At 43.0% G+C, this 72,089-nt stretch overlaps 1 protein-coding gene and 1 pseudogene across 2 annotated transcripts; one reads left to right on the plus strand and one right to left on the minus strand.

The window, feature by feature from the left end:
- Window positions 1-11,058: 11,058 nt before the first annotated feature.
- FAM169B (family with sequence similarity 169 member B) lies at window positions 11,059-50,881 on the minus strand. Its single transcript, XM_025391881.1, has 4 exons — window positions 50,791-50,881; window positions 23,469-23,651; window positions 12,470-12,564; window positions 11,059-11,145 (listed from the first exon to the last, which is right to left on the minus strand). The coding sequence occupies exons 1-4, from the start codon at window positions 50,879-50,881 to the stop codon at window positions 11,059-11,061; spliced, it is 456 nt and encodes a 151-aa protein (XP_025247666.1).
- Window positions 43,942-44,433, plus strand: LOC112628712 (annotated as a pseudogene). The gene has a single exon (XR_003120470.1). The product of XR_003120470.1 is annotated as a mitochondrial import receptor subunit TOM20 homolog pseudogene (transcript).
- Window positions 50,882-72,089: the final 21,208 nt, after the last annotated feature.

Raw genomic sequence — 72,089 nt, forward strand, 5'->3', positions numbered from 1 at the left:
GTCTTTCTCATGCTGCAAGGCTCTGACGGTTCTCCTGCAGTCACATCTCTCTGTGCGTCCCTCATTTAAACGACCCTTGTAATCACACTGGGCCACCCAGAGGATCCAGGATAATCTCTCCCTCTCACAATCTTTTTTTTTTTTTTTTTTTTTGAGACAGAGTCTCACTCTGTCCCCCAAGCTGGAGTGCAGTGGCCGCATCTCAGCTCACTGCAAGCTCCGCCTCCCGGGTTTACACCATTCTCCTGCCTCAGCCTCCCGAGTAGCTGGGACTTCAGGTGCCCACTACCTCGCCTGGCTAGTTTTTTGTATTTTTTAGTAGAGACGGGGTTTCATCATGTTAGCCAGGATGATCTCGATCTCCTGACCTCATGATCCGCCTCCCAAAGTGCTGGGATTACAGGCTTGAGCCACCGCACCCCGTCTCCCTCTCACAATCTTTAGCTTAGTCGCATCTGAGAGTCCATTTTACCAGGTAAGGTAACTGATATGGTTTGGATGTGTCCCCACCTACATCTCATCTTAAATTGTAGCTCCCATAATTCCCTTGTGTGGTGAGAGGGTCCCAGTGGGAGATAATTGAATCATGGGGCACTTTCCCCCATACTGTTCTTGTGATAGTTAATAGGTCTGAAGAGATCTGGTAGTTTTATAAAGGGAAACCCCTTTCACTTGCATCTCTTTTCTCTCTTGTCTGCTGCTGTGTAAGACGTGCCTTTCACCTTCCGCCGTAATTGTGAGGATTCCCCAGCCACTTGGAACTGTGAGTCCATTAAACCTCTTTTTCTTTATAAATTACCCAGTCCCAGGTATGTCTTTATCAGCAGCATGAAAACGAACTAATACAGTAGCACACTCACAGGTTCCCAGGATTCTCATGTGAGCGTCTTTGGGGGCTGCCACAAGAAGATACAAGTGTAAGCCTTGACCAGGCTAGAGAGACAGTGCAGATGAGTGACACAGGCCAGTGAGTGGTGGGGAGATGCCCTCCAGGAAAGGGACGGCAGCTTCCAGGCCCTAAAACATCTCACCTGCTGACTAATTGGAACCCTCAAGCTGCCAGTTTACAGACCCTGACTCATCCTCTTCCTTTCACCAACAAGAACCTGAGGGACCCAGAAGGAAAGTGATCATCCCAGCCCCCTCTGGAGGAAGGAGCCAGGCTGAAGCCAGAGCCCAAGCTCTTCCCAGTTCTGGGACACAAGTCTATGTTACCCACTCTCAAAGGGAAACATTTCTGCCATGGGGTTTCAAGCTGTGCATGAGGCTAGGGAGGAAGTGGTGGTCCCCACACCATCTACACTCCACACCCCCCACCAGAGGTTGGAGACCGGCTGTGAGAATCAGCCCAGGGCCCTGCCTGAGGGGCTGGATGTGAGAGCAACGTGGGCACCATGGCTCTCTGGGGACTGACGGGATGGGCTCAGGGGTCTCTCCCTCACTTGGAGGGTGAGACCTGTGTTTGGCTCTGCATTGAGTGTGAGGATACGGAGTGCCAGGGAGGGAAGCAGAAAAGAAATGCCCAGTTATTGGCTTGGAAGTCTAAAAAGCCAGGCTCACTTGGGCAGCGGTGGGAAGGGCATCGTAGAAGCTCTCAAATAGATTTAGGGGTTCCAGAGTAGAAGAGAGGTGTGTTCCAATTCCAGCTTGGAGTTCTCAGACAGTGAGTGGCCCCAACCCCAGGGCTTAGAAGAGGACTGCACGAGGGTGCAGGGTCAGCCCCACAACAAAGCCAGGAGTCCCCAGTGGGGACAGACAAATGATGCTTTCCCATTGACCAGGGACAGAGGCGACGCAGGTTGAGAGCGAGAACTTGCCAGCCACAAACGCCACTTCCTGGACAGGGGTTTGGGGGAAAAGCGTCAACAGAAGCCAGCAGGACCACACACCAGGTGTCCAGGGAGCCTGAGACCAGAGACCATGACAGGACAATCGTGCATATTAGCTGGCGCCAGGGTGGGCCAAGAGCAGATGGCATCTCACCAAGGCCCCTGCCCTTGAAGCTGACCGCAGGAAGAAAGAGGTACCAAAGAAAATCCTACTTGGAGTGAGGTTAGTTGGAAGGTATCTAAATCCACTCGACTACTTTTTCTGCCATCAGCCAGAATGGGTGCTCCAGATATAGATAAAACTCAGTTCTAGGAAAATCAAGTCCTAATTTTGCACACCTGAGTGTGAACTGTGTAAAGTCAAAATTAAGTATGACAATAGCAGGTGCATGTAATAATGGAGCCTTTTACAGATGGAAGAGTGCTGTCCTGGGTGACATCCGTGGTCCCCTCACAGGGACATGCTGGGGCTGGTGTTTCATGCCCATGGATAGCCAGGACCTGTGGGGCTCAGAGCTGTGCAGGGATCACTCAACAAGACCTGTCCAAATATGCAGACCAAGTCTTCAAAATGCTGTGTGTCCCCTCCCAAGCTGGCTTCATCAGAGAGATGGTGGAATGGAGCTCTCTCCCAGCGTCCACTTCCCAATCCGTCACCAAGGGTCCCCACGCACCCAGGACCATCTGAAACACAGGAGTGGGAAGCCAGCAGGGCTAGACACACACAGAATCCAGGCTTTGCAGGGGAGGGAACAAAGGCCTCCAGTCAGCTTGGCCTTCCCACAGCACAGGCACCAAAGCCAAAGCTGCTGGGCCTCCAGAAGCCACCTCTGCAGCCCAGGCTCTGGTCCACAGCAAAAGTGGGTGGGATAAAAGTCAGAGCATGTATTGTGAAATTCGATTTCTTCTGCTCAACTTATGTCTGCAGCATTCAGGAAGGGAGCAGGGGAGGGTTTTGTTAGGAAATTACCAAAAATCTCTGATGAGGAGAGATCAAAAGAGGAAAGCAGAGCCCCCGAGTTCAGTGTCCGACTTCAAACCAGGGCCCATCGCCACACTTGCTGCCACAGCGCCAGTCACCTACAGCCCAGGAAGGTTGGGGGTGGAGAGGGGCCGGCAGGGACTAAAGGAACCTTCCCGGGAGGCCTCCTCTGGCAACTCCTTTCTGCTCCCGGAAGCATGTTGGGGAGGAAATAAAAGCTTCCGGAAAGTATGAGGAAATGGTTCTCAAACTTTTCAAACCATCGGCTATGATTTTATAGAACTTTATTTTCTAATACTAAATTAGTAACTTTTTTTTCATTTTCAAAATATAGCACTGTGGTATTAGATGTCTTTTTCTAACCCACATCCACCTACTCCCACCGCGCACCCCAAAACATCCTCAAGTACCACTCATGTGGCAGGGGTTTGGGGTAGGAGCAGCCACTAGAAACGCAAAGGAGCGGATGGGAAGCTGTGCTGACGGCACAGCTCAACCAGAAAGACACACGCGTGGCCAGCAGCGGGACACTGCAGTGTGTTCCTTGTAGTCTTTCTCTCTCTTTCTTTCTTTCTTTCTCTTTCTTCTTTCTTTCTTTCTCTTTTCTTTTCTTCTTCCTTCCTTCCCTTCCTTCCTTCCTTTTTCTTTTCTTTCTTTCCCTTTTTCTTTCACTTTCCTTCTCTTTCCTTTATTTCTTTTTCTCTCTCTCTTTCTTTTTCTTCTTTCTCTTTTCTCTTTCTCTCTCCTTCCTTCCTCCCTCCCTCCCTTCTTTCTTTTTCTTTTTTCTCTTTCTCTTTTTCTTTCTCCTTCTTCTTTTTCTTTCTCTCTTCCTCTTTCTCTGTCTCTCTTTCTTTTTTTTTATGAGATGGAGTCTCTCTCTGTTGCCCAGGCTAGAGTGCACAGTGGCACAATCTCAACTCACTGCAACCTCCACCTTCTAGGTTCAAGTAATTTGCACACCTCAGCTTCCCAAGTAGCAGAGATTACAGACACATGCCACTACACCCAGCTAATTTTTGTATTTTTAAGCAGAGACAGGGTTTTGCCATATTGGCCAGGCTGGTCTCGAACTCCTGACCTCAAGTGATCTGCCTGCCTCAGCTTCCCAAAGTGCTGGGATTACAGGTGTGAGCCACCACACCCAGTCCCTTGTAGTATTTCTTTATGTAGCTTATGTGAATTTAATTTAGACCGATTTTCATGAAGCTACTTTACAAATACAATACATATAGTTGGTTGTAATATCTACATTAGATGGGACGAATTTTATCTGCTTCTGTTGTTCACGTGGTGATACTGTGTGGCTGTGTCCCACCCAAATCCCATCTTGAATTGTAGCTCCCGTAATTCCCACCCGTTGTGAGAAGGCCCCGGTTGGAGATAATTGAATCACAGGGACGGTTCCCCATACTGTTCTTGTGGTAGTGAATAAGTCTCACGAGATCTGATGGTTTTATAAGGGGTTTCCCCTTTTGCTGGGGTCTCCTTCTCTTTTGTCTGCCCCCATGTAAGATTTACCTTTCACCTTCTGCCATGATTATGAGGCCTCCCCAGCCACGTGGAGCTGTGAGTCTATTAAACCTCTTTTTCTTTATAAATTATCCAGTCTCAGGCATGTCTTTATCAGCAGCATGGAAACAGACATGGAGACCCAGCAAACATTTCCTAAATCAAAGCACCCCTATTGCAAGTTGAGAGCCATGAGGGAATGATCATAAAAAGAGCCCACCTAGTCCTGTGACTGGCATTACCTAGGAAGATTATACCACAATCTGCCCCCAGGAGATGTCCTCCCAATCCCACAGAATTGGAACAGAACCTGGGTGCCCAAGGACCCAAAGCCGTCTGCTGGGAGCCCATCCTGTACAGCATCCATTAGCCGCCCACGAAGAATGGGTGCCTCGAGTCTCAAGCAGTCAAGATCACCCAGGTTCACAAGTCCTGCGGCCTGCCTATCTGCACATTGTCAAGAATCCCTGTTAGAAGGGTTTGCTGCCTAGAAAATCTGAAGGTGACTTTTTTTTTTTTTTTTTTGAGACAGAGTCTCGCTCTGTTGCCTAGGCTGGAGTGCAGTGGCATAATCTTAGCTCACTGCAAGCTCTGCCTCTGAGTTCACGCCATTCTCCTGCTTCAGCCTCCCGAGTAGCTGGGACTACAGGCACCCACCACAATGCCCAGCTAATTTTTTGCATTTTTAGTAGAGATGGGGTTTCACCGTGTTAGCCAGGATGGTCTTGATCTCCTGACCTCGTGATCCGCCCGTCTCGGCCTCCAAAAGAGCTGGGATTACAGGGGTGAGCCACCACACCCAGCCCTGAAGGTGACTTTTGTTTAGTGGGAAGGAAAGTTCAGAAAGATTAGGCAACTCCATTAAACAGAGTTAGTTGGCACTAAAGCATCCTTCCGGAAGCACCTCAGTGGCTGTGGTCACATTAGGATTTTCCTGCCAGGAAAGAAATTATTCCTTCCAATTGTGTCTCATCTGATGCTGAAAATAACACAGGACCTTCCTAGAGCCAGAAATCACAGCTGCGTAGATACCGGGCTTAGGGACCTCCCGTGACTGCATTGCTGTGGTCTGAGCTCGGAAGAATACCCAGCTCCAATCCCTCTTGCTTTGCCATGGTAATGTTTTGTGCCCTGTGTGAAATGGCGGAGCCAGGGGAAAAGAGGAAGGTGGCCAAGGAATTTCATGGCTTCTCAAGAGGGAAACTTAGATACCTAACTTTAAAACTTCCAGCTGCTAAGCATGCTTTCCCTAGAAAGAGAACTAAATCAAATGCAAAGATTGCTTCTTGCAGAAAATGGGGATTTTAAAAATTATCTCATAATCCATTGGCCCCCTGAGGTTTCTGGAAGTAGCCAACAAGTTGAGTTTATTTCTTCCTCATCCTGAAGGGCTTGTTCTCAAAGACTTCCTGGAACAAAATACCCAATGCTGGGAGAGTCTCAAAACCCTGCTTCCTGAAATATAACCTGTTTGAAGGCTCCATGCATAGCAGTGAGAGTCCGTCACCGCTGCCAGACCCTGGTCCGGAATGCAAGCTTCCAAGTGACTATGGACTCCCTGCCTGAGCCCATTCGTGAGTGTGGGGCAGAGTGGCCCTCAGGACAGTGTGACTGTTACAGGGCATGTGCGCACATGCGTCTAGCCACTGCCCTTGAAGAACGTGGGATCCAGAAACAGCCTTGTTCTAAGTAATGACTTCTTTGTGGATTTCCCACGTTCATTTTGGAGTCAGATCACTTTCTCCCCGATAACTCCTTTTAGATGGGAATGAAAGAGCATTCATTTAAAAAAAAAAAAAAAACAACCCACACACACACACACACACACATACACACACACACATGGCAGGGCGCGGTGGCTCACACCTGTAATCCCAGCACTTTGGGAGGCCGAGGTGGGCAGATCACTTGAGGTCAGGAGTTTGAGACCAGCCTAACCAACATGAAGAAACCCTGTCTCTACTAAAAAAAAAAAAAAAAAAAAAAAAAAAAAAAAAAAAAAAAAAAAAAAAGCCAGGCGTGGTGGTGCATGCCTGTAATCCCAGCTACTCAGGAGGCTGAAGCAGGAGAATCGCTTGAGTCCAGGAGGAGGAATTTGTGGTAAGCCGAGATCGCGTCATTGTACTCCATCTTAGGCAACAAGAGCGAAACTCCATGTCAAAACACACACACACACACACAATATTTACTACTGCAACTTTGTTGTTTTGTTAAAGCAAACAAAGAGAAAATAATTGGACATTGTGAAAATTAAAACTGGGCCAGCATTGGTGGCTCACACCTGTAACCCTAGCACTTTGAGAGGGTGAGGAGGGAGGATCACTTGAGCTCAGGAGTTTGAGACCAGCCTAGCTAACATGACGAAACCCCCATCTCTACAAAAATACAAAAATTAACCAGGCTTGGTGGCGCATGCCTGTAGTCCCAGTTACTGGGGAGGCTGAAGTTGGGGGATGACTTGAGCCTGGGAGGCAGAAGTTGTTGCAGTGAGCTGAGATCACCCCACTGCACTCCAGCCTGGGCAATAGAGCAAGACCCTGACTCAAAAACAAAATTTAAAATGTGCTTCAAATGACATCAAGAAAATGAAAAGAGAAACCAAAGAATGGGGAAAACACCTGCAAATCATATATCCAAAAAGGGATTAAAATCCAGAATTTATAAAGAATTCTTACAAATCAACAACATAAAAACAACCCAATTCAAAAATAAGTGAGGATTTGAATAGACATTTCTCCAAAGAAGATAATACAAATAACTGAAAAGCACATAAAAAGCTGTTTGACATCAGTAGTCACTGGGGCAATGCAAGTCAGCACCACAACGAGATACCACTTCCCACCCACTAAGATGGTGGCTGTATCAAAAAGATGGAATAGGCCCCGGGTGCAGTGGTTCACGCCTGTAATCCTAGCACTTTGGGAGGCCGAGGTGGGCAGATCACGAGGTCGGGAGTTTGAGACCAGCCTGGCCAACATAGTGAAACCCCGTCTCTACTAAAAATACAAAAAATTAGCCGGGCATGGTGGCGGGTCCCTGTAATCCCAGCTACTTGGGAGGCTGAGGCAGGAGAATCACTTGAACCCAGGAGGCAGAGGTTGCAGTGAGCTGAGATCACGCCATTGCACTCCAACCTGGGGGACAAGAGCAAGACTTTGTCTAAAAGAAAAAAAAGATAGAATAAGTGTTGGCTGGGATGAGGGAAGCAGAAACCCTCATACCTGGCTGGTAAGAATGTAAAATGTTGCAGGGACTTGGAAAAACAATTTGGCAGTTCCTCAAGAGTTACCATATGACCCAGAAATTCCACTCTTGGATGTGTACCCAAGAGAACTGAAAACATATGTACACACACAAACTTGTATTTGTGTATGTGTATGTTCATAGCAGCATCATTGAGAACTACCAAAACCTCAAGTCAATCCAGACTACATCACCTAGTGAATGCCAAAATACAGTGTTCTACATCCATACCAAGGGATATTATTTGGCAATCAAAAGGAATAAGAACTGATGACATCCACCACAACACGGATGAACCTTGGAAAAATTATGCTAAGTGAAAGATGCCAGCTGTGAAAGACCCCATATTGTGTGATTCCGCTTAAATGACATATCCGGAAAAGGCAAATTTATATATAGACTAGTGGCCACACCTCTGGTTAATTTCTGTAATTTTGTAGAGACAGAGTTTCACCATGTTGGCCAGGCTGGTCTTGAACTCCTGAGCTCAAGTGATCCACATGCATCTTCTCCCAAATTGCTGGGATTACAGGCATGAGCCACCTCGCCAGGCCTGAATTATTAGTTTAAATGAGGGAACTTTAAGGTTTGTAAATAATATCTCAATAGAACTGTTAAAAAATAAGAGACAGGAACACAGAAAACCAAAAAATAAAATTTATTTAATAAAAACAAGACAACACACATAAACATGTGCATTATGGGCAGTCCTGCACACAGTGCTGGAAGGGACCCCTGCACACGGCCTCACAGCTGGCACGGACTGGGCAGGAGGTTGCTCTCAGTTCCACGGCATTGCCTTCTAACTTGTGTGGTCGATTCATATGCCCTTAAACAAAGCCATCAATACATCAGCTGTTCTTCCCTGAGAGGTTTATTTTATTGAACAGTAACTTCATCAAACCCCTGAGACATTTTTAAACATTTATTTTCATGTAAACACAAAATACTAACCATTCATCTCAAATAGCACAATGTTCACAGCACACACATCCCATGTGAAAGGTTACATCTGACACCACACACAGGGCACCCTCTAGGCTGAAGACTTAACTCTACTTTTATGGTCTGTGCCACCAGCACAAAGAGCCCATGTGTAAGGGGCAGGGGGGAGGCAGGCTTCATGATGTCTCCATATGAAGCTCTAAACTATATTTCTAGTCAATTGGACCCTTCCATCTTTGTAATGGGTGCAAGAGAGATGAAAACTCCAGTGGAATACTCCAGAAGATATTCCTTTAAAGAGAAGACAGTTTCCTGAGGCCAGTAACCACACTTCACTTATATCCCCTGTGCCCGGCACACAGCATGTCCCTGAGAAAGCATGCTGAATATCTGTTGTACAACAGGATGGATGGATGGATGGATGGATGGATGGATGGATGGATGGATGATGGATGGATGGATAGATGGATGGATGATGAATGGATGGAGGATGGATGGATGGATGGATGGATGGATGGATGGAAGATGGATGGATGGATGGGTGGATGGATGGATGATGGATGGGTGGATGGATGGATGATGGATGGGTGGATGGATGGGATGATGGATGGATGGAGGATGGATGGATGGATGGATGGATGGATGGATGGAGGATGGATGTATGTATGGATGGATGGATGGATGGGTGGAGGGTGGATGGATGGAGGATGGATGGATGATGGATGGATGGACGGACGGATGGATGAATGGATGGATAGATAGATGGACGGTCGGACAGATGGACAGCTGGATGCATGGATGAATAAATAACAGCTCCCACTGTGTGTGTCCTTTGACTGCTCAAAGAACAGATGATGTATTCCCAGAGCTTGGGACTGTTGGTGGTCTCCTTACCAGGCCACAGGAGGGGCTTTATTACATCCTAAAAAGGTAAAACCCAGCAGGGTGCGGTGGCTCACGCCTGTAATCCCAGGACTTTGGGAGGCCGAGGCGGGCAGATCACAAGGTCAGGAGATCGAGATCTTCCTGGCTAACACGGTGAAACCCCGTCTCTACTAAAAATACAAAAAAGTAGCCGGGCGTGGTGGCAGGTGCCTGTAGTCCCAGCTACTCGGGAGGCTGAGGCAGGAGAATGGCGTGAACCCAGGAGGTGGAGCTTGCAGTGAGCCAAGATCGCGCCACTGCACTCCAGCCTGGGCGACAGAGCAAGACTCCATCTCAAAAAAAAAAAAAAAAGGTAAAACCCTATTTCTGTGGCAACAAGGTAACCAGGCAGCCCAGGGCTGACCCTGCAGCTGAACTCCAACGGCAAAGAGCAGAGGCGGCAAGGCCCACCACGGTAGCAGGCCCCTGGCTTCCCAAAGTCAGTGATGAGCACAGAGGGGTTTGGGGTGTCCTCAGCAATGGGATTGGATTTGCATTTTCCCAAAAGCAGGGTCAAGAACTTGGGTCATCTGCCTCAAGAGGGCCTGACCAGCTTTCTCTGGGAAAAATCCTACTGAAATCAGCAAGGCTGGGCCCAGTTGTAGAGAAAGCACCGCCCCAGCTCTCAGGGAGCAGGCTTTGGGCTCCCTAAAGCGGCCTGGATTTGCGCTCCACCCTTGAGGAGGGCAGACGGCTCTGGGACAGCTCTGCCTAGCCCATCGGACCTGAGGCCTGAGAGTGGGTCCCTGTCTCTGCATCCCAAGTGCGGCCATACACAAGCCACCAAATACAGGGCTCCATCAGTATTTGAGAATGGGGAGGTCAACGTCACATTCAAGCCAGGTTGTCATTTTTAGTTACTTTTACTACCACAAGCTTTTCCACTCAAGGCCACCATGTGCTAGAAGCACCATCTGCCCAATTCCTACCTGGTGCTTCCCATCTAAGCTGATGGCTGAAGCCTGTGCAGAGCCCTCTCTGAGCACCTCCTGTATACCAGGCCAGAAAAGAGCTCCAGATCTGCAGTAGGCACCATCCAGCCCCTGCCCCTGCCCTCAAGGCACTTCTGATGTGGCTGAAGCCTCCCCGGAAAGGACATGTGTCCCCCTGGAAACCTCTTCGGTGTCCGTGGTCTCACAGCAATAGCAAGGCTGGCATGTGCAAACCTGCAATGGGTTTCTACAGCCCAGATGGAATGGGTGTGGCCCCTTCCTGAGCATCTTTAAACTTCTATATGGAAAGAGGTACATTCAGTAAAACATCCCTGTGGTTCCGGTGAAGTCCCACCAAGTTATCCTGAGAAGCAGAAGCCACATTAGTTTTAACAAGTAAGCTTCTGAAATGTTTAGGAACTATCAACAATTAACTTAGGGAAATATTTCCTCACTGTTGCATGGTGTCGCATGCTAAGTGCAGCATGTTCTCAGGCATTCTAGAGCCTGAGCCCACCTCAGAGGTATGTGGGGCCTGCGGGGTCACTGGCCCCTCAAAGATCCCTGGGGAAGGTGCACTCCCGGCCACACAAGTCTCAGACCCGAAACCTGGGAGCCCAGGCAGGCCTCCGGACCCGGCTCAGATGGGCGTCTGGAGACGTCAGGGACTGGACCTTGTAAGCTGGCCCGGTGTCTACCCCGCCAGCCCGACATCCTCCTCTTCCACTCCACACTCTGGATCATTCTTTGTGTCTTCCAATTCTTCTCCACGCATCCTCTCCTGAAGTCAGAAAAGAATCCACAGGCATGCCAATTAAACATGGCAAAGGGGTTGTCCCACACGGTCTGGGGCTGGACGTTCAGGACATGCAGGTGTCCTGGTCTGGCTTGTGCCTTCACTTCCTGCTGAGATTCAGAATAGGCCAGGTTCAGACGCCCCAGCCAGCCACGGGGAAATCAGGTTTTGTGCATAAGAGCACATATTTACTGAAAGGAACTGAAGGACAGCCCAGCCTGGGGAGACCAGAGAAAGGGCAGGGAAGGAAGCATTGCTTTCAGAGCTGGCACTCCGTGCTCAAATGTGCAGCATTCCCCCAGGTCCACACCCATGGGCGTCACAGTATCCTGGACACTTCTGCTTCCTCTAACAGAGGTTTAAAAGAAAAGTCAAGGATCAACAGAAATGGCCAAGTACTACGCTCTCTGTTCAGTGCCTGTTGGGTCTTAGGTTAGCCCATCTTTCTATGGTGAACCAAAGAAAATGAAAGCCCTCATCTGCCAGATGGCTAGAGCTAATGTCAGACAGGAAGCAGCTTTCTAAAACAATCCAGCACTTACTGGGATATTTTATGCTTTCATTGTTGAATCTTCTATTTCAGAGCAATATAGTTTCCAAAATAAGCAGTATTTGTCCATGATGTACAAGTGTGAGTTTAAAGTAATTTTGGATTCTTTAGGGATTTGAGAGCAAAGACCCTTTGGCACCAGAGAATGGACACTTTCACAATACCCTCTGTGGGCAAGAGTCTGGTTTAGCCACAGGAAAACCAGGAAAACCTATAATCTTATGAAATACTGAATGACAACAAGCCTCTAAGAAATATTCTTAATGTTCCCTCAAGATTCTGTTCTACAGTCACTCTGGATTATACAAAAACCTAATACCTAATTCCACTCCATCCCAGCAATCTGAGCTTTCGCAGTGGAGGAGGAAAGAAAGACAAATTTGTCTTGTTTTTTGTTCTGCTTGACAGACACTGGTCCATGGCAAAATTTGAAATTCAGATTTTTCAATATTTCCTTAACGATGCAAGGTTACGGCCAATTCCCATGTGTTCTGTTCCATTTTGGTTTCGTTAGAGCTTGTCTAGTTTAGAGAAGAGAACCATAAAAAATCTAATTACAAAGGCCTCTCCTCGCAACACCCCCCTCCCATGATAGCCCGGAGATTCTGAGCCTAGACCAAGGCCCCGCTGCCACAAGAAGCCCACAGCCGAGTCATCTAGGAAGCTGCCTGGCAGGTTCAGACCACGGCTTCACTGAGCAAGGACAACCTGATTACTAAGAAAGTGAGAGGTTCATGGGGGTGATATAGTATCACATACCTTGCTGCTGTCTCCAGGGGCAGACTGTCTGGGTCTGTCATTCTGAGAAGTCCTCGCATGATGGCTCACATTCTCCTCGGAATTTCCTGGGTGTGCTGCCCTCCCCAAGCAAGAGAAAGAGGATAAGCAAATGAGGGTGGCTCCCAAGGGACTGGACAATCAAAAGAGGAAATGGTACACTGGGGGCCTTGTAAACGTGTTGATAGCCATGACCCAATTCTATATCCTTTTTTGTTTGTTTGTTTGTTTTTTGAGATGGAGTCTCCCTCTGTGGCCCAGGTTGGAGAGCAGTGGCGCCATCTGGGCTCACTGCAACCTCCACCTCCCAGGTTCAAGCGATTCTCCTGCCTCAGCCTCCCAAGCAACTGGGATTACAGATGCCTGCCACCATGCCTGGCTAATTTTTGTACTTTTAGTAGAGATAGGGTTTCACTATGTTGGTCAGGCTGGTTTTGAACTCCTGACCTCAAGTGATCCTCCTGCCTCAGCCTCCCAAAGTGTTAGGTCAATTCTATCTTCTTGACCTTCACTTTGCCATTTGCTGCAATGCTCTCCAGAAGACAGGTGTCAGGAGATGCAAAGTAATGGTTCCACTCAAGCATTTCTGAGCTGGAATTGTGATCTGTTCTTCCATCGATTCTGGAATTCAAGGGACTCACATTTTCCCAGTTCTAGTCCTGGATCCTTTTTTTTTTTTCTTTTTTTTTCTTTTTGCTCACTGGTGATTTTGCTCACAAGAGAGGTCATAATCACCCACGTTCAGTGAGTCTCCCTCCTCTCCTACCAAATCAGTACCGACTTGGAAAGGGATGACTTTCTTGTCCTCCTTTGCACCTCTCCACCCCACGCCCCCAAATCCATATGTGTGTGTGGTGTTCAGATCCCTAAAAAAATACGCAGTTTTACATTTCAGCTGAAAATACCTATGTAACACATTTTGTTTACTAAAGAACAAATGAATTATTTAGTTGTTATCTATATAAGTAAATTTTTAAATGTATTTACAGAACTGCATAAATTAGCAAAATTTGGTTTGGCAAAATTTATTTGTGGGCACTTAAAAATATCAGCACACTTTAGCTCTCTTGGCCATACAGAGTTTTTATATCACACAGTAGTAGGTGCCCATGTAGTTAGCTGGCAAACGAGTTCAGAAGCCAGGTCAGCCCTATTCACTACTGCATCCCTAACGTCTAGGAAGTGCCTGGCGCACCCGTAGATGCCCCATTAATGGTTATCGAATGAACAAATAAAGCAATACACGAATGAATGAATGAGAAAATGAAGTAGAAAACCTATTATCAATTTGCCACCTTTCCTAATGTTTTTATGTGTTGTGAGCTATCAAATGTTTACTTGTATTTCATTCCTAATTGAGGTTCATTAAATCTTTAAAAATGAGCGCACTAATTTGGAAGCACACCTGGAGGTATCAGAGCCCTAATCACAGAGGTAAGTTATCATCCAAGGCTGCAGTAGATTACAATGGCCACTAAGGGGAGCCACACAACCTGTCAAAAAGCAGCATTTGCCAGAAAAAAACACACCCAATATGGTGGTTTTGCCCCCAGCACTCCCCAGCACACAGCACCACCACAAAATTGCTGTTGCTATTGTACTCTATAATGTATGAGTCACCAGAACAAACTAAAAAAAAAGGTCAGAACTGCAGTTTGCTGGGCATTAAACTTTCAGAAAAGTAGCCCCTGCTTCCCATCTCATATTTTTCACAACTCTTGATGCAAAAATCCTTCTGGTTTAAAAATTAAATGCAAATAAAAGTATTTGTGGATGACAACTGAATCGATTAAAAATTCAGCTGGAGAAAGAAAGCAAAACTATGACTTATAGATTGAAAAAAAATTAATTTTTAAAGCAGTGGTCAATTATTTCCTGCCCCCAGTAACAATTTTGTAAAAGAACATTTCACTGTTGACATATTCAATTTCATTCTCTCTGGTAAAGAAACTTAAGGCATGTTTAGGCTGACCGGGAAATCACATCAGAAGCAATTATGATCCTATTGGTCAAGTTTCAAAGGCTTTGTCTGTAACTGAATGTAGGAAGAAAGAAATTTCCCACAAACTCCTTCCCTCAAAAGGTCTGCATAACCTGTAAATATTTTCAGGGCCATTATAAGCTGCAGATGTTATCAACAGCCAAGATCGCACAAACTTTTAAAGACCTGGCCCACCAATCAGGCTGCTTCAAAAATAGTCTTTAAGAAAACATTTGCAATGAGCACAAGTTAATTTCCCTTTGAAATGTTGTGAAATGTTCATGCCTTATTTAGAACAAGAAGCAATTGATTCCACTGGGCTTCTTGCTTACAGTTCTATTTCTATGGCACATAAAATTATAGGATACCTCCAAAATAACTGTCAGGAAAAAGAAAGGAGAACAGATAAAACTTGAGAAAACAGAACAAGTCAAGAAAGTAACTCTAAGAATCACTGACTAATTTAAGACTAACATCCAATTAATGGCCTGAGTTTCCCAGGGAAGAGAAGGTTCCGGAATCTGCATTGTTAGGTGACCCGTAAGAAGTTCTAATCCACTAACACTTGCTGATTTCCATGAAGAGAGAAACAGATGAGAAACTGCAGAGCACTGAGCTAATCTGTGATCACATTTGCAGCCCCAACTCACCAACTTGAAAAAAACCTGAGATGTCAGCATTAACTGTCATAATGGTTGCAAGTTGAAGCCGGTTGGCTGAAAACCTTCCTGAGTGAATTAAAATCCTGACTGCGGGCCCTCGAGGGGAAAGAAGATGTGGGTGAAACTGGGAACTAGCCATGATTTATACAGGCAGTGAAAAGACCATAACTTAGAATTATTTTTTTTTAATTAAAGAGGCTTAGTAATCTAATTATATCCTAATTATAATGATAACCCTTATTCCTTCAAGGGACTCAGGCATGCTTCTGGAACATTCTCTGTGCAAGTCCCCTCATTTGCTGTTTTAAAACAAGAGTTGGTGAATCTCAGAGTGAATTAAAGTGACAGGTTTGGCATCTGACTTCCAGCTCAGTTTCCTCTGCCCAGACCACACTGACTCCTAGCTCTTGAAACAGCCCCAGTGGAATTCTCCAGGAGGAGCCATCTCCCCAATTAGGAGAAAACATCCTCGTCCCTGCTCACCCCTCTGGCCTGTGCGATTTCCACATTTCAATATGCAACACATTTTCTTTTTCCATTCCCAGCCAAGGAACTGAAACATCCAAGCACAGAGGCTGTGCGAGGCCCCACAGCCTCATTTGTGAAGCGTGTCCATAAACCCGCACAGCTGGACAGCTCAGTGCCCAGGGACCTGACCGGCTTCCCTTCATTCCTAACTCAGTGCCACAGGGCAAGTCACTTAACCGCCTCATTAGGATCACAGCACAGCCCCGCCCTGCCATGCCTCCTTCCCGGGTGCCTGGTCACCCCATTAATATCTGTAAAGATCCATTAAGCCTTCCAGCATAAAAGCAAAACTGATCACTATTATCATCAATAAACTCCAAGGCACGCTCACCTGTCAACACCTAAGGTGGATCAGTCACCACGTGGAGTGAAAGCCTGGCACCTCGGCTGCCTGTCAACCCCTTAATGAGCCACCTGCAGCCGCAGAAATGGCATTCGACGCTGATGGGAGCACCTACTCCAGGAGTGAAGGAGAGCCAGGGCTTTCATTTTGGACAGTTAATTTAAATTAACTGTCCCCCTCACCTCCCACCCATGGCAGCACCTGCAGCCTGGAGGTGTCTGCTGCCCCACCCCTGGCCTGGCCTCACCTCTCAGTGCTGAGCTGAGAAGCACTGAACTGAGAAGCACCTGTCATGGGCAGCCGTTACCCACTTGCAAGAAGTGGAAAGTTCACTGTCAAAAAAGCAACTTGAGGTCGGGCGCAGTGGCTCACACCTGTAATCCCAGCACTTTGGGAGGCCAAGGAGTGCAAATCACCTGAGGTCGGGAGTTCAAGCCTGGCCAACATGGTGAAACCCCGTCTCTACTAAAAATACAAAAATTAGCCTAGCATGGTGGCATATGCCTGTAGTTCCAGCTACTCAAGTGGCTGAGGCAGGAGAATCCCTTGAATCCAGGAGTCGGAGGTTGCAGTGAGCCAAGATTGCGCCACTCCACTCCAACCTGGGTGACAGAGCCAGACTCTGTCTCAAAAAAAAAAAGCAACTTGGAAATCCTGACACTGCAAGCCTGCTTTCCCATCTGACCGTTTAAAGGATTTCCCACCCCCTGCCTCCTCCGGAAACCCACCACCAAAGGCTCTGTTTTCGTGCTTCCTCCACTAAACCCCACTGGCAAACTGCCACTGGGGCACCGTCTCAAGCAACCAGAAATTGAAGACGGAGTGCACATCTGTCAACAGGGAAACAAATGACATCATGTCCACGCGACATCATACTATGCTGCTGTGAAAAACATCAGGCAGCAGTTTTGCAGCACGTTGTCTCTGCGGCGCTGCCATTATGTGTGCAGTCGCCTCAGAGGTGAGGAGGATAGGAGACTCGCGTTTCATAGTAAACCCTTTGGAGTTTTCAACCAAGTGCACACAGTACCTTTTTTTTTTTTTTTTTTTTTTTTTTTGAGACAGAGTCTCGCTCTGTCGCCCAGGCTGGAGTGCAGTCGCGATCTCGGCTCACTGCAAGCTCTGCCTCCCGGGTTCACACCATTCTCCTGCCTCAGCCTCCCGAGTAGCTGGGACTACAGGCACCCGCCACCACGCCTGGCTAATTTTTTTGTATTTTTAGTAGAGATGGGGTTTCACCGTGTTAGCCAGGATGGTCTCAATCTCCTGACCTTGTGATCCACCCGCCTCTGCCTCCCAAAGTGCTGGGATTACAGGCATGAGCCACCACGCCCAACCACACATTACCTTTCATTACCTGTTCAGAATAGTGTTTTCAACTCATCTTCAGCTAGGCAGAGGAAACTGATCTTCTTATATGTTTCGATAATCTATCTAATTTTAAAAGGGGAGTCCCTTAGTCCCAGGGAGCTCCTAACTGCTAAATTGGGGGTGATCTTTTTAAGCAAGAAGGACGGGAAGGTGTGCTTCACTCAGGAGGGGAACGTTGGAGGATAAGATGTCCCCACCCAGGTCCTGCCCCTCCTTTGTTCTTGCCACAACAGAAATAACATCCACATGGGTCTCATTAGATCATGTAAATCCATACTAGTATTGAGACCAGAAATAACTAGACATGGTGCAGTGTTTCAGTCCTACTCACAGTCTGGAAGCTTTGCCTGGTAAAGTTGAACCTTGAGCCAGACGTTGGTGTGCTGGCCCCAGGCCCCCAGGGGCTCCACCTCCCACAGGCGCCCTCGCTCCTTCGGACAGACCAGCAGGAACTGCCTACAGACTGGGAGAAGGGAACGCAGTGTGAGTCAGGAAGTCCCCCACCTCACCCTGGTTCACTCTGCGCCAGCTCTCTGGGTCTCAGATACGGCCAACTCCAGTCCTCTAGCAGCCCTCTACCCCCTGATCTCTGCTGGAATCCCTGCGGCACTCAGACCACTTTTTCACCTGCCTACCATGGACACGCCCACCTCCCCTGCTCCTCCCGGTGAGGAGCTCTCATCTCCATGCTTCCCATCTGCATTCATTTACCAGGGCTCCTCTAACAAAACACTGCAGACCGGTTGGCTTAAACCAGGAGTCCCCAACCCCTGGGCCACCGACCAGTGCCGGGATGCGCAGCAGGAGATGAGTGGTGGAGGAGTACACAAAGCTTCATCTGTATTTACAGTTGTTCCCATTGCTCATGTTACCGCCTGAGCTCTGCCTCCTGTCAGATCAGTGGCAGCATTAGATTCTCATAAGAGCATGGACCCTATCGTGAATTTCGCATGCGAGGTTGCGCACTCCTTATGAGAATCTAATGCCTGATGATCTGTCACTGTCTCCCATCTAGTGCAAGACGGGACCATCTAGTTGCAAGAAAATAAGCTCAGGGCTCCCACTGATTCTACATTATGGTAAACTGTATAATTATTTCATTATATATTAAAATGTAATAACAATAGAAATAAAGTGCACAATAAATAAATGTAATGTGCTTGAATCATTCTGAAACCAATCCCTTGTCTCTGCCCCATCCATGGAAAAACTGTCTTCCACGAAACCAGTCCCTGGTACCAAAAAGGTTGGGGACTACTGGTTTAAACAACAGAAATTTATTTCTCATAGTAATGGAGGCTGGACGTCCAAGATCAAGGTGGCCCAGGGTTGTTTTCTCCTGAGGCTTCTCTCCTTGGCTTACGAATGGTCATTTTCTCCCTGCATCCTCATACAGCTGTTTCTGTTTGGGTCCATCCTGGTGCCTCTCTTCTTACAAGGACACCAATCATACAGGACTAGGGGCCCACCCTCAGGACTTCATTCAACCTTAATTAACTTTTTAAAGGCCCTGTCTCCAAATATGGTCACACCAAGGGCTTCAACATATGAATTTGAGTGGGGGGCCCAATTCAGTCCTCAGCACCATCCACCCTGGCCACTCTTCATGCACCGTCCTTCCTCCCTCCCAAAGAACCTTCAAGCTTATCCTCTGCTCCCTCCTGGATTCCAGGGTCCACTCAAGTTTCCCACACTTTTATGCTCACATTCATGGGTGAACATTTTCACATGGCAATGTCCTGAATCCAGGTGAATGGGAAACTGCTCCTGGTTCTGCAGGTGCCCATGAGGACTCCATTAGGCCCTCTTCTTAACATTTGGGGGGCCCTGGGAAAGAACACAGATGGAAACCTACACAGTGCAATGCTAAGTGCAGGCAGACCTCGGAGATACTGTGTGTTTGGTTCCAGACCACCACAATAAAGCAAATATCACAGAAAAGCAAGTCACACAAATTTTTTGATTTCCTAGCGCATTCATGTAAAAGTTATGTTTATAGTATACTGTAGTCTAGTAAGCGTGCAATAGCATTTTTGTCTAAAAAACATAATGTACATACCTTAATTAAAATATATTTTAATGCTAAACAATACTAGTGATCATCTGAGCCTTCAGGGAGTCATAATCTTTGTGCTGGTGGAGGGTCTTGCCTCAAGGTTGATGGCTTCTCAGAGTGGGGTTGCTGTGGCAATTTCTTAAAATAACACAGCAATGAAGTTTCTTCCACTAATTGATTCTTCCTTTCACAACAGATTTCTATGCAGCATGTGATGCTGTTTGACAGCATTTTACCCACAGTAGAACTTCTTTCAAAATTGGAGTTCATCCTCTCAAACCCTGCTGCTGCTGCTTTCTCAACTAATTTATGGAATATTCTAAATCCTTTGTTGTCATTTCAGCAATGTCCACTGCATCTTCAACAGGAGGAGATTCCAACTCGAGAACCCACTTTCTTTGCTCATGCATAAGAAGCAACTCCTCAACTGTTCAAGTTTAATCATGAGATTGCAGCAATTCAGTCTCATCTTCAGGCTCCACTTCTAATTCTAGCTCTCTCTTTATTTCCACCACATCTGTAGCGACTTCCTTTGCTGAAGTCTTGGACTCCTCCCTCAAAGTTATCCATGAGAGTTGGAATCAACTTCTTCCAAACTCCTATGAATGTGGATATTTTGACCTTCCATGAATCATGAGTGTTCTTGAGTGTTCTTAATGGCGTCTAGAATGGTGAATCCTTTCCAGAAGGTTTTCAGTGTACTTTGCCCAGAACCATCAGAGAAATCACTATTTATGGAAGTCTTAGGAAGTGTATTTCTTAAATAAGACTCGAAAGCTGAAATTATTTCTTGATCCACAGAATGAATATTATGTTAGCAGGCGTGGAAACAACATTAATCTCTTTGTACATCTTCATCAGAGCTCTTGGATAACCAGGTGCATTGTCAATGAGCAATAATATTTTGAGAGGAATCTTTTGTTCTGAGCAGTAGGTCTCAACTGTGGGCTTAAATTATTCAATAAACCATGCTGTAAACAGACGCGCTGTCATCCAGACACTGTTGTTCCATTTCTAGAGCACAGACAGAAAATATTTGGCATAATTCTTAAGGGCCTTAGGATTTTCAGACCAGTAAATGAGGATTGACTTCAGCTGAAGGCTACCAGCTACATCAACCCCTAACAAGAGACTCAACCTGTCTTTTGAACCTTTGAGGCCAGGCACCAACTTCTCTTCTCTAGCTATGAAAGTCCTAGATGGCATGTTCTTCCAGTAAAAGGTGGTTGCACCTACATTGAAAATCTGTTGTGTAGTGTAGCCACCTTTATCAATGATCTGAGCTAGATCTTGCAGATAACTTGCTTTGCTTCTGTATCAGCACTTGCTGCTTCACCTTGCACTTTTATGTTATGGAGACGGCTTCTTTCCTCAAACTTCATAAGCCAACCTCTGCTAGCTTCAAACATTTCTTCTGCAGCTTGCTCAAATCTCTCAGCCTTCATAGAATTGAAGAGAGTTAGGGCCTTGCTCTGGGTTAGGCTTTGACTTAAGGCAGTGTTGTGGCTGGTTTGATCTTCTATCTAGACCACTAAAACTTTCTCCCTATCAGCAATAAGGCTGCTTTACTTTCTTATCATTTGTGTGTTCACCAGAGTAGAACTTTTCATTCCCTTTAAGAATTCTTCCTTTGCATTCACAGCTTGGCTACCTGGTGCAAGAGGCCTAGCGTTCAGCATACCTCAGCTTTTGACACGCCTTCCTTGCTAAGCTTAGTCATTTCTAGCTTTTGATTTAAAGTGAAAGCTATGTGACTCTTCCATTCACTTGAACATTCAGAGGCCATTGTGGGGTTATTAATTGGCCTAATTTCAATATTGTTGTGTCTCATGGAATAGGAAGAAAAGGAAGGAACAGCTGATCGGAAGCGGAGTCAGAACAGGCTCGTGTATCGATAAGTTCACTGACTTACGCGGGCATGGTTTATGGTGCCCCCGATTGATGTTATAACAATTATAACATCAAATATCACTGATCACAGATCACCATGACAGATATAATAATAATGAAGAAGTTTGAAATATTGTGAAAATTACCAAAACATGACACAGAGACATGAAGCGATACCATACTGTTGGAAAAATATCCCTGATAGACTTGCTTGAAGCAGGGCTGCCACAGCCTTCAAAATATAAAACATGCAGCATCTGCAAAGTGCAATCAAGGGAAGAGCAGTGAAATGAGGAATGCCTGTCTTCCAAAGGTACAAACCAAGTTAGCAAAGCGCTATATATGACACGTTCTGCCCTCCTATCTTGACAAATATAACTTCTTAACAACAGGAGAAGCTCGTTTCAAATTTAGAATTCTTGGACTCCTTGGAGTGTTGCACCAGAATGTGGCAATACCAAGCGAGCTGGCCCCCAGCCGGCAGTCCACCCCCTTCTCCTCCCACCCCAGCCCCCAATACCTCACGGGGCCTGTGAGTACAAATGTGGCCGTCCTCCCCACATGCCATCCACAGTCCCCCAGGAGCCGCCCCTGGGCTCTGAGGATGTGCAAACTGGCGGCATGGTCCACCCTCATGAGCACAGACCCAGGGATGAGGTCCACTCAGGCCTACAGTGGCCACTGGCAGGAATCCTGGGGTACTGGCACCCTGAGCCAGTTTAGAAGGAGCAGCATGAGCCAGGTGGGCACCTCCTCTTGGGCCCATGAAGTCCTCGCCCCTTGGAGGAAGATGCAGTTGAAAGAAGGCTCAAACCGTGGGGCCCAGGACTTCTGCCAGAGTCCCTCCTGTCCAGTTGGAAGGCATCACTGAACTCAGTAAAAACCTGACAGGCACACCTGGGTGGCTGAAGCCCAGAGAGAAGTAGCGTGAGTCAGAATCAGCACATTCAGATCTTTCTCTGCAGGCAAAGACAGTGGAAGGATGGGAGGGATCACAGGGCCCTACAGGGTCTCAGCAAGGCTGGCCCAGGATCAGCAGCCAGCCCTTAGCCTTGGAGCCCACTGTTCCTTTGAGTAAAAGGCTCTCTTCCACTCCCTTGCTAAAGCTTCCTAAAACCCTGAGGTGGCCTGCACCTGAAGCAAGAAGGAGGAGGGGGCCTGGAAGGACATGGGTATGGACAGAGGACCAGCTGCCTGGGCCCCCGAATGCTCCTGCACCTGAAAGTGAGCTACACGATGCAGGAAGCCTTGAGCACTCTTGCAGAAATTCAAGGCTCTTCAGAGTTTTAACAACAGGCTAAGAGTTTGAAAATACAAAGAAACAGCCAGACCCACTTGGGGAAAAGTATGTTTTTACCTGCTTTTCTTTATGACTTCACAGCAACGGAAGCTTCCTTGCCTTTCCTAACTGTTCTCTCCTATCCCTTGAGCCAGAAAGACGCCAGAAACTGCATACTAAGCGTTCAAAAACCGCCGCACACCAAGAACAGAGGCAGGGCACAAAGTAGGGTGTGTGTGCTTCATGGGGGAGAAGGGGACTCAGAGACATGCTCTCCAGAGCCTCCCACCCTCGTCACCTTAGAGTGTGATGTTTCACATCAGAGTTGTTTCATCCTCCTCTGGCAAACGTGGATAAAGAATATGGGAGGGAGGCGTCTTGTGCGTAGAGAGCTACAGAGGTGCTGGAAAGCTGAGTCCATTCAGAGCTTGCCTTTCTACCCGGTCCCTGCCTTCCCTTCAGCTTCTGGGCTCTCCCGTGGCTTCTAGTTCAAAGGACAAAGTGAGGAACTGCAGGCATCAAGTGAAATAGCAAAGGCACTCCAAAGCCCCGCAGCCCGCAGCATGGCGGTAGCTCTCCGGATTCCCTTCTCTCTGAGCTCGTTGATTTGTTTGTGATTGTTTCTGAATCCAATTATTTTCCAGCTTGGGAGAAGTTCACTTCTTGTGATCAAACATGAAGTCTCAGTTTGTGCTGCAGCAACCACAGATTTCTCAGAAAGAAGGAAAACCCCACGAGCGTGCTGCCAAGCGGAGGCCTGCATCTGCCCACGAGAGCTCCCCAGGGCCTCCCCCTGCAGAATCCTCCAGAATGCACATGTGTTATCCATCACCGTTACCCAAATGCTTCTGCAAGACACAAGGGGTTTTACCTTGGTACATGGCAGGAGACATCAGGCAGCTGACCCCCAGGGCCTTGTCCTCTGGGAATGTCTCACAGAAGTCCCACAGCATGGCTGTTCCCAAGCCTTGGCGCCAGTGTTTCCTCCTGATGAACACAGTGTCAAAGATGGGCAGCAGGTAGCATGCACCAGTGCCATCACCACACAGGCTGCCTGTAGAGAAAGAAAGAGACAGATATTGTCCCCTGGGCTCACAGCTGACCCACTAGGACCCTGTAGGGCCCCTGCACAGCCAGAGTCATGGGTACCTCCTGGAAGCATGGTCAGTTTCACAAGCTAAACAAGTGATGCTAAAATAGCAGATCATTCTCCAGTTGACTGATTAGCTTTCTTTACAAACTCACATGATACAAGACCACTGGACTGAAATGAAAGGTGAACCTGGGAGACTAAGCAGAGTGAGGCCACTCAGGCAGCACCCTCCTCAGATTCCTCCCTTCACTGCACACAGTTCAATAAGACCCTTGGAGCCAACCAGGAGTATCTGGCAATGTCAACCATCTCCCTGCAGAAGTGAAACCTGAAGAGACCAATTCAACTCATCTCTAGGGTATGCACTTGTTTCAGTAACTCTAGCAAGGGCTCACCATGTCCAATTATAGCAAAATGCACTTACCCCAAATAGACGCAGCACCAGGCCCTGCTTCTCATGAAATATTGATGGCCCTGCTGCAGCAGAGCAAGAGAGGTGACAATTGGCACCCTCCCCGCTTTTCACCCATAACTTAACTGTATTACAACCAAGGTCAACACCAGCACAGTTGCCATTTCTGCAATGAGAACGTGGCCTTTCAGCCAGGCATCCCTGTCATCACCCTAACTAGAACACCAATTCTACATTGAGCCTACTAGCTCACCTTCCTCACCTCTAAACTGCACAGGTGCCCATGCCCTAGATGCAATGGAAGAAGAAAACAAATAAGGAGCATTTTCAGCTCCTGTTGGAAGTGGTGGCATTTGTCCCTGCCAAGATTCAGAAGTGGATAATTTCCCAAACAAACAAACAAACAAAAATATGACTCAGATTCTAATCAGCCAGACTGAACTGCAAAGATACACACTCCCATGGTGAACTGTTTGCAAAAATGGCCACGATTACTTCTTTCCTATGGCCATGCCCCTTTGCGTTTGATTTTGAAGCTCCTCCCATCAAGAGATGGGATCAATTTCCCCTCACCTTTAATTCCAGCTGGCCTTGTGACTCGCTTTGGTCAACAGAATGAGGCAGAGTGACAGCACCACCACTCTAAGCCTAGGCCTCCTGAGGTCCAGTGGCCTGTGTTCTCTCTCGGATCCCTGCAACACACCACAAAAGCAAGCCCAGGGTAACCTGCTACCATGAAAGGCATATGGCCCAGGCACTGCTGTGGTCCCAGTCAATGTCTAGCCAGCTCCAAGCAGCAGAGCCACCTGACAGGCAGGTCACCATGGATACATAGCCAGCCCAGCTAGACTAGAAAACCACCCAGCTGAGCTCAGCCTAAAATGCCAACCAAAATAATTGTTAGCTAAATAAGCAGTTACTATTTCATACCAAAAATGAATTTAAAAATAAATAATCTCTGGCCAGTAAGGAAGTTCATTTCTCTTGAGACAGTAACTATAAAATATTTGGGATTTCAACCTTGATGCGCTTGAAATGACAGTACCAACTTGCTTGCAATTATATTATTTCAATATATAGAAGATGAGAGCAATGTTCTTGTAACTGTGAAGTCTTCCAAAACTAAAAAAGTTTAATATTAAATAAAGATGCAATTTAATTTACAGTAGCATTAAAAAGAAGTAAATAATTAAGAGTATGTTTAAGAAAAGAATTGCATTGAACACTGAAAACTACAAGACATTGTTGAGAGAAATTAAAGAAGATCTAAATAAATGAAGAGAAATTCCATGTTCTTGGATTGGATGACTCAATTCTTAAGATAATTCTTCTCAAAATGATCTGTAAACTCAATGCTAGCTCTATCAAAATCCTCTTTGTAATTCTACAACTAAGCATATGAAAGAATGCTCCACATCATATGTTATTAGGAAATCACAAATTTAAACAATGAGATGCCACTACACACCTATTAGAATAGCCAAATTCTTTTTTTTCAAGATGGAGTTTCACTCTTATTGCCCAGGCTGGAATGCAATGGTATGATCTTAGCTCACTGCAACCTCTACCTCCTGGGTTCAAGCTATTCTCCTGCCTCAGTCTCTCAAGTAGCTGAGATTACAGGCATGTGCCACCACGCCCAGCTAATTTTTGTATTTTTAGTAGAGACGGGGTTTTGCCATGTTGGCCAGGCTGGTCTCGAACTCCTGACCTCAGGTGATCCGCCTGCCTCGGCCTCCCAAAGTGCTGGGATTACAGGCATAAGCCACCATGCCCGGCCTAGAATAGCCAAATTCTTGAACACTGACAACAACAAATGCTGGTGTGGATGTGGAACAACAGGAACTCTCATTCATTGCTTGTCAGAATACAAAAGGGTGCAGCCACTTTGGAAGGCATGTTGGCAGTTTCTTACAGAACTAAACATACTCTTACCTTATGATTCAGCAATCACACTCCTTGGTATTTACTCAACAGAATTGAAAACTGTGTTCACACAAAAACCTGCACACAAATATTTATTGCAGCTTTATTCATAATTACTAAAACTTAGAAGCAACCAGGATGTACTTCAGACGGTGAGTGGATAAACAAACTGTGGCTCATCCAGTCAATTTAACATTATTCTGCACTAAAAAGAAATGAGTTATTACTACACAAAGATATAGAAAAACCATAAGGACATATTACTAAGTGAAAGAAGCTAACTGAACAATGACATTCCATTGGATTCCAACTACAGTAATGTGCTTCATAAAGTCATTTTGGTCAACAATGGACCACATGTGTAGTGGAGGTCCCATAAGAATAAAATACAGCTGAAAAATTCCTGTTGCCTAGTGATAGTCATAGGCATCATAAAGTCGTAATGCAACACATTATTCATGTGTTTGCTGCGATGCTGGGGTAAAAAAACATACCACACTGCCAGTTGCATAAAAGTCTAGCACACACAGGCCAGGCACAGTGGCTCACGCCTGTAATCCCAGTAGTTTGGGAGGCCGGAGCAGGTGGGTCACTTGAGGTCAGGAGTTTGAGACCAACATGGCCAACATAGTGAAATCCCATCTCTACCAAAAATATAAAAAAGTAGCCAGGTGTGGTGGCGTGCACCTGTAATCTCATCTACTCAGGAGGCTGAGGCAGGAGAATTGCTTGAACCCAGGCGGCAGAGATTGCAGTGAGCCGAGATTGCACCACTGCACCCCAGCCTGGGCAAGAGAGCAAGCCTCTGTCTCAAAAAAAAAAAAGTCTAGCACATACGATTATGCACAGTACATAATACCCAATAATGATAATAAATGACTGATACTGGTTTATGTATTTACTATACTATATTTTTTATTGTCATTTTACAGTGTACACCTTCTACTCATTAAAACAATAAAATTAACTGTAAAGCAGCCTCAGGCAGGTCCTATAGGAGGTATTCCAGAAGAAGGCACTGTTATCCTAGGAGATGATAGCTCCACGTGTGCTACTGCCCCTGAAGACCTTCCAGTGGGACAAGATGTGGAAGTGGAAGACAGTGATATTGACAATCCTGACCCTGAGTAGGCCTAGGCTAATGAGTGTGTTTGTCTCTGTGTTTTTAACAAAAAAAGTTTTTAAACTTTAAAAAAAATTTTTGTAATTAAAGCTTAAGAATAAGAAAATATTTATGTACAGCTGCATGATGTATTTATGTTTTAGCCAAGTGTTATTACAAGAGTCAAAAATTTTAAAAAATTAAAAAGTTTTTGTAAAGTAAAAAGGTTACAGTAAGCTACAGTTCATTTATTATTGAAGAAAACTGTACAGTAAGCTACAGTTCATTTATTATTGTAGACATTTAGTGTAACCTAAGTGTACAATGTTTCTAAAGTGTACAGTAGTACACAGTACTGTCCTAGGCCTTCACATTCACTCACCACTCACTCACTCCCTGACTCGCCCAAAGCAACTTCCAGTCCTGCAAGCTCCACTCAAGTTAAGTACTCTACACAAGCATACTGTTTTTAAATCTCTTTACTGTACCTTTTCTATATTTACATATGTTTAGATATATAAATACTTACCATTGTGTTACAATCGCCTCCAGTAATCAGTACAGTAACAAGCTACACAGGTTTGTAGCCTAGAGAGGACAGGCCATACTCGACAACCTAAGAGTGCAGGACGCTCTGCCATGGAGTCTTATGTGAATACATTCTATCATGTTCACACAATGATGCAATTGCCTAACAGTGCATTCCTCAAAACATATCCCTATGGTTAAGTGACAAATGACCGTATATTACATTCTGGAAAAGGCAAAACTAGGGAGGCATGGTGACTGGGCACAGTGGCTCACATCTGTAATTCCAGCACTTTGGAAGGCCAAGGTGGGCAGATTACCTGAGGTCAGGAGTTTGAGACCAGCTTGGTCAACATGATGAAACCCTGTCTCTACTAAAAATACAAAAAAATGAGCCAGGCAAGGTGGCTCACGCCTGTAATCCCAGCTACTTGGGAGGCTGAGACATGAGAACTGCTTGAATCAGGGAGGTGGAGGTTGCAGTGAGCTGACATCATGCCACTGCATTATAGCCTGGGTGAGAAGAGTGAGACCCCATCTCAAAAAAAAAAAAAAAAAAAGATCTGTGGTTACCAGGGCTAGGAGTAAGAAGGATGAATAGGCAGAGTACAGAGGATTTTTAGGCAGTGAAACTACACTCTGTGATATTACAACAGTGGACACATGCCATTAAACATTTGTCACAACCCATAGAAGGTGCAACACGGAGTAAGCCCTAATGTGAACTATGAACTTCAGTTAATGATAATCTATTTCTATAGGCTGAACCTTGTGTCTCCAACTTTTGCAAACCCACAGTACCTCAGAAGATATTTTCTTTGGAGATCTTTGGAGATAAGGCCTTTAAAAGAGGTCATGAAGCTAAAAAGGAGGCCATTAGGGTATGCACCAGTCCAACCTTCTTACAGGGACTAGTGTCTCTATAAGAAGAAATCTGGAGCCACAGAAAGACACCAGCAATACTCAAGTAGAGAAAAGACCAAGTATGGACATAGTGAGAAGGCAGCCATCTGCAAGCCAAGGAGAGAGAGGCCTCTGAAGAAAACAAGCCTTCTGACACCCTGACCTAGAACTTCTAACCTCCATAACTGTGAGAAAATTAATTTCTGTTGTTTAAGCCAGCAGTCCCCAACCTTTTTGGCACCAGGAACCAGTTTCATGGAAGACAATTTTTCCATGGACCGGGAAAGGGAGGGGATGGTTTCAGGATTATTCAAGTGCATTACATTTATTGTGCACTTTATTTATATTATTACAGTGTAATATATAATGAAATAATTATACAACTCACCATAATGTAGAATCAGTGGGAGTCCTGAGCTTGTTTTCTTGCAACTAGATGGTCCCATCTGGGGGTGACGGGAGACAGTGACAGATCATCAGGCATTAGATTCTCATAAGGAGAGCACAACCTAGATCCCTCACATGTGAAGTTCACAGTAGGGTCCGCACTCTTATGAGAATCTGATGCTGCCACTGATCTGACAGGAGGCAGAGCTCAGGTGGTAACGTGAACAATGGGAGTGACTGTAAATACAGATGAAACTTCACTCACTCGCCCACCACTCACCTCCTGTTGTGCAGCCCAGCTCCTAACAGGCCATAGACTGGTACCGGTCCATGGCCTGAGGACTGGGGACCCCTAGTTTAAGCCACCCAGTCTGTGGTCTTTTGTTATGGAAGCCCTAGAAAACTAATGCATATGTCAATATTGGCTCGTCAATTGGAACAAATGTACCTCACTAACCCAATATGTTAATAATAGGGGAAACTGTTGGGGAAGGGGATACGGAGGAACTCTGTACTTGCCGTTCAATTTTTCTATAAATCTAAAAACTGTTCTAAAAATAAAGCCTATTCATATTTTTAAGTGTATTAGGTATTTTATAAAGTGAGGTTGGACCCATACATCACACACAAAAAATGATTCAAAATGGATCATAGACATGAATGTAAGAGCTGAAACTATAAAGCTTTTGGAAAAAGTAAAAATCTTCCCAACCTTGGGTTAGGCAAAGAGTTCTTAGATTCAACACCAAAAATACAATCAATTGACAAACCTAACTTCATCAATGTTTTAAATGTTTTGTTTCAAAAGACACCACTGGGAAACATGGCAGACGGGAGGCAGGACTAGATTGCACCTCTGACTGGGACAGACAGAGCAGCGTGTGGAGGTTTGCATTGTTAATTTCTGCTCCAGAACAATTGCAGGAATAAATCAGGAAACCTGAGAGGACCCACAGGCTCCCTGAAGGAAGCAGATTGCTCCTGCAGGACCCAGGAGACACCCTAAATACTGTGCTGGTATCCACGACTGAGAGACCCACAGATGGTTCACATCACAGGACTCTGCAGACAAGCCCCAGTACCAGCTGGAGCCTCGTGGACTTGCTGGGTGACTAGATCCAGAAAAGAAATAACAATCACTACAGCTCAGTTCTCAGGAAGCCACATCCATAGGAATAGGGGGAAAGTAATACATCAAGGGAACACCCTGTGGGACAAAACAAACCTTCAGCCCTAGCCCTTCCCTCTGACAGAGGCTACCCAAATGAGAAGGAACCAGAAAACCAATTCTAGTAATATGACAAAACAAGGTTCTTTAACACCTCCAAAAAATCACACTAGCTCACCAGCAATGGACCCAAACAGAGAAGAAATTCCTGATTTACCTGAAAAAGAATTTAGGAGGTTAGTTATTGAGCTAATCAGGGAGGCACCAGAGAAAGACAAAGACCATTGTAAGGAAATCCAAAAAAACGATACAAGAAGTGAAGGCAGAAAATAGATATTCAAGGAAATAGCATAAAAAATATCAAAACTCCAGGAAACAATGGACACACTTGTAGAATGCAAAATGCTCTGGAAAGTCTCAGCAATAGAATTGAACAAGGAGAAGAAAGAAATTCAGAGCTCAAAGACAAGGTCTTCAAATTAACCCAATCCATCAAGACAAAGAAAAAATAATAAGAAAATATGAACAAAGCCTCCAAGAAATATGGGATTATGTTAAATGACCAAACCTAAGAATAGTCAGTGTTCCTGAGGAAGAGACAAATCTAAAAGTTTGGAAAACATATTTGGGGAAATAATTGAGGAAAACTTCCCCAGTCTTGCTAGAGACCTAGACATCCAAATACAAAAACCGCAAAGAACACCTGGGAAATTCATCACAAAAAGATCATCACCTAGGCACATTGTCCTCAGGTTATCTGAAGTTAAGACAAAGGAAAGAATCTTTAAAGCTGTCAGACAAAAGCACCAGGTAACCTATAAAAGAAAACCGATCAGATTAACAGCAGATTTCTCCGTAGAAACCCTACAAGCTAGAAGGGGTTAGGGCCCTATCTTCAGTTTCCTCAAACAAAACAATTAGCCAAGAAATTTGTACCCAGTGAAACTAACCTTAATGTATGAAGGAATGATAGAGTCTTTTTCAGTCAATCAAATGCTGAGAGAATTCACCACTACCAAGCCACCACCACAATAACTGCTAAAAGGACCTCTAAATCTTGAAACAAATCCTGGAAACACATCAAAACAGAGCCTCTTTAAAGCATAAATCTCACAGGACCTATAAAACAAAAATACAATTTAAAAAAACAAAAACAAAAAACCAAGGTATACAGGCAACAAACAGCATGACGAATGGAATGGTACCTCATATCTCAGTACTAACATTGAATGTAAATGGCCTAAATCGTCCACTTAAAAGATACAGAATTGCAGAATGGATAAGAATTCATCAGCCAACTATCTGCTGTCTTCAAGAGACTTACTTAATAAGGACTCACACAAACTAAAGATAAAGGGGTAGAAACAGACATTACAGGCAAAAACGAGCAAGAGTATTCTTATATCAGACAAAACAAACTAAAGCAGCAGCAGTTAAAAAAGGCAAAGAGGGGCATTATAATAATGATAATTTTATTTCCAACAGGAAAATATCACAATCCTAAATATATATGCACCTAACACTAGAGCTCCCAAATTTATAAAACAATTACTACTAAACCTAAGAAATGAGATAGACAGCAACACAATAATAGTGAGGGACTTCAATACTCCACTGACAGCACTAGACAGGCCATCAAGACAGAAAGTCAACAAAGAAACAATGGATTTAAACTATACCCTGGAACAAATGGACTTAACAGATATATACAGAACATTCCATCCAACAACCACAGAATATACATTCCATTCAACAGTGCATGGAACTTTCTCCAAGACAGACCATATGATAGACCATAAAATGAGCTTCAATAAATTAAGAAAACTGAAATGATATCAAGCACCCTCTTAGACCACAGTAGAATAAAACTGGAAATCAATTCCAAAAGGAACCTCCAAAACCATGCATATACATGGAAATTAAATAACCTGCTCCTGAATGATCACTGGGTCAAAAATGAAATTAAAGGGAATTTAAAAATTCTTCAAACTGAACAGCAATAGTGACACAGCCTATTAAAACTTCCAGGACACAGCAAAGGCAGTGCTAAGAGGAAAGTTCATAGCCCTAAACACCTACATCAAAAAGTCTGAAAGAGCATAAACAGACAGTCTAAGGTCACACCACCTCAAGGAGCTAGAGAAACAAGAACAAACCAAACCCAAACCCAGCAGAAAAAAGGAAATAACCAAGATCAGAGCAGAACCAAATGAAACTGAAACAAACAAACAAAAAATATGAAAGATAAATGAAACAAAAAGCTGGTTCTTTGAAAAGATGAATAAAATTGATAGACCATTGGCAAGATTAACCCAGAAAAGAAGAGAGAAAATCCAAATAAGCTCAATAAGAAATTAAATGGGAGATACTACAACTGACACCACAGAAATACAAAAGAACATTCAAGGCTACTATGAACACCTTTACATGCATAAACTAGAAAATCTAGAAGAGATGGATAAATTCCTGGAGAGATACAACCTTCCTAGCTTAAATCAGGAAGAATGAAATACCCTGAATAGACCGATAACAAACAGCATGATTGAAATGGCAATTTAAAAATGACCAACAAAAAAAGTCCAGGACCAGATGGATTTACAGCAGAATTCTACCAGACATTTACAGAAGGATTGGTACCAATCCTACTGACACTATTCCACAAGATAGAGAAAGAGGGAACACTCCCTAAATCATTCTATGAAGCCAATATCACCCTAACACCAAAACCAGGAAAGGACATAGCCAAAAAAGAAAACGACAGACCGAATCCCTGATGAACATAGATGCTAAAATCCTTAACAAAATACTAGCTAACCGCATCCAACAACATATCAAAAAGATAATCCACCATGATCAAGTGGGTTTTATACCAGGGATGTAGGATGGTTTAACATACATGAGTCAATAAATGTGATACATCACATAAACAGAATTAAAAACAAAATTCACATGATCATCTCAATAGATGCAGAAAAAGCATTAGACAAAATCCAGCATCACTTTATGATTAGAACTCTCAGCAAAATCGGTACACAAGGGACATACTCCAATATAATTAAAGCCATGTATGACAAACCCACAGCCAACATAATATTGAATGGGGAAAAGTTGAAAGCACTCCCTCTGAGAACTGGAACAAAACAAGGATGCCCACTCTCACCACTCCTCTTCAACATAGCCAAACTCTGGAAGTCCTAACCAAGCAATCAGACAAGAGAAAGAAATAAAGGGCATCCACATCAGTAAAGAGAAAGTCAAACTGTCACTATTTGCTGATGATATACTCGTTTACCTAGAAAACCCTAAAGACTCCTCTAGAAAGCTCCTAGAACTGATGGAAGAATTCAGCAAAGCTTCCAGATACAAAATTAATATACACAAATCACTAGCTCTTCTATACACCAACAGCAACCAAGCAGAGAATCAAATTAAGAACTCAACCCCTTTTATAATAGCTGCAAAAAAAAAAAAAAAAAAGAAATACTTAGGAATACACCTAATCAAGAAGGTGAAAAACCTCTACAAGAAAAACTACAAGACACTGCTGAAAGAAATCATAGATGACACAAACAAATGGCAACACATCCCACGCTCATGGATGGGTAGAATCAATATTGTGAAAATGACAATACTGCCAAAAGCAATCTACAAATTCAATGTATTTCCCATCAAAATACCACCATCTTTCTTTGCAGAATTAGAAAAAAATCATATGGAACCAAAAAGATCCTGCATAGCCAAAGCAAGACTAAGCAAAAAGAAGAAATATGGAGGCATCACATTACCTGATTTCAAACTACACTATGAGGCCATAGTCACCAAAACAGCATGGTACTGGTATAAAAATAGGCACAAAGACCAATGGAATAGAATAGAGAACCCAGAATAAACCCAAATACTTATAGCCAACTGATCTTCGACAAAGCAAACAAAAACATAAAGTGGAGAAAGGACACTCTTTTCAACAAATGGTGCTGGGATAATTGGCTAGCCACATGTAGGAGAATGAAATTGGATCCTTATCTCTCACCTTATATAAAAATCAATTCAAGATGGATCAAGAACTTAAATCTAAGACATAAAACTATAAAAATTCTAGAAGATAACATTGGAAAAACCCCTCTAGATATTGGCTTAGGCAAGGGTTTCATGATCAAGAACCCAAAAGCAAATGCAATACAAACAAAGATAAATTGCTGGGACTTAATTAAACTAAAGAACTTTTGCATGGCAAAAGGAACAGTCAGCAGAGTAAACAGACAACACACAGAGTGAGATAAAATCTTCACAATCTATACATCTGACAAAGGATTAATATCCAGAATCTACAATGAACTCAAACAAATCAACAAGGAAAAAACAAACAATCCCGTCAAAATGTGGGCTAAGGACATGAACAGCCAATTCTCAAAAGAAGATATACAAATGGCCAACAAATATATGAAAAAAATGCTCAACATCACTAATGATCAGGGCAATGCAAATCAAAACCACAATGTAATACCACCTTACTCCTGCAAGAATGGCCATAATCAAAAAGTAGTAGATGTTGGTGTGGCTGTGGTGAACAGGGAACACTTCTACACTGCTGGTGGCAATGTAAACTAGTACAACCACTATGGAAAACAGTGTGGAGATTCCTTAAAGAACTAAAAGTAGAACTACCATTTGATCCAGCAATCCCACTACTGGGTATCTACCCGGAGGAAAAGAAGTCATTATAAAAAAAAAAAAAAAAAGATACTTGCACATGTGTGTTTATAGCAGCACAATTCTCAATTACAAAATCAGGGAACCAACCCAAATGCCCATCAATCAACAAATGAATATAGAAACTGTGAGACAGAGATATATACACACATACACATACATACACATGATGGACTACTACTCAGCCATTATAAAAGAAATGAACTAATGGCATTCATAGCGACCCAGATGAGACTGGAGACTATTATTCTAGGTGAAGTAACTCAGGAATGGAAAACCAAACATATGTTCTCATTCATAAGTGGGAGCTAAGCTATGATGATGCAAAGGCATAAGAATGACACAATGGACTTTGGGGACTCAGGGGGAAAGGAAGGGAAGGGAGTGAGAAATAAAATTCTACAAATAGGGTACAGTGTATACTGCCCAGGTGATGGGTGCACCAAAATCTCACAAATCACCACTAAAGAACTTACTCATGTAACCAAACACCACCTGTTCCCCAATAACTTATAGAAATTTAAAAAAAAGAAAAGACATCACTAAGAAAATGAAAAAACAAGCCACAGACTGCAAGAAAATGTTTACAAATCACATTTCTGATAAAAGACTTAGATTCAAAATACATAAAGAACTCTAAATTCAATAAGAAAACAAGCAACCCTATTAAAAATGGACAGAAAATCTGAACAGACATTTCTTCAAAGAAAACACACAAATGACTACTTATCAATTAAAAAATATTTCACACCCTAAGTCCTTAGGGAAATGCAAGTTACAACCACAGTGAAATGCCACTTTTTGGCCTACTAGAATGGCTATAATAAAAACACAATAACAACTGTTGACAAGGATGTGGAGAAATTGAAACCCTCATCTACTGCTGATGGAAATGTATTATGGTACAGCCACTTTGTGAAACAGTTTGTCAGTTATTTAAGAAGTCAAACATAAGCTTACCCAATGACCCAGCAATTCTACTCTTAGGAACCTATCCAAAAGAAATGAAAACAATGCCTATGCAAAGACATGTTTGTGAATGTTTATAGCAGGGTAATTCATAATAGCCTAAAAGTGGAAACAACCCATCAACTGATAGATGCATAAACAAAATGTGATATTCATACAATGGAATACTACTCAGCAATAAAACGGAACAAAATATTAACACATGCTACAATTTGGATGAACCTTGAGAACACACTGTGCTAAATGAAAAAGAAACCAGATGCGGCCGGGTGCAGTGGCTCAGGCCTGTAATCTCAGCACTTTGGGAAGCCAAGGCAGGCGGATCATGAGGTCAGGAGATCGAGACATCCTGGCTAACATGGTGAAACCCCATCTCTACTAAAAATACAAAAAATTAGCCAAGCGTGGTGGTGGGCACCTGTAGTCCCAGCTACTCGGGAGGCTGAGGCAGGAGAATGACATGAACCCGGGAGGCAGAGCTTGCAGTGAGCCGAGATCACGCCACTGCACTCCAGCCTGGGCGACAAAGCAAGACTCTGTCTCAAAAAAAAATAAAGAAAGAAACCAGATGCAAAAGATTGCATATTTCATCATTCCATTTATGTGAACTGTCCTGGAAAGGCAAGTTGGTAGAGACAGAACAGATCAGTGATTGCTTGGAGCTGGGATGGAAACAGACTGACAGCAAACAGACAGTATTTTTGGAGGGGTGATGGAAATGTACTAAAACTGGATTTTGATGATGGTTACACAACTCTCTAAATGTGCCAAAAATCACTGACTTATACACTTATAATTGGCAAATGTTATGGAATACAAAAATTATTCGACAAATTGAATTATTCAATTAATAATTATTCAAAATTATTCAAAAATATTCAATAAAATTGATTTCTTAAAAATACAATGGATTAATTTTTTTAAAAAAGATTGTAACATATCAATTATAAAAAAGGGAAAAGAGTAACTTTACAGTGGAGAAATCTAGCAGACACTCTCTTAACTGTGATCAGGGTTATCACTAGTAGTAATGTTCATATCACGCACCCCACCTCTCTGACATGATGTGAGGAGAAAGGTACTTCCCTTTTCCCCCAAATTCAAAGCCCCACAGTCAAATAATGAGTAAACATCAGGCAAGTATATATTAACGGACATTCTATAGATCACCTGACCAGTACTTCTCAAAAGTGTCCAGATGGTGAAAAACAAGGAAAAACCAAGAAGAGGTCTCAGATTGGAAGAGTAGACTAAAGAGACTTGAGGACTAAATGTAACATGGTATGCTGGATCAGGAAGAGAGATTGTTATGGTCTGAATGTGTCCCCCAAAATTCATATATTAAAACTTAATCACCAAAGTGATAGTATTAAGAGATAGGGCCTTTAGAGGGTAATTAGGCCCTGAAGGCTTCAGCCTCATGGGTGAGATTGGCACCCCTATGAAAGGACTGGAGGGATTGAGTGGAAAGGGCCCCTTTTCTCCCCTTTCCATCCTTTCACCATGTGAGGACACAGCATTCATCCCCTCAGGAAGATACATTAACAAGACGCCATTTGGAGGCAAATGGCAGGACTCATTTGGGTCCTCACTATACATTGAACCTGCTAGTATCTTGATCTTAGACTTCTCAGCCTCTAGAACTGTGAGAAATAAATTTCTATTGCTCATAATTACCCAATCTGTGGTATTTTGTTATAGCACCACAAACAGACTAAAGTGGGGATTAATATCTAGAAAATATAAAGAACCATTCAGCCTCAACAACATAAAAACAATCTGCAAGTCCATAGCTTACATCATATTCAACAGTGAAAAGCTGCAAGATAGTCCTCTAAGATCAATAACAAGGATATTCACTCTTGCCACTTCTATTCAACATAGTACTAGAAGTACTAGCCACAGCAATGCGGCAAGAGAAAGAAATAAAAGCCATCCAAACTGGAAAGCAAGAAGTTAAATTGTCTCTGCAGCAGATGACATAACCTTTACTTTGTCTTTCTTTCTTTCTTTTTCTTTCTTTCTTTTTTATTTTCTTTCTTTTCCTTCCTTCCTTCCTCTTTCTCTTTCTTTCTTCTTTTCTTTTCCTTCCTTCCCTTCCTTCCTTCCTTCCTTCCTTTCTTTCTTTCTTTACTTCCTTCCTTCCTTCTTTCTTTCTTTTCCTTTCTTTCTCTTTTATTTTTGAGACAGGGTCTCACTCTGTCAACCAGGCTGGAGTGCACTGGCATGATCATAACTCACTGCAGCCTAAAACTCCCAGGCTCAAGCAATCTTCCCGCCTCAGCCTCCCAAGGAGCTGGGACAACAGGCACACCACCATACCTGGCTAATTACTTTTTGATTTTTTTTGTAGAGACAGGGTCTCCCTATGTTACCCAGGTTGGTCTCTCAAACCCCTGGGCTCAAGTGAGCCTCTGGCCTTGGCCTCCCAAAGTGCTGAGATTTCAGGGATGAGTCACTGTGCCCAGCTGATACAATCTTATATATAAAAAAAACCTAAAGACTATGTTAAAAAAAACTATTAGAACTAATAAACAAATTCAATAAATTTGCAGGATACAAAATCAACATACAAAAATCAGTAGTGTTTTTACACACTAACAATGAACTATCCAAAAGAGAAATTAAGGAAACAATCTCATTTACAATAGCTACAAAAAAAAAAAACCAAAAACAAAATACCTTAGGAATAAATTTAACAAAAGAGATAAAATTCTATACAATGAAAACTGTAACACTGATGAAAGAAATTGAAGAAGACACAAATAAATGAAAATTATCCCATGTTCATGGATTGGGAAAATTAATACTGTTGAAATGTCCCTGCTACCCAAAGTTATCTGTAGATTCAACACGTTCTCTCTCAAAATTCCAATGACATTTTTCACAGATATAGAAAAAAAATCCTAAAATTTGTATAGAACCACGAAAGACCCAAATACTCAAAGTGATCTTAATCAGAAAGAATAAAGCCACAGGCATCACACTCTGTGATTTTAAAACATATACAAAACTATAGTAATCAAAATAGCATAGAACTGACATAAAAACAGACTGATACACCAATGGAACACAACAGGGAGCCCAGAAATGAACTCACATATGTACAATCAGTTGATTTTTGACAAAGATGCCAAGAACACACATTGGAAAAAGGACAGTCATTTCACTAAATGGTGTTGGGAAAACAGGATATCCACATGCAAAAGAATGAAATTAGGCTCTTATCTCACATCATATACAAAAGCCAACTCAAACTGGATTAAAGATTTAAATGTAAGGCTGAAACCTGTAAAACTACTATAATGTCATGGAAAGCTCCATGACATTGGTCTGGACAATGGTTTTTTTTTTAATATGATCCTGAAGCATAGGCAACAAAAGCAAAAATACCCAAAGGGGACTACATCAAACTAAAAAGCTTCTGCATAACAAAAGAAACAATCAACAGAATGAAAAGGCAACCTACAGAACGGGAGAATATTTGCAAAGCATACATCAGATGAAGGGTCAATATCTAAAACATATAAGGAACGCAGACAACCTAACAGCAAGAAAACAAATAACCCATTTTAAAAATGGGTGCATGATCTCATTTACATGTAGAATCTAAAAAAGTCCAATTCATAGAAGCAGAGAGTAGGATGGTGGTTACCAAGGGCTAGAGGTGGGGAGAAACTGGGAAGATGTTGGTCAAAAGATACAAAATTTCACATACACAGGAGAATGACTTAAGAAATCTACTGTACAACATGGTGACTACAGTTAATAACAACATATAGTATACTTGAAAATTGTTATGAGAGTAGATTTTAAGTCTTCTCACTACAAATTACTGATAAATATGTGAGGTAATACATATATTAATTAGTTTGATTTAGCCATTCTTCAATCTATACATATTTCAAAACATCCTGTTGTACACCAAAAAATATATATATATATATCTGTCAATTTAAAAAACTTTAAATATGAATAATGTTATGTAACCATCATCACCATCCATGTCCAGAACTCTTTCCATATTATAAATGGAAACTCTGTACCCATTAAACAGTAACTCCCTGTTTCCCTCTCCCTCTAGTTCTTGAAACCACCATTTTGCTTCGTATGAATTTGAGATAAATTCACAATTTGAATATGAGTATTTTTTAAATTAATATTTTTTAATTGCCAGGAAATATTGTATATGTCTTTGGTGTACAACATGATGTCTTGAAATATGTATAGATTATGGCCAGGCGTGGTGGCTCACTCCTGTAATCCCAGCACTTTGGGAGGCCAAAGCGGGTGGATCACAAGGTCAGGAGATCAGGACCAACTCGACTAACACAGTGAAACCCCATCTCTACTAAAAATGCAAAAAATTAGCTGGGCGTGGTGGCAGGCGCCTGTAGTCCCAGCTACTCAGGAGGCTGAGGCAGGAGAATGGCGTGAACCCAGGAGGCGGAGCTTGCAGTGAAACGAGATCGCGCCACTGCACTCCAGCCTGGGTGAAACAGTGAGACTCTGTCGCAAAAAAGAAATATGTATAGATTATGTAATTTAAAAAAATTTTTTAAATTATGTACACACAACCAATACAAAAAATAAGCAAAGGATTTGAATAAATACTTCTCCAAAGAAGATACACAAACGGCCAATAAGCATGTAAAAACATGCTCAGTAATCTTTAGGGAAATGCAAATCAAAACTACGAGATACCACTTCACATCCATTAGGATGGTTACCATAAAAAAATAAGTGTTAGAAAAAATGGGGAGAAATTACAACCCTTGTGCACTGTTGGTAAGAATGTAAGGTGGTACAGCCACCATGGGAAACAGTGCAGCGGTTCCTCAAAAAATGAAACCTAGAATTGCCACATGATCCAGCAATTCCAGTTTTGAGTGTATGCCTAAACCAGAGTCTCAAAGAGATATTTGTATACCCATGTTTACAGCAACATTATTCACAACAGCTATAACATGGATGCAATCCAAGTGTCCACTAACAAATGAATCAATAAGCAATATGTGGCATATACATACAGTGGAATATTATTCAGTTTTAAAAAGGAAGGACATTCTGACACATGCTGTAACACAGGTGAAACTGGAGGACATTATGCTAAGTGAAATAAGCCAGTCACAGAAGGAAAAATACTGAGTGATTCCACTTATATGAGGCACTTAACATCGTCAGATTCAAACAAAGTAAAATGGTAGTTTCAAGAACTGGAGAAAGAGTGAAATGGCGAGTTATTGTTTAATGGGTACAGTTTCCATTTTATAATATGGAAAGTGTTCTGGAGATGGATAGTGGTGATGGTTATACAACATCATCAATATATTTAATACCATTGAACCATACACTTAAAAATAAGTAAGATGCATTTTATTTTATGTGTATTTTACTACAATAAAAAAATTGGGAACAAAAAGCAAAGAAACCCCCCAAAAATTATAGAATTAATAGGAGATTTTAGCAAGACTGACAAACCCAAAATCAATACTTAAAAATCTATATATTGGCCAAGGCAGGCAGATTGCCTGAGCTCAGGATTTTGAGACCAGCCTGGGCAACACGGTGAAACCCTGTCTCTACTAAAATACAAAAAATTAGCCAGGCGTGGTGGCGTGTGCCTGTAGTCCCAGCTACTCAGGAGGCTGAGGCAGGAGAATCACTTGAACCCGGGAGGCGGAGGTTGCAGTGAGCCGAGATCACGCCACTGCACACCTGGGCAACAGACCAAAACTCCATCTCGAAAAAAAAAACAACAACTATATATTAGAAACAATTGGAAAAAGGCTTTAAAATAAGATATCATTTCATAACCATCAGATCAGCAACCACTAAAACGCTGGACAATACCAAGTGTTGGCAAAGATAAGGAGCAACAAAGCCTTCAACCTTCTGCTGGTGAGAATATAAACGGCTACAGTCATTTAGCAAAACAGTTGAGCTTGGTCATTACCTAGGAATGCTGAACTCGTGCCTACTCCACAGGTGGAAAGCCCAGTTCGAGTTATATACCCTAGATCAGTGTTTCTTAAACATTTTTCATTATGGCCAATTCAAGTAGCCTTTTAAGACATTTTTAATTAAATACTAATACAAAATAAGACTTTGTTAAATAATGTTGATCTTTGAAAAGCCACAAATCACTGTAAATATCTAGGATTTTTTTTGCTCCCCAAGAACAAATCACTGTCTCATTGGGGGCAATATCTCCTTGCTGAGAATGTGTGCCTTAGGTTAGTGGTTCTCACACTTTAGAGTACATGAGAATCACCTGCAGGGCTTGTTAACACAGACTGCTGGGCCCCACTGCAGAGTTTCTGATTCAGTAAGTCTGGGGAAGAGCCCGGAATTCCTGTATCCTACACTACATGAGCAGCACAAAGCTGTGTCCTCTGGGGGGGCTCTAAAATTTAGAGTTGTCAACAAAGGGCTGCCTGGTGGTCTTGACTAAGAGTATTCCAGCCCATGACACCAGAATACTTTTAGACGAGACCACCAGGATTCCTCCATGGATTATTATGGGATATCTGCCAAACCCGTAGCTCTTCTTTAAAATTGCCCCACCGTAGCCTCAGTTAAAGAGACAGGGCTAGACAGCCGTCTCTGATCCACAGCACCCAGCCCACTTGACCACAGTTGAGCAAAAGGTGGACCCATGATCCATCCATAAGAAACCAATCCACCAGCCAGCTGGACTAGCACTATAGTAGGTCCCGGCCCTTGAAAGCAGTACAGTTAGAAGCCAGGCTGGCATCACAGCAAACCAAAGTCAACATTCTAAGGGAGCAAGAAACTTCAGTAAGTAAAGGAAGCTGGTCTGCAAAGAGACTAGCAGAGTAGCACCCCACTAGCAGCTGTGGGGTCACCATCCCGGCCTTAGAAGCCAGGCAGCACCCCCACGAACTTCCCCTGCCCTCTTCCAGTGCCCTCCCTTCCTGTAATTCCAGGAGTAGACCTCTGTTCCTTGCAGTGGCAAGTCCCTTCTCTGTGGGTGGCAGACTTGGTACCTGAAACAACACTGCACTCTTGCCCCTCCATTTTTTGCTATGCTTCTACTAAAGTCCGGAAGACGGCAAGGGGGTCCCTGCTTGATGGGACAACAGTACAGGAGGTCCCTGTGGGCCTGGTGTCTGGGGAAGACAGAGAACAGAAGGCCCTCGTGACAGGCAGGGCTGAGTCCCACTCCACAGTGTCACTGTCATCTCACAGGTCCCATGCTTGCCTGGGCTCCAAATCACCTAGTTTAATATTTTTAAGTGTTGCCCTTGTATTTGTTTAAGGACTTTCAGGAATCATTTGTGTTGGGCTTTCAGGAATCTGAAATGCAAAGGTGTTCTTTTTAGATTTTTATACAAAACCAAAATACTTACTAGCTCTGCCTTAAATTGGCCGACTCTCCACTCCCCAGTCCAGTATTTTCTTCCCTTGAATGCTAACAGTTTTGTGGAATGGTGGTTTTAAAGCAAAAGTTAAAGTAAAACCTCACAATTTTGATTACCTAGGGAAAATTTCAACATGAAATAGTGAATGGCTGAAGTGTCAATATTTTGTAAGAAAGACAATTACAGAACCATCAAACAAAGGGAGAAACTCAAACCACCCTATTAGCAAAATGTGTCCAAAGAGGGGTCTACCTGAAAATATCTTGTTTATTCTGTATAAAGGCACTCACTTGTTTGAAAACTGACTGGGCTCTTCAGCAGTAATTGGACACAAACTACTGATACACACATTATTGTGAATGAATCTCAAAGGCACTATGCTGAGTGAAAGAAGTCAGTCTCCAATGGCTAAACACCGCCTGATTTCACATATAGGATATTCTAAAAGAGACAGAACTGTAGTGATGGAGAACAGACCAGTGGTTGCTGGGGTTATGGGAAGGGGGGATGAAGCGTATGGGGGAGGTAATGAAACTATTGTTTATTTTCATTGTGGTTGTGGTTATTCAAACCTATACATGGGTTAAAATTCACAGAGTTGTAAAGCCCCCTAAAAATGAATTTTACGCTACAACTTTTAAAAATAAGATTTAGTTCCTGGCCCGCGGCCGTCGGGTGTGAGCTGCGCCGACCGCTCTGAGGGTTCGTGGCCCACCACTCCTTCGCCATCTCTGCCGCCACCGTCCACGCTCAGCGTCGTAGAGAAGATGATGGGTCGGAACAGCGCCATCGCCGCCGGTGTATGCGGAGCCCTTTTTATTGGGTACTGCATCTACTTCGACCGCAAAAGACGAAGTGACCCCAACTTCAAGAACAGGCTTTGAGAACGAAGAAAGAAACAGAAGCTTGCCAAGGAGAGAGCTGGGCTTTCCAAGTTACCTGACTTTAAAGATGCTTTAAAGTTACCTGACTTTAAAGAAGTTCTTCCTTGAAGAAATACAGCTTGGTGAAGAGTTACTAGCTCAAGGTGAATATGAGAAGGGCGTAGACCTCTCACAAATGCAATTGTTGTATGTGGACAGCCACAGCAGTTACCGCAGGTCTTACAGCAAACTCTTCCACCACCAGTGTTCCAGATGCTTCTGACTAAGCTCCCAACAATTAGTCAGAGAATTGTAAGTGCTCAGAGCTTGGCTGAAGATGATGTGGAATGAGAAACAAATGTCAACATAATAAAATCTCAGTTAAAAATATTTTTTAAATTTTTGGTAGTCGAGTAGCTCTGGGGGAATAAGGGCAAATATGAACTACACTGAAATCTACCAAAGTTAATGTTTACTTTGTGTAGATCCATTTGTCTATTTTATTTATTTTTCCCAGTGAAAAGTGTATTTTGGTAGATACACTTTTTATTCATTTTATACACTTTTTATTCATTTTATAAATACACTATGAGTTACTAAAAAATAAAAAATAAGATTTAAAGTTACTTGCAGACAGAAAAGGTATAGCTAAAATGCTTAGAAACAATGTATACTCTGCCAGGCGTGGTGGCTCATGCCTGTAATCCCAGTACTTTGGGAGGCTGAGGAGGGCGGATCACAAGGTCAGGAGTTCCAGACCAACCTGGCCAACATGGTGAAACCCTGTCTCTACTAAAAATACAAAAATTAGCTTGGCGTGGTGGCACGTGTCTGTAATCCCAGCTACTCAGGAGGCTGAGGCAGGAGAATCACTTGAACCTGGGAGGCAGAGGTTGCAGTGAGCAGAGATTGTGCCACTGCACTCCATCCTGGGTGACAAAGCAAGACTCCATCTCAAAAAAAAAAAAAGAAAGAAAGAAAGAAAAGAAACAAAATATACCCTTCAGTAGGCGTATTAGTCTGTTCCCACATTGCTATAAAGAAATACCTGAAACTGGGTAATTTATAAGAAGAAAGGTTTGAGTAGCTCAGGGTTCTACAGGCTGTACAGGAAGCATGGCTGGGGAGACCTCAAGAAACTTTCAATCATGGCCGAAGGCAAAGAGGAAGCAGGCACATCTTACACAGCCAGAGCAGGAGGAAGAGAGACTGAAAGGGGAGGTACTACACACTTTTAAACAGCTAGAACTTTTGAGAATTCATTCACATCATGAGAACAGCAAGGGGGAAGTCCACCCCATGACCCAATTACTTCCCACTGGGCCCCCACTCCACCACTGGGGGTTACAGTTGGACATGAAATTTGGGCGGGGCCACAAATCCAAACCATATCAGTAGGTAAAACCTGGCCCCTGTGATCCTATTTATGCAATGAATTTGTACATTTTGTTTTCCTCACAGAATGAAATTATAAACTTCAGCCAAGTCCAGGCTAAATTAACAGACATTCTGAATCATACGGATCTAAGCTTACGAAGAGAAACTGTTGTACTGAAAAGTGAGGAAGCATGCCATTTGCTGTGCGCATCTCTCAAACACCAATACAGCACCACCACATAACACTGTGGCAGGCACCAAGACAGAGCCAAGGCTGAAGAAGCATCAATAACTGTTCTGAACTTTTGAACTACAAACCCTTCCTATAGTCAATTAAACCACATGTACTCACTGGCAAATTTTCTTAACTTACATATGTAAAATAACAAAATATCACAAAATATACCTAATCACTATCAAAATTACTTTTTGTTTAATTTACCTGCATGCATAGCAACCGTTTTTTAATTCATCTAAATAGATCCCTCTCTCAACTTACAGGAAGAGATGGGAAGGCAAGTAACAAAATTCTATGTTCTATACATGAACAGAATATTAGATAATGCTGGTGAGATGAAGTGGTCATGCAAATCCCTACATATAATAACTATTAAAAAAATAAATTTAATAAAATATTTAAAGAAACTGCAAGATATCCAAAAGCAGAGAGAAGCCAGAGGAAAATTGGCTGGGCGCAGTGGCTCACGCCTGTAATCCCAGCACTTTGGGAGACCGAGGCGGGTGGATCACGAGGTCAGGAGATCGAGACCATCCTGGTTAACACAGTGAAACTCTGTCTCTACTAAAAAAATACAAAAAATTAGCCAGGCGTGGCAGCGGTCGCCTGTAGTCCCAGCTACTCGGGAGGCTGAGGCAGGAGAATGGCGTGAGCCCGGGAGGCAGAGTTTGCAGTGAGCCAGGATTGTGCCACTGCACTCCAGCCTGTGCAACAGAGTGAGACTCCATCTCAGAAAAAAACAAAAAAGAAGCTAGAGGAAAATTTACTTTCAGAAAACTGCAACCAAAATCGGTAGAACCTGTGAGTTTACAGCTTACCAGCCACAGGATTAATTCCACTTGCAAGGCTACAAAAAAAAACATTGGTGGGAAAAATCGCAGCCTTACCAGCTAAATGTGTCAAATATCAGAATTCAGGATGGGAAAAGAAGCAGAAATGTAATGAGGAAGCCCTAGCAGCATGAGAACCACAGAATTAGTGAGACCCAAATTCAGAGCATAAACTTCCCAAATCTGGCTTATAGCTAGTCTACATATGAATGGAGCAGACCCCAAGGGATCCGGCAAAAAAGAAGTCAGAGCCCAGAGAGATACCCACTCTTGAAAGATGGAACTACACAGGATTAGACCTCTGTGTCCTCACCCAAATCTCATCTCGAATTGTGGTCCCCACATGTTAAGGGAGAGACCTGTAATACCCACATGTCAAAGGAGGGAGGTGATTGCAGTTTAAATCCAGGCAAGTTCAATGCCTGCTAAAACAAAAATCTCAAAATCCTCAGGAAAAAAAAAAAAAATCAGTTGCTGCAATGACTAGTTTTCAACCAAAAATTACTAAATATGCAAAGAAACAGGAAAGTGTGACCCTTACTCAGGAAAAAAAATAATGGTGGTCAATAGAACTGACTTTACAAAGGTGATTCAGATTCATCTGCCATCTATAATTCGCTGCTAAGTCGATTCAAAAATTAAGGGAAGCTGTATTAGTCTGTTTTGTGCTGCTATAAAAGAATACCTGAGGCTGGGTAATTTGTAAAGAAGGGAGGTTTATTTGGTTCCTGGTTGTGCAGGCTGTACTAGAAGCATGGCACCAGCATCTGCTTCTGGTGGGGCCTCAGGAAGCTTCCATTCATGGTGGAAGGCAAAGGAGAGCAGCCGTGTCACATGGAGAGAGAGAGAGCAAGAGAGGGATGGGAGGTGCCATGCTTTTTTAAACAATCTGCTCTAGTTTGAACTAATACAGCTAGACTCACTCAGTATCACAGGGAAGGTGCCAAGTCATTCATGAGAGATCTGTCCCCATGACCCAGACACCTCTCAGTAGGCCCCATCTCCATCTCCAACAATGGGGGTCACATTTTAACCTGAGATTTGGAGGGGACAAATATCCAACCTGTATCAGAAGTATTTTGGCCTGAAGGAAAACGACACTGGATAGCAACTGTTTAAAAGAGCATGTCTCCTCCCCACTCTTGCTCCCTTGCAGATATGAATGACACCACCAATCACCGTAACCTGACAGTTCTAAACATTACACCCAACAACTGCAGAATATACTCTTTTAAGTCCCCACAGAATGTTCCCAAAGATAGACCACACACTAGGTCATAAAACAACTCTCGTTTTCAGATTATTAAAATATAGCAGATTATATTCTCTTACTGCAGCAGAATTAAATTAGAAATCAACAAAAAATAAAACATCAGAGATAGCCCCCAAATATCTGGAAATTAAAAACTCACTTTTAAAGAACTCTTAGAAATCACAAAGTATTTTAGAAAATATTTTCAACTGAAAAATAGTGAAAATTGATCAATTAGACTTCATCAACATTTAAAACTTTTGCTCTTTGAAAACCACTGTCATCAAAATGAAAATGTTTTCAAAACATATATCTGATAAAAAGCTTTTATCTAAAATATTTAAAGAGCTTTTGAAGCTCAATAATTTAAAAAACAATTAAAAATGGGCAAAAATATTTGAACAGACTCTTCATCAAACAAGTTATATGACCATCAAATAAGCACATGTTCAATATCATCCATCATTAGTGAAATAGTGAAATGTGAATTAAAACCAAAATCAGCCACCACTTCACACCTTATGGACTGGCTAAAATGAAAAAGACTGACAATACCAAGTACTAGCAAGGATGTGGTGCAACTATAACTCTCAGACATTGCTGCTGGTAATATATATATTGATTGCATCCCTCATTCTGTCTCCCTAAAAATGTTAATCCATAAAAAGGTAGTAAAAAATGTTTAAAGTTGGCAATGAACACCTGAAAAACACATTTGCTTTATTTATTTTATTTTCTACAGGTTTGACACTCTTTTTTTTTTTTTTTGAGACAGGGTCTCACTCTTTTACCCAGGATGGAGTGCAGTGGCATGACCTCGGCTCAAGTGCTTTCCACCTCAGCCTCCTGAGTAGCTGGGACCACAGGCGTGCACCACCATGCCCAGTTGGTTTTTGTACTTTTAGTAGAGATGAGGTTTCACCATGTTGCCCAGGCTGATCTCGAACTCCTGAGCTCCAGCAATCTGCCCACCTTGGCCTCCCAAAGTGCTGGGATTACAGATGCGAGCCACAACACATGTTTGACACTTTTTAAATCCACTAAATTGCAGAGTAACTAACAGCCATTGCCACTTCAAAAACCAGTTCATTGATGGAAATAATGTGACCTCACAAGCAGCTTCAGGGAACTTTTCACTGAATTTGTGGGATCCATCAGAAATGAAAAGGCAGAATTCAAGCACCCAGTCTGACCTGCCTCAGCTCAGCATCCTTAGGTCCTCCCTCTCCTCCAAGGCTCTGAATCTGCCTGGGGAAGAGCATGGCAGTTGCAGACAACCCCTGCGTCCCTCCCCAGAATCAGGACCCTTGGTATCACTGCCTCCAGGAATAGCAGCAGGACCAGGCAAGACCAAGGTCAAGCTCTTTCTGCCACCTACCTGTGGTTTCACACATCAAGCTGGAATCTGTTAACAGTTTTTGTTATTATTAGTAGGATGTCTACACCACAAATGATTTCGTTACAGATTCAAAAACAGCCATTTGGTAGAAAATGACCACTGATGAGTCTCCCAGGAAAGAGGATTTACAAAAAGCTTCCTTTTCATTTTAATTTTTCTCTAGATCCCTTGGTCTATCTTAAATGGCAAAAGAACATGACCATTCAAAAAAGTGAAAGGGCATCAAAATCTGAGGGCAAAGGCTGTCGTGAGGAAAGGAGATGAAAGCCACAGGGGCTAAAGCTACGACTGACTTTGCAAATAATTAACCAAGAAATGAAGAAGTGGTCTGGATGAGAAACTGCTGTATCTCACTGAGGAAAAAACAAAAAAGTGAGAAACACAAATTTATCGCATCCTGGACAGGTCAAGGACACACACAATGTGAACATGGCTCAGAACCAAATTCAGCATCTTTAGTGCGGGAGAAAAACATCTAACTCATAGTACATCCATGGCAGTTTACTGAGTAGATTGATTTTTGTTAAAATTGAGAACTTTTTGACAACCAAATGATGGGGCTGGAATTAGTTAGGTGAGAGATGTTGACAGCCTTTAAAAATTAAATAAAGAGGCCAGGCATGGTGGTTCATGCCTGTAATCCCAGCACTTTGGGAGGCTGAGGCAGGAGAATCACTTGAGCCCAAGAATTTGAGGCAGCAGTGAGTTATGATCACGACCCTGCACTCCATCCTGGATGACAAAGAGATCCCATTTAAAAAAAAAAAAAGAGAGAGAGAGAGAGAAGAAAAGAAAGAATGAAAAAAAGAAAGCAACTTTAAAGAAGAAAACTGGTGGCCAGGCGCAGTGGCACACACCTGCAATCCCAGCACTTTGGGAGGCTGCAGCGGGCAGATGGCTTAAACTCAGGAGCTCGAGACCAGCCTGGGCAACGTGGCAAAACCCCATCTCTACAAAAAATACAAAAATTAGCCAGATGTGGCTGGAGTCCCAACTACCCAGGAGGCTGAGGCGGCAGGATCACCTGAGGTAGATCACCAACTACCAGGGGAGTTGAGGCTGCAGTGAGCCATGATTGTGCCACTGTACTCCAGCCTGAGCGACATCAAGCAAGACCCTGCCTCAAAAAATTAAAAAAAAAAAAAAAAAAAAAAGACAAGACAAATCCCTTCAGCAAAATGGTACTAGTCCCACACTTATCACTGCTGACTGCCTTCGAGTCAGAGATTTTCACCCTAACTTTGTTATCATGGCCGGACTCCCTCTCTTCTGAGGTAATGTCTATAAATCTTGGCATCCAAGGTGCTTTTGCTCCACATGTCAGCTATTAGCACTGGTATTTTTCCTGACAACTAACTAGTAACACTGAAGGAAAGAAATGAATTTTATACCATTAACTACAATTAGGTGTTTTTTAGAGGGGACATGGCACTGCCTGGAAATTAAAGGGACATGCTTTTGACCATGTTTGCCACTGAGATGAGAAATGTGGTGGAAATGGAATCCATACATGGGGTTCATTTACACCCAACTTAATCCACGAGAAAAGATTCTCTCCACATAGCTGGCGCTGAGGGAACCCTCCAGACCAGGCAGACCCCTAGAGAGTCCCCCTCAGTCCAGCCTGAAGTGGTGGCCGTGCATCCCTCACCTTTCATCTTGGTCGTGTAAAACCCAACAGCCGCTCCACGTCTCCACAGGATTTTAGCTTGTTCCTTCACAGAGTGAGGTAGAAAAAACATGTCATCATCATCCAAATTTCTCTCCAGTCTTCCAAAAATAATGACGTTTAGAATGAAAAGCACAATCCTTTCCCCAAATGACTGAACCTTTGGGAAAAAAAAAAAAAAGAAAGAAAGAAAAGAGCAACAATAATCACGTGAGACAAGAGAGGAAAATCATATGCAATAAATTCTGTGCTTGGACGTGACCCACACATTGGGGCCAGGTGTGAGCTCCTCCATCGAAGATTCATTTTGTGCTCAAAGATCCAAAACGTGAATCATGGCATCTCACAGAGGCTTCCACACCACTGACCTTTCGCACCATGCAGCCTCCAGGAGCAGAGAACAACGCCGGGGCGGCCCCTGGGTCATCAAGACCACGGACCAGGAATGTGAGACGACAAAACACAATCCATCACATGGTAACAAAACAGGAATTTAACACTGGGGGACTGGGCAACCCATTTCAACTGACTCGCTGGATGTGTCCTGAAATAAACCCAATCTGCCATTTTCATGACAGCAGGCCCCAGAATTCTGGCCGTCAGAAGGAGGGTAAATAATGTGGGAGATCAATTGCTACACCAAAAGCAAGTGAGTTTCAACAGCTTGTGACCGATTTGGAGCACACACTGGCGTCCTAATCCCAGAGAATTACAGGGACTCGGGGCACACCCCTTCTAAGGCTGTAAAATTGAACCATCTCTTGCCTGTAGCAAAGTTATCACAAGTGAGGAAATTGTATTGTGGTCAATGTCAGGCCCACACAGTTAGAAGCTTTCCCCTTCGCAAGTCAAAATGACTTCACACTCCTGCCTATTAAAATGCTGTGCATTTGTGTAGCCCACGGATGGCAAATACGTGGTAGAAACCAAGGTCTCCCACCCCTGGATTCAGAGCAGACCTATCTGTCCAGCTAAGCGTGGACACGGTCTCAGAAGCCTCCTTAACGCAGCCCTTCAGACAGTCACGAGCAACTGCTAAAATGTGGCACGAGGTGAAACCAATCAGCTATTTACGAAGTGACAATGCTGTTGTATTGGAATTTACTCTGCAACACTGCTAGGTGACAGCCTCTGTGTGTGTGTATTTGTCACTTCATCCTATGCATTACCTCTAGATCAACAAGGCCACTAGCTGGTCCATGACATCCACCCACATGCTCCCATTTGATTCTCACCACCTGGCTGGAGAGGTCCTGGTTCATAGGTGGGGAAATTGAGGCTCAAAGAGCGTGATTACATTTATTGATTTCCCTGCCTCATTTCAAAGAGGACTTGAGACAGCTGGACAAGGGATCTGTCAGAGGCAGGCACAAAACAACAGACTGGGGCTTTCCAGTCCAGCCAGCGGTTTCCTTCTTCATCTTCATCCATTAGAAATGAGATTTGGGGAAAGGGGATAATACAAATGTTAATACTTCATTTTATATTTAATACTTGACCCTTGGATTATCATCCTCATCGTTTGTGGTTTGTGGGTTGTTACCCTGGATTTGCTGGGAGATCTTCAGCAATTCACAACCTCTTTGAGTCTTGGTTTCCCCCTCCAGTCAAGGGATAAGATCCTTCATGTGGTCTCTAAAATACATGCATGTTTTCAAATGCTCTGGTAATAAAAATAAGGCAGCTTGCAGCAAATGGCAAGAAGTGTTCAGTGCCAATAAACTTATGAATTGGCCAGAATGTAAAATATTTCACCTTCATCTGGAGTTAAATCTTAAATGAGAAAAAGATTAGTGAAAACCACACTAGCTTGGCTTTGAGAAGCCATCACATTTTGTATCTCAGACAGCGGCAGCCAAATCAAGTTCAGACATTAAGAATAACTAGCTAGTCACAAAACCAGATTGGTGTCGTGGGGGAGCTTATATTTTTCAACTTATAAAACCAAAAAGTTCAGAAGAAAGCCAGAAGACAAAAGCAGATTGCATCTGGCAGAAGGGAAATATCCAATCAAAAACTGGCAGGAGAAAAAGGAGGAGAAAGAAAATGTACTTAATTTGTCCAATTTCATTACGGGGGAGGAAAACGTGTGACATGTGATTTTGACTCAGAAATGTTTCTGAAAACACAAAACTAAGTTCCAGTTCACATCCCTCATTAGGACCACTAATTAAGTTAACAGGAAAAACATTAAGAAATCTTGTGGGGGTTTTTTTGGTAATTTGTGAAGAAGAGCTGGCTAGGAAACAAAATGTAATTAAAAGAAAAAGAAAAAAAGTCAAGACCTAAAGTTCTACAAACAGAGAGAGGAAATATTCCCTTGTACAGCTGGGGTAGGATAGATCTTTACAACATGGTTCATTAAGTGGAAATAACACCCAAGTTTCTTTTTGTTCATAATATAGGCCACATTTTCAGAAGATGTGGGGGTTTTCTCATTTAAACTTAGAAGAAGAGATGACAAATGAAGGAAGTAACAACTCTTGTTCTGAAAAAATTATTTAAGGAGCCATTCACATTCTTCATAGCATTCAGAACAGTCAATCATTAAGTGGCACCTGGCCCACCTGCGGCACCAGAGCTGGGACAGCAACGCAAACCAAGATGCCAAGCACCACACTGGGTACATCATGCTCACTTGCTGAATCTCAGGCCATCTCTAATGTGCTGGAAGAAAAACCTTTTCAAAATAATATCTACCGAGTCAATTAAAACGAGACCTAAAAAAGACAACTCATAGAATGGGAAAAAAATAACTGCAAATCATATATGTGATAAGGATTATGCATATGAAACACTCTGCATATGAAACTCTGCATATGAAAAACTCTCACAACCCAATAGTAAAAAGTCAAATAGCCCAATTAAAAAGTGGGCCAAGGATCTTCATAAACATTTTCCCAAAGAGGATCTATAGATGGCCAATCAGCACATGAAAAGATGCTCACCATCCTTAGCCATCATGGAAATGCAAATTAAAACCACAGTGAGATTCTACTTCACACCTAATAGGATGGAGAACATTAAAAAGACAATAACAAGTGCTGGTGAGGATATGGAGTGACTGAAACCCTCAGACACTGCTATTGAGAGTACAGAATGGTGCGGCTGCTGGGGAAGGTAGTTGGACAATTCCTCAATATATGAAACATAGAGTTACCACATGACCAACAATTCCACTCCTAGATATATACTCAAGAGAACTGAAAATATGTATCCTCAAAAAAACTTACATACAAATGCTTATAGAAGTATTATTAATCATAGTCAAAAAGTGGATACGATTCAAATGTCCATCAACTGAAAAATGGATAAATGAAATGTGGTATATCCATACAATGGACTATTATTCACCCCCAAAAAAAGAATGAAGTACTGATGCGTGCTACAGTGGATGAACTCTGAAAAGATTTTGTCAAGTTAAAAAGGCTGTTTACACAAGACCACCTGTCATATGATTCCATTTATAGGAAATATCTAGAATAGGCAAATCCATAAAGACAGAAAGCAGATTAGTGGTTTCCAGGGACTGGGGAAAGACAGGAATGAGGAGTGATGCTAATGGGTAGAAAGCGTCTTTTTAAAATGATGAAAATGTTCTGGAATTAGTGGTGATTGATATACAATGTTGTGAATATATTAAAACTCCCTGCATTGTGCACTTTAAAAGAATGAAGCTCATGATGTGTGAATTTATCTTAATGAAGCTCTTGTTTAGAAAAAAATCAAGAACTAATTTTTTTAATTGCTCAGCAGAAAAAATAAAATAAAATAAAATAAAACCTGGATTAACAACTTGGGAACATTACCTGAGACCTCTTATAGGGATTATCTAATTTCAGAACCTTTGAGGTATTTGTTGTGTAGATGAAGACATCGAGGCTGAGTCACACTGCCAGTAAGTGAGGTAGCTGGGTACAAACTTCCATCTCCTTGACATCAGGCTGGAGATCTTTGAAGTGTTGTGCCTGAGACTATTTCCCCTCTCTGTCTGTAGAACTTTAGGTCTTGACTTTTTTCTTTATCTTTTAATTGTATTTTGTTTCTTAGCCATTCTCCATACTGAACCTGAAAGAAAACTGATATTTCATTCATTATTTACAGGGCTCTATGAAGGGAACTGAATGGCATGCCAGACAACTGTAAACAAGATCACACATTTCAAGACTGCAGGGAAGCATCATCCTTCTTCCCACCTATGGAATTAAGATAAATATACCAGTCAAATGAAAATGAGTGAATGTGAGGCACACAGTCCAACTCTCAGCTGGGTACTGGCTTCCTCCTTAGCCTTGGCCCCAGCCAAAGTTCAGCCAAGAGGACACCACCTGGACCTCTGAGAAGCTCCTCTGGCTCCTGCCTTCACACCTGCCATCGCAGGTCTCTGCTTTACAACTGCTCAACAGAGGCACAGCTCTTCAAAGATCACCAGGTCTGATGTCAAGGAGACAGATGTTTGTACCCAGCTAAATCACTTACTGGCTGTGTGACTCAGTTTCAATGTGTTCATCTGCAAAACAAATACCTTGAAGGTTCTGACATTAGATAAGCTCTATAGAGGCTCAGGTAACATACAGGATAATATCTGCTATAATTCTAACTTACACTAAGTGCCAATAAACATTACCTGAATGTACTAAGCAGAAGTTTCCCATACAACAGAGAGATGGTGTATATTAAAGTTTTAAGACTTAGACATGAGGGGCCACTCAGGAAAGTAAAATAGACTTATCAGTAGCCAGATATCTGTTATACATAGCACTGAGTGCTGTTTTCCTTGCTAGCAGGGTGTTATGGATTGAATTATCACCCCCAAAAAGCTGTTGACATCCTAACTCCCAGTTGTGTGAATGTGACCTTATTTGGAAATAGAGTCTGCTGATCAATCAACATGAGGGGATTCAGTTGGTCTCTAATCCAATATGACTCGTGTCCTTATAAAAAAGGAGGATTTTGACAGAGACAGACACACACATAGAGAACAATGTGGAAATACAAGGAGAAGGTCATCTACAAGCCAAGAAACCCCTGAGGTTACTAGAAGCTAGGAGGGAAGCCAGGAACAGATTCTCATTTATAGCCCTCAAAAGAAAACAACCCTGTCGATTGCTTGATTTCAGACTTTCCAGCCTCCAGAACTGTGAGACAATACATTTCTGTTTTGTGGTACTCTGTGGTACCAGGAAATGAAGACATGGCTAGACTGCTTTAAATTATCAAATTATCAAGTAAGCACTGTGACTTTTAAAATCTCTTTTACAATGTTCATTTAAAATTGCATCAACTCACCTTCATCAACCCTTCTCTTGCAGGATCAGAGGTTCTTAGTGCATCTTCCGTGGACCACAAGGATTCCTTTATGTAAACAGCCACAACTGGAGAGAAAGCCAAGAGAGGATGATGTGCACACAGCAAACTGGCTAACAGAGGGGCAGCTTCACAGCACAGAGCCACTGACAAGGTGCAAAGGGAAGATGATTTGTGGGGAAAGCAGGTGATATTTTTAGAGCTGAATTTACTGAACAGGAAAGATTGACCACTCTCACATGAAGCGGGCTTCACAGATGTTTCAGAGGTGGCCTGTTGTTGACGCAAAACAGGATATATCCCATTGTTTGGGGACACAGCAGGATACACACCAATATTGACAAATTCAATGAGTAAGAATTACCTTTCTTTGATTCAGAGTATCGCTCTGTCACCCAGGCTAAAGTGCAATGGCGCAATCTCGGCTCACTGTGAGCTCCACCTCCCAGGTTCAAGCGATTCTCCTGCCTCAGCCTCCCAAGTAGCTGGGACTACAGGTGTGAGCCACCATGCCCTGCTAATTATTGTATTTTTTGTAGAAACAAGGTTTCGCCATGTTGGCCAGGCTGGTCTCAAACTCCTGACCTCAAGTAATCCGCCTGCCTCGGCCTCCCAAAGTGCTGGGATTACAGGCATGAGCCACCATGCCTGGCCAACTCTTTTCATGTCAAAAACATTTATGTAAATCCAACCATGTGCCACAGCCCAGAATTTCCCCAATTTAGTACAATTCAACATGGGCTAAACACATTAAACTGACTTAATACCTGTGTATTGAGCATCACCTTGGCCTTGGGCTTGGTGCTGCCTTCTTTTACTTGAGTTTCTTTCATCCTCACCATGAAACTGTTACCAGCATCTTTCTAAGGAGGTTGCCGAAGCTCTGAGAGGTGAAGTGACTTGCAGGCAATCAGCTAGAAGGGGCTGAGGTGGGGTTCAGCCCTGGGCCACTAGACTCCTAAGTCAGTGCTCCTTCTAAGAGGCTGGAGATGGGTCTGGTGTTAAGAATGGGTGAATCACATGGGGTGGAGGGAGTGTCTTTGGATGAGAAGGTCCTGGGGCTAAGACTTACAAGAGAAGGGTAGGGAAATCCCCCTGCTCTCCCCACTCCTACCCCAGGCATCCCCAAGGCCTGCTGACTCTGCCTCAGAAGCATCCCCGGAACTATTCCAAGTGTAGACATGGGTCCCGCTGCTCAGCAGGGGAGAACTGGACATGACTTCAACTTCACTAAGCCCCATATTCCTCATCGGAGTTGCCCAAACTGATCACCCCAGGAGGCTGGGAAGTTCCCATGAGGAACTGAAATGCCCAGCATAGTGCCTGGCACACGGGAAGTGCTCAGTGTCTACTAATAATTGAGTTGATTTCTCCTCTTTCCCTCATGCTGGCATCACCATGTCCCATCAGTTCCTCCTGCTGCCTCATAACAAAATTTGTCCTTTTGGTTCCAGCCCCAGATCCCAGCTGGATGAGGCCACCACGATCTCCACTGATGGCTGAGACAGCCCATTGCCTGGTCCCCACCTCAGTCTCCCCTGCCAATCCATCCCTACTGAGTGGTCGCTCTAAATCCCATCATGGTCTCTTCCCCTTGTCTCAACTCAGCAATTTTCTTTTCCTTGCTTAAAAATTAAATTTTTTTCTTTTTAACTTTTTTTCCTTTTTAATTTTTTTTCCATTTTTAATTTTTGTGGGTACATAGTAAATGTATATATTTATAGGATATCTGAGATGTTTTGATACTGGCATGCAATGCATATTAATGGAGTATCCAGTAGAGCACTTACATCTGTAATCCCAGCACTCTGGAAGGCAGAGGTGGGCGGATCGCTTGAACCCAGGAGTTCAAGACCAGCCTGGGCAACATGGCGAAACCCCATCTCTGTGAAAAATACAAAATAATTAGCTGGGTGTGGTGGCACACACCTGTCATCCCAAATACTTGAGAGGCTGAGGCTGGAGGATCACTTGAGTCCTAGAGGTCAAGGCTGCAGTGAGTCATGGGTGCACCACTGCACTCCAGCCTGGACAACAGAGTAAGACTCTGTCTTAAAAAAAAAAAAAAAGGAAAGACAAAAAATGATGTATATGTCCCCTCAAGCATTACATCCTTTGTGTCACAAACAATCTGATTCTACTCTTTTAGTTATTTTAAAATGTACAAGAATCACATTTTAAGCACCAAAGTTACTTTGGTTGTTTTCTAGTGTCTTTTTTATACCCCTTTGATCATCATTTTTATATCTGCCTCTCAAGGCCAGTATTTGAGCCTGAGGGTTCCAGAATCCACAGAATTATAAAAGAGGCCTCTTCCCAGTCAAACCTTTTTAGATGGAGATTTGGAGGAAAATGTGAACATGGAGTAGAAAACAAAAGCAATTGAACATTTCACATAAGCCTCAAGATTTTAAAACAAATGTTGTGGACCACTCGGGGTCAGCTGCCACAACCTTTCTCCCTGTTCCTCTCTGCTACTGAAGGAACTTTAGTAGAAAACTCTGTGAAGACCAAGCTACAGTGGTGTGATGGTTAATACTGAGTGTCAACTTGATTGGACTGAGGGATACAGAGTATTAATCCCAGGTGTGTCTGTGTGGGTTTTGCCAGAAGAGTTTAACATTTGAGTCAGGGGGCTGGGGAAGGCAGATCCACCCTTAATCTGGTGGGCACAATCTAATCAGCTTCCAGCAAATATAAAGCAGGCAGAAAAACGTGAAAAGGAAAGATGGACCTAGCCTCCCCACCTACATCTTTCTCCCATGCTGGATGCTTCCTGCCCTCGAACATCGGACTCCAAGTTCTTCAGCTTTGGGATTCAGACTGGTTCTCCTTGCTCCTCAGCTTGCAGACAGCCTATTGTGGGACCTTGTGATTATGTAAGTTAATACTTAATAAACTCCCCTTTATACATATATATAATAATAAATTCCCCTTCACGTATATATATAAAATACTTAATAAACTCATATATATATATACACACACACACATATATCTCCTATATGTATCCTGTTAATTCTGTCCCCCTAAGAGAACCCTGACTAATACAAGTGGCATTAGCCAGGTATTAAACATTAACTCTGCATAGCCAGCCCCTCCTCCCTAGAGACCAACAGCATCGAACTCACCTTGTCAGTTTCATATGGGTGAATTATATCATCTCTGACAATGGTTCCAAAATTGACAGAGTCAGCTGGGAGCAAAGAGCCAATTAAATGCTTGACATCTGCCTTCATTTATTCGACCCAATTCACTTCCAAAATGGCACCTACTAGAACTTCCAGGAGCTTTATAAGCTACAAGGATTATTTTCCTGCTTAACAAGGTGAATCAATAAAAGCTGTTGAAGTTACTAATATGCAGTATTGCTGTAATACAGATGTTCAATTTGCTAATACAATTTCAAACAAGAAATGTGTTATGATTCAGTGTTTATGTGGTGCCTTGCAAGTTTCACGGTGCACTGCAGACCATTAATTAGTCACACAAGTTGTCACAAATAAGACTGAACTGTTGTTGTTTTTTTTCAAACTCATCTTAAACTGCTAAGTATACATAACAATGAAACTGAAGTCCAATCACATGTAACGGTTAAAAACAAACTGCCCTCAAAACCAACTCTTGAAAAATAGAATCAGCCTTCTGGAGAGCAGGAGCTTTTGATCAATGAAGTATAATACCTTGTCCAGAGAACACAGGAGGGAGACATGGTGGCACAGCCCTTGGAGAGAGGCAGTCCCCAGCTCAGCAAGGACAAATGGCAGCTTCTAGGGGGCTGACAGGTGCCACAGAGCCAGCCTCAGGGCATCACTGCTGAGACGCTGGAGCCAGCAACCTCCAAGGGTTAGAAAATGGAAGTCACAATATCCTTGTTTTTAAAAAGGAAAAGTATGGTCCTGAGCAATCATTTCCACCACCTAAGGACTGAGAAGAGCCTGGACACCTGCAGAGAGAGATGCACCATGCTGAGAGCCATCCGGAGGGCATTGTGAAGAACCAGCCTCACCAAGCCAATTCAATTTCCCTGTCTCCGAGTAGCAGGTGACATGGACCACAAGGAAGGTGTCAGTAATGGATTTTATTCTATGACACTCCAAGGTCTCCCAAAGAAGAGAGACCTTGGGAGGTCCCTAAGGCTAATTCCTAGAGGCCTGGATTCACCTGAGGCTAAGCATGATTCGCTGAATTCAACTCTCCATGGCTGAGTTCCCCACTGTGTGACTGATGCTGTCCTGGGACCCGGGAGCTGATGATTAAGCCTCCATCCTTACCTCTTGGAGTTGAGAGCCCACTGAGAACGAGAGAGCTAAATAAGCTACTCCCGCACAGGGCAGGGAATCATCGGTGCTGGAATCAAGTTTCACAAGGACCCAGAGAAGGAGGTCAACTCTGCAGAGGGGAATTGGGAAAGCATCCCCAGAAACTCCACCAGCTCTGCATCACTGGGTGAGGTTTCAACAGGCAGAGACTGTGGGGAAGGCTGATGCAGGCAACCCGGGAGTAGAGACACAGAGTCCTGTATGTCCTGGGTTATGTTCAGGGCATCCCAAGTGGCAGGGGTAGCTGGGCAAGGTCTAAATATGGAAGAGACTGGGCTGCAAACACCATCTCAGCAAAACATTGGCTTCGTTCACTCAGAAGTCACCAGCTGATATCAGCGCCAATGGGGAGTAAGATGACTCAAGGCATTTTAGAAACGGCTCTACATACTGTCCATGGTAAAGGAAAAGGAAAAGGAATTGGAACCTCAGAGCCAGACAGGGCTCAAATTCTGGCGTCCCCAGTTACTAGTTGCATGACCTAAACCTATCCCCTCCCCAGCTTTGATTCACCCAGTCAAATGGAGATCACATCCTCTTCTATTGTTATAAAGCAAGGTAGGTGAGAGAGTTCACCTCGCCAAACTGCTTTTCCTTAGGTGTTTGAAGCATTCCAGTAATTTCTAGAAAGTTCCTCCATCTGCTTCCAACATTGCTCTGGGATTACAATGAAGTATGAAAAGGCTGTGTAATATTTTCATTGTCAACAAGACAATCGAAAGTGTTCTGTGACACTCCATTTCTCCCTGGGAGATCTCCATCCAAACCATCTTTCTGCTCCGGTTTACACAGAAATGTCTGTCTTTCACACCTTGAGATCTGCCCATCCAGTGAGTATTTACTTTTCACATCACATTTCCTCATGACCATCCCCTTTTCTATCAGGAGTTAAGCTGACCACAGCATTCCTCGCTCTGCCCTCCCAACGTAGTGGGCACGCATCAGCGCCGGATTCAGACACATAACAGGACCTCTGACAAGATTTTTAAAACTTTATGTCTTGCTTAAGACTTCTTAAAGAAGCCGAACTTTTTAATCTGATTTTTTTAAATCTATAAGTAAGCAAAGCAATCCTTTTGAAAAAGTTAGCATGACTTTTTCACAGTACAGGTCAGAGAGACCTGGTTGTCACCTGTCACCTTGGATGGATGGGCTGTGGCAACTAAGAGTGAGTGGTGCCTTCAGAAGGATTTTTGAGGCCGCAGACAAATTCAGCAAGGAGGAGTCTACTTAAGCAATTAAACTATACCCTGGCTTAAGAAACTTACAATTTAAAGGAAGACACAGAATCGAGTCAAATCAGACCCAGGCTGTGTGGTGTGATGTAGTAGCAACGTCCAGCAGGGGACAGTGGAGCACAAAGTTGAGCTTGAGGTCCCCCTCCAACTGCCTCAGCACAGAGATCAGCAAGAGGTACCAAAGCGGTGCACAGACCCTCCGGAAGTCACAAGTCTGTGGCACGTGTTGCTTATCCAACCCACATATAGAGCAGCTATAATGTGCAAAAGACATATTACATCCAATCAAGGAATCAAACTAGACCCTGGCTTAAGAAACTTACAGTTTAGAGGAAGACACAGAATAGAGTCAGATCAGACCCAGGCTATGTGCTGTGGGAGGGCCAGAAGGGAGAAGAAGGTCATTTGGAATGGAGGATGAGAGAGTATCCAAGGGCAACTGACCTAACCAGGTGGGAAGAATGAGTCAGGCCAAAGTAAGGGGAGAAGGCCATGCCAGGTGAGGGAGGTGACAGAGATGTAGAGATGTGACAGGCAAGGACAGGAACTGCAGCATGCCAGAGCCACCAGCATTCAGAGTGGTGAGGAGGCAGGAGGAGGCCCGTCAGGAAGGCTGTGAGAGCCAAACTCTGGACAGCTACTATGCTTCAGAAAAGGATAGAAACATGATCCAGTTACCACTTTAAAATAATGGCATTGGCCGGGCGCGGTGGCTCACGCCTGTAATCCCAGCACTTTGGGAGGCCGAGGCAGGCGGATCACGAGGTCAGGAGATTGAGACCACCCTGGCTAACACGTCTCTACTAAAAATACAAAACATTAGCCGGGCGTGCTGGCGGGCGCCTGTAGTCCCAGCTACTCGGAAGGCTGAGGCAGGAGAATGGCGTGAACCCGGGAGGCGGAACTTGCAGTGAGCCAAGATCGCGCCACTGTGCTCCAGCCTGGACGACAGAGCGAGACTCCGTCTCAAAAAAAAAATAAAAATAAAATGGAATAATAGCATTGACCACGACAGCACAACCAAGCACTCATCAAGCCCTTGGCGCAATGCCAAGGGCACATGTAGTATCTCATTTTTTTGCCTATATTCTTTTTAATTGACACATTATAATTGCACATATTTATGGGGTACATTTGATATTTTGATACATGTACACAACATGTAACGATCAAATCATTACATGCCACCTCGAAGATTTATTCCTTCTTTGTGCTGCAGACATTCAAAATCCACTCTTCTAGCTATTTGAAAACATAGAATAAATTGTTGCTAACTGGAGTCACCCCGCAGTGCCATGGAACCCTAGAATGTATTTTTCCTATCGACCTGTGCTTTGCGTCCATTAGTTAGGCCCTCCCTCTCATCCCCCAACAGACTTCCCTGCATCTAGTAACCACTATTCTGCTCTCTACTTGTATGAGCTCAACTACTTTAGCTTCTACAGATGAGTGAGAACATGTGGTACTTATCTTTCTGTTTTGGCTTTTTTTCGTATTTCGACATAATGTCCTCCAAGCTCATCCATGTTGCTGCAAATTACAGAATTTTGTTCTTTTTTATGTCTAAATAGTATTCCTTTGCATATACATTGTCTTTATCCATTCATCTGCTGATAGACACTTAAGTTGATTCCATATCTTGGCCATTGTGAATAATGCTACAGTAAACACCAGAGTGCAGATATTTCTTCAACATACTGATTTTATTTCCTTTGGATATATACCCAGAAGTGGGATTGCTGGACCATATAGTAGTTCTATTTTTAGATTTTTGAGGAGCCCCCGTACTATTCTCCATAATGGCTGTCCTATTTACATTCTCACCAACAGAGTACACACATTCCCCTTTCTCCACAACCTCACAGCATCTGTTATTTTTTGTATTTTTCATAATAGCTGTTCTAACTGGGGTGAGGTGATAGCTCACTGTGGCTTTGATTTGCATTTTGCTGATGATTTGCTGTGTTGAGCATTTTTTCATATATCTATTGGCCATTTGTGTGTCTTCTTTTGAGAGATTTGTATTCAGTTCATTTGCCCTGTTTTTAATCAGATGATTTGTTTCTTTGCTGTTGAATTGAGTCCCTTGTATATTCTGGATGTTAATCTCTTGTTGGATGAATAGTTTTCAAATATTTTATTTGATTCTGCAAGTTGTCTCTTCATTCTATTGTTTATTTTTCTGTGCAGAAGATTTTTAGTTCAGTATAATCTCACTTGTCCTATTTTGATTTTGTTTCCTGTGCTTTTGAGATCTTCTCCATAAAATATCTGCTCAGATCAATGTCCTGAAGCATTTCCTCTACGCTGTCTTCTACTATTAATAGTTTCATAGTTTCAGGTCTTACAGTTAAGTCTTTCGTCTATTTTGAGTTGAATTTTGTATATGGTGACAAATAGGGGGACTAGTTTCATTCTTCTGCATATAAATATCCAGTTGTCTGAGCACCATTTACTAAAGAGACTGCCCTTTCCCCCAATAAATGTTCTTGGTACATTTTTCAAAAATCAACTGTCTGTAAGTACATCGGTTTATTTCTGGGTTCTCTATTCTGTTCCATTGGTCTACATGTCTGCTTTTATGCCAGTACCGTGTTGTTTAGGTTACTACACCTTTGTAGAATATATTGAAGTCCAGTAGTTTGATGCCTCCAGCTTTGTTCTTTTTGCTCAGTATTGCTTTGGCTATTTGAAGTCATTAGTAGTTCCAAATTAATTTTAGAATTTTTTTCTATTTCTGTGAAGAATGCCATTGGTATTTTGATAAGGAGTACACTGAATCTATAGATTGCTTTTGGTAGTATGGTCATTTTCACAATATTAATTTATCCAACCCATGCACACGGGATGTCTATTTTCTGTGTATCCTCTTCAATTTTTTCATCAGTGTTTTATATTTTCCCTTGTAGAACTCTTTGACCTCCTTGGTTAAATTTATTCCTAGTTTGTGTGTGTGTCTGTATGTGTGTGTGTGTCTATTGTAAATGGATTTCCTTTCTTGATTTCTTTTACCACTAGTTTGTCATGGATGTATACTACTGATTTTTTTATGTTGATTTTTGTAGCCTACAACTGTACTGAATTGGTTTATCAGTTCTAAGAGCCTTTTTGGTGAAGCCTTCATGGTTTTCTATATATAAGATCATGCCATCTGCAAACAGGGACAATTTGACTTCCCCCTTTCCAATTTAGATGACCTTTATTTCTTTCTTTCGACTAGTTGCTATAGCTAGGTCTTCTAGTACTGTGTTGAATAAAAGTGTTAAAAGAGGGCATCCTTATCTTACTCCAGATCTTAGATGTAAAACTTTCAAATTTTCCACGTTCGGTATGATGTTGGCTAGGGGTTTGTCATATATGGCCTTTATTGTGTTGAGGTAGGTTCCTATTATACCTAACTTGAGAGCTTTATCATGAGGCAATGTTGAATTTTGTCCAATGCTTTTTCTGTGTCTATTGAGGTGCTAATATGGTTTTTATCGTTGATGCCATTGATGTATCACATTTATTGATTTGCGTATGTTGAGCCGTCTTTGCATCCGGGAGAAGAATCCCACTTGATCATGGTGAACAATCTTTTTAATGCATTGTTGAATTGGTTTGCTAGTATTTTGTTAAGAACATGTGCAATTATGTTCATCAGGGAAATTGGCCTATGGTTTCCCTTTTTTGTTGTTGTTGTGTCCTTGCCGAGTTATGGTATCAGGGTAATTGTGACCTCATTGAATGAGCTTGGAAAAATTTCCTCCTCTTTCATTTTCTGAAAGAGTTTGAGAAGAATTGGTATTAGTTATTCTTTAAATGTTTGGTAGAATTCAGCAGTGAAGACGTCAGGTCCTGGGCTCTTCTTTGTTGAGAGACTTTTTATTACTGATTCAATCTCATTACTCACCTATCAATAATAACCTTGATAGGTCTCTTTAAGTTTTCTCTTTCTTATTTGGTTCAATCTTGGTAGGTTCCATGTGTCCAGAAATATATATATTTCTGCTAGCTTTTCAAATTTGTTGTAAAGTTGTTTGTAATATTCTCTAATGATCCTGTGTATTTCTGTGGTATCAATTGTAATTGTCCCTTTTCATTTCTGATATTATTTATTTGGGTATTTTTTCTTTTTTCTTGGTTAGCCTAGCTAATGGTTTGTCAATTTTGTTTATCTGTTCAAAAAACTAACTTTCATTTGTTGATCTTTTGTATTTTATTTAGTCTCAATTTATTTTATTCTGCTCTACTTTTTATTATTTCTTGTCTCCTACTTATTTTGAGTTTGTTTTGTTCTTGCTTTTCTAGTTCCTTGAGATGCATTGTTAGGTTATTTGAAATATTTTTACTTTTTTGATGTGGATGTTTATTGCTATAAACCTCCCTCTTAGAACTGCTTTTGCTGTCTCCCAAAGGTTTTGGTATGTTGTGTTTCTATTTTGATTTGTTTCAATAAACTTTTAAATTTCCTTCATAGTTTCTTCATTGACTCCTTGGTCATTTGAGAGCATGATGCTTAATTTCCATGAATTTATACTATTTCTAATGTTCCTCTTGTTATTAATTTCCAGTTTTATTCCACTGTGGTCAGAAAATATACTTGATATGATTTCAATTCTTTTAAATTTGTTTAGACTTTTTTTGTGGCCTAACATGTGGTCTATCCTGGAGAATGTTCCATGTGCTGATGAAAAGAATGTGTATTCTGCAGCTGTTGGATGAAATGTACTATAAATGTCTGCTAAGTCTATTTGGTCTAAAGTGCAATTTAAATCTAATGTTTCTTTGTTGATTTTGTCTAAATGACCTGTCCAGTGCTGAGAGTTTGGTGTTGAAGTCCCCACCTATTATTGTATTATAGTATCTATCTCCCTTTAGATCTAATAATATTTGCTTCATATATCTGGGTGTTCTGGAGTTGGGTGACTATAGATTTATTATTATTATATCCTATTGCTGAATTAACCTCTTTATCATTATATTATGGCTTTCTTAACATATTTTTACCATTTTTTAAAGTCTATTTAATCTTCGCATAGCTATTCCTGCTTGCTTTTAGTTTCTGTTTGCATGAAATATCTTTTTTCATCTCTTCACTTTCAGTCTACATGTGACTTTACAAGTAAAATGAGTTTCTTGTAGGTACCATATAGTGGGGTCATGTTTTTTATCCATTAAACCAGTCTATATCTTTTACATGGAGAATTCAATCTGCTTACATTCAGGGTTATTATGGATAGGTGAAGACTTATTCCTGTCATTTTGTTAGTTGTTTCCTGGTTGTTTTGTATGTAATTTGTTCCTTTCTTCCTCTTTATTTATAATTGTAGTTTGATGGTTTTCCATAGTGATAAGATTTTATTCTTTTGCCTTTCTCTTTTGTGAATCTGTTCTCCCAATAAGTTTTATATTTTCGTGTGTTTTCATGATAGTGATTATCATCTTTTTGCCTCCAGATATAGGACTCCTTGAGCCTTTTTGTAATGTCAGTCTAGTGGTGACATTACAAAGTTTTGCTTGTCTGGAAAAGACTCACTTTTTGCTTGTCTGGAAAAGACTTTATTTCTCCCTTATTTCTGAAGTATTCTTGATGATAATTTTTTTTTCTTTCAGCATTTTGAATGCATTATTCCATTCTCTCCTGGCCTATAAGGTTTCCATGGAGAAATCTGCTGTTAGCCTAATGAGAATTCCATCACATATGACTTGACGCTTTTCTCTTGCTGTTTTTGGAATTATCTCTATGTCTTTGACTTTTGATAATCTGACTATAATATGCCTCAGGGAGGGACTTTTGTGGCTGAATCTATTTGAGGATCTTTGTGCTTTCTAAATCTGGATGTCCATATCTCTCCCCAGACTTGGGAACTTTAAGTTTTCTATGCCTTTTCCCTTCTCTTCTCCCAGAACTCTCATAATATGAATATTTGTTCTTTTACTTACGTGTCATAAGTCTTGTAGGCTTTCATCACTCTTTTTCATTCTGATATCCTTTTTGTCCTCTAATTTCAAATGACTTCTCTTCAAGTTCAGAAATTTCTTCTTCTGCTTGATCAAGTCTGCTGTTGAAGCTCTCTATCATATTTTTTATTTCATTCACTAAAATCTTCAGTGGCAATATTTATGTTTGGTCCTTTTTAATGATTTCTATCTCTGTTGAATTTCTCATTCATATTGTGAATTGTTTTCCTTATTTTGTTGAATTATATTGTATTTTATTTTATCTTTTTTGGTTTCCTTAAGATCATTGTTTTGGATTCCCTTTCTGAGAACTCATTAATTTCCCTTTCATTGGTGTCTGTTACTATAGAGTTATTGTGTTCCTTTGGTGATATCAAATTTGCTTGCTTTTTCACATGTCTTATGTTCCTATAGACAATGTCTGTGCATCTGATGGAAGAATCACCTCTTTCAAGCTTTCTAGACTAGATTTTGTAGAGAAAGACTTTCACCTGCAGTTGCATTTTAATGTGCCAGTTGGGAAGGGTGTGGTGACTCTTTCCAGCTAGGCACAATGTTGTAGTCTCCATGCAGCTTCTTTATTTGTGCACAACATCAGGAATAACTGTGGGTGCCACAGTGGCCTAGGCTGTAACAGTTCGTGGCAGCAGCAGCAGTGGTGTAGGTTGCTAATGTCCTCCGTGTCAAGGGATTTGGGGGTCCTCCTAGGCTTATCTTCCCTACAGTGTGGAGACTCAGCCAAGGGGATCCCTCCTGATGTCAGGTCTGACATGGCCTACAAGTAGTTGCAGTGGTGCTAGGTTCCAGACTCAGGTGCTTAAAGCAACTGTGGAGTCAACATCCTAGGCTCAGGGTCTCATGAACCTATTTTGGCACTCAGGTCTTGGGGTACAGGTTCACTTTCTGTGGCAGGGTTGGTTGAAGATTGCCCACAAAGCCAGGATCTGTGAGTCTGAGGCATCTTCTAGCAGCTCAGGCCCACAAGGTTGCATTGTAGCTGTGATTCTACCCACAGGAGGCAGGGCACAGAACTGGCCCAACTCCAGGGAAGAAGAGATACTCTAAGGTTTGGGCCTGGGGAGAAAGGTACAGCTGCAATTTGGGAACCTGAGTCAACAGGGTTCCGTGGCAACTTGGGTCCCACAGGATAAGACACCATGCAGTAGTGACTCTAGACACTGGGATAGTGGGGCTCACCAGTATTCCAGACTTTATGAGACCAGGTGCAGGAGCAACAAGTACCCCAGAATGGTGGAACACAGCTGTCCTTTGGGCCCTGGGGGATGGGGGAGGCTAGGAAGCAGCAAAGCCATAACTCCACTCCCCAAGGAGAAGGGTATCTCAGCAACTCAGACTCTAGGGATCTAGTTCAGCTTCAGGAAAGCAGGATACTAGAGTTATTTGGCCAGTAGAGCAGAGTGTATGAGCTCAGTCACTGCTCTGTTTCCCTGGGACATGGGATACTACATCAGCTCAGCCCTGGGATGTGTAGCTGCTCAGCTCAGCCAAAGTTCTAATTCCCCACAGGGCAATGTACCACTTCAGCTTAGGTCTGCGGGGTGTGACTGTTCTGGGTGCCCAGGCACCGATTCCCCGGGATGCGAGACATCACCTCAGCTTAGGTATTAGGATGTGTGACCACTCTGGATAGCCAAGATATCATTTCCTGATGTAGGGTGCTGCTTCAAATTAGGCACTGATAGGCATGGCTGCTCTGGGCAGCCAAGGACTATTTTCCCAGGAAGCAGGGTACTGCTTCAGCTCCAGCCCAAGGAGGTAGAGCTGGTGGTAGGTGGAGCCACTTTACCTCTACTTGGCCCCATGGGGATGGGTGTAATAGCTGCTGGCAACTTCGCTTGGGTATGTCAGGCCATCAGGCTGAGGTGGTTCTGTGGCAGCTTAACCTCAGAGATGAAAGGAAGCTGTGGCTACTCAACCCCAGAGCCAGACATACCCAAGCCATCTTTCCAATTCCAAAATAAGAGAACGCACTAGCCATGCAAGGTACAGGGGCAGGGCACAATATTGGCTCCTACCCTGTGGGGAGCATAGTTGTATAGACTCCAAGCAGTCCCTTCAGCTGGGCTTAGTGCCTGTGAGGGCTGCAGGAGACCCCAGCAGAGAGGTCTGTAGGTGTGATGGAGTGAGGTCCAAGGTGGTAATGGGGTTTTCTGGGATCCCCTTGCCTAATTCCTTGCCGTAGGAAAAGCTCCTCCTGGTTCCCAGATTATCCCAGTTGGGAGAAGAAGTGGCGGAGGCCCATCTTTCCATTCTCTATGTGGCCATCCCAAGTTTCTGTGCTCACCAGAGTTTCTCTTAAACCTCTGATATACTTTGACACTCTCTCTCTCAGTTATTTTCATTAACAGGTAGTTGTTTATTTGTTGTTCTGGCTGTCTTTGTAGGGGGTCAAGCACTAGAGACTTTTAGTTGGCTATCTTGCTGACATCTCACACCAAGTTCTCCAGTATCTCATTTACTGGTTACCATAGCTAACTCCATTTTCCAGGTGAGCCTCAGAGGGTTGAGAAACCTGCTCAAGGGCTGGGCATGGTGGCTTATGCCTGTAATCCCAGCACTTTAGGAGGCCAAGGCCACCGGATCACTTGAGGTCAGGAGTTCGAAACCAGCCTAACCAACATGAAACCCCGTCTCTACTAAAAATATAAAAATTAGCCAAGCATGGTGGCGGGCGCCTATAATCCCAGCTACTCGTGTGCCTGAGGCATGGGAATCGCTTGAACCCGGGAGGCGGAGGTTACAGTGAGCTGAGATCGTGCCACTGCACTCCAGTCTGGGCAACAAAGTGAGATTCCATCTCAAAAAAAAAAAAGAAAAGAAAAAGAAAGAAACCTGTTCAAGATTGTTTGCCTAGAAACAGCAGCACTGGAATTGGATGTGAACCCGAGTGGGTCTCACTGGCTCCAAAGCCCCTGTTCTAAGCAGTATGCCCCAGATGAAGAATGAACAAAAGACAGGAGGGCAGAGCTGGGCCAGACCCAGGCAGAGAGGTCAGCAGAAAGAGAAAGGAAAGGAATAGATGAGGAGAGGACAAACCAAGGCACTGTGCTGAGAAAAGAGAGGCCAGCCAGGGAAGACCTTAACAGAGTGAATGCCTCATGCCTGTATAATACTATAATGGTGGATACATGTCATTATTCATTTGTCCAAACCCGTAGAATGTACAACACCAAGAGTGAACCCTAAAAATGTAAACAATGGGCTCTGGGTGATAGTGATGGGGCAATGTAGGTTCATCAATTGCAACAAATGTCCCAGTCTGGTGGGAGATGCTGACCACAGGGGAGGCCCTATCCGTGTCGGGGAAGGGGGCATACGGGAAATCTCTGTACCTTCCTAAGCCTGAAACTGTTAAACCTAAAGCTGTGAAACTGAAACTGGTCTAAAAAGATAAAGTCTTAAAAGGGAAAAAAAAAAAAAAAAAAAGGTTCACACTGACTGAGGGTGGAGACTGGATTAGGATGGGGGCGAGCCTGGAGGGAGAGAAAACAATGGGAAGCCATGGGGATGCAGCCAGGAAGTGAGGAGAGATGGGCGGCAGCAATCAGGCCGACTGGGACGGAGGTACTGGGGAAGAGATATGGGCTGGAAGTGGACTCATCCACAGCAGAAAGAAGGGGGTAGTGGCCTGGCATGGTGGCTTACGCCTGTAATGTCAACACTCTGGGAGGCGGGAGCAGGTGGATCACCTGAGGTCAGGAGTTCGAGACCATCCTGGCCAACATGGAGAAACTCCATCTCTAGTAAACATACAAAATTAGCTGGGCATGGTGGCGCATGCCTGTAATCCCAGCTACTTGGGAAGGCTGAGACAGGAGAATCGCTTGAACCCAGGAGGTAGAGGTTGTAGTGAGCTGAGATTGCACCACTGCACTCCAATCTGGACAATAAGAGCAAAATTCCATCTCAAAAAAAAAAAAAAGAAAAAAAGAAAAAAAAGAAAAGAAGAGGGTAGCAGCGAGTGCAGCCAGCCCTCAAGCTTCAGCAGAAGGTTGCAGGTGCCTTAACCAGGAGGAAGCAAAGAGGAGGAGGAAGAGGAGGAAAGTGTGGGCTGCATTTCCAAATGCCTGATAGAGATGGCAAAGTGAGCCAGGCCAGCAGGCAGCTGGATACATAGCCAGGAGCTGAGAAGAGAGAGAGAAGAAGGGTCCATGTCCCATGCCGTCACAGACACCAAGGAGGGACCCATTCCACTCACACACATTTTATCTCCTCAAACTACCTGCAAATTGTTCATGTCTGGGCCCTGGTCTGGAAGGGGCTTCAAGCGCCCCTTCCTGCCCCTTTTTGCTCCCCCACCCATTGCTCTCCTGGAGTCTAAGTCACCACTGCCCGGTTACAAATCCAAGAAATATGTAGTTCCGCAAAAAAAGAACACAGTTAAACCAAAGTGACAGGCCATCTTCCCAAAAGCAAAACACACGTAGGAAAAAAAATGCTGAAAAGTTCT

The sequence above is a fragment of the Theropithecus gelada genome, chromosome 7b (genome assembly GCF_003255815.1).
Source record: "Theropithecus gelada isolate Dixy chromosome 7b, Tgel_1.0, whole genome shotgun sequence".
NCBI classification, from domain to species: domain Eukaryota; kingdom Metazoa; phylum Chordata; class Mammalia; order Primates; family Cercopithecidae; genus Theropithecus; species Theropithecus gelada.

What these genes read in the sequence shown, in the direction of transcription:
- FAM169B (XM_025391881.1), bottom strand. Translation starts at nt 50,881, where the DNA reads ATGTTTTTTCTACCTCACTCTGTGAAGGAACAAGCTAAAATCCTGTGG. An exon ending in GTCTCCTGCCATGTACCAAG is followed by an intron (nt 12,565 to 23,468) that starts GTAAAACCCCTT and finishes TGGGGAGGGCAG; the next exon opens with CACACCCAGGAAATTCCGAG. An exon ending in CCCCTGGAGACAGCAGCAAG is followed by an intron (nt 11,146 to 12,469) that starts GTATGTGATACT and finishes TTCTGACTTCAG; the next exon opens with GAGAGGATGCGTGGAGAAGA.